Source organism: Thamnophis sirtalis, unplaced genomic scaffold (assembly GCF_051295495.1).
Source record: "Thamnophis sirtalis isolate CommonGarterSnake01/CBP01778 unplaced genomic scaffold, rThaSir2_p1.2 scaffold_3, whole genome shotgun sequence".
In the NCBI taxonomy this organism is placed as follows: Eukaryota; Metazoa; Chordata; class Lepidosauria; order Squamata; family Natricidae; genus Thamnophis; species Thamnophis sirtalis.
This window is the reverse complement of record NW_028261383.1, coordinates 126,475,131-126,547,219: the sequence shown is the minus strand read 5'-3', so window position 1 is coordinate 126,547,219 and position 72,089 is coordinate 126,475,131. Positions and strand designations below refer to the sequence as shown.

Genomic DNA, 72,089 nt, shown 5'->3' with positions numbered 1-72,089 from the left:
GAAAAAAAATACACATTGGATGTTTGTCTTTCGCCCTTGGTTTCTCTAGTGGCAATAAAAGTACCGGACTACCAATCCTCTACCATACCTTCTGCCTTCCAAGAAGCACCAGGGTTAATAACAGGAGATAACCAAGCAGGGTTTCTGCTGCGTATGGTTTGCACCCACAATAGATAGCAGCATGATAACCCCCAGAGAGGATTCAAACTGCCTTCTTTCTATCCTTGAGTCAGCAGGACAGACATGAAACATGCTACTGCCAATGTTGATCCTTTTTCTGTCTCAAGCTTCTGTAGCCACCTCCCACCAAGGTAACGAAAATTAAAGAATTTCATATACGTTAAGATTGTCCTTGAACAGTGGGGGGAAAACTACTTTTAACACACTGCAGCTCAGAATGACTCCAAGCTGTCTCAATTATGAGCTGGGAATGAGAAGAGGTCATTGGAGAAATGGTTACAAGTTCCTCCATTTATAGTTTCTCCATTCTTTTCTGCTTTCAAACTACCTGCTGAGACGGGACATTATTTCCCTTGAGATCTATATAACCCACCTGGGACTTTATAGGGGTGGTTAAAGCTTAAGAGTGCACAAATTGGGTAAAAGAAGACACAAGGCCTTTTAACTCCAGTTTTACATTATTGCATGTTTTTTTAAAGAGCTTTTCTTTCCCAGTGTTTAATACAGTACATGGTGAAAGGCAGGATACTGTACGCTTAATAATACTTAGAGTGTTCAATTCTTAGAGCAGTCAACCAAATTAAAGAAATACAAGCATGCATTGGTGCTGATGCTTTTAAGCAGTAAAAACTTTATCTCAGTTGGGAAATGTAGACTTTTTAAGAAGAGTATTCTAATGTCTTACAGATCCATCTTTCTTAATCTCTGTTCTCAAGGCTGTGTAATTCTTTATGTGTATCTCCAAAGTGCACCAAATAAGTACAAGGAGAAATTCATAGCAGTAAATTACACTTTTAGCTGTTGCTCTTGACCTTCATGTGTCTGAGAAAGTATCTAAAACAACATTTAAAAATGGCTTGTGCTGTTTGATCACTGTCAGATAAAAGTAGGGTTGTTTGTTCTTTTTAAGGGAAGCCCTCTTCATGAATGGAGATTAACACGCTCAGGTTCAGCAGAGCTCAATGCCTTTAACACAAGCAGAACCAATGGCACAAAAACAAGATCTTTCTGAGCTCTTTAATGAGGGGCCTCCATTTTGCAGGAGAACACATTTGCCATACTGAAGAATCTACACATGTCTACAGGCTGGCTTTCATGCTTCAAAAGCTACGTTTTGGCTGAGATCTGGGGATCACAGTTTACACATTGGGAAGTTGCCTGGCTTGGGAAAGACTGATACAGGGGTGGGATGCTGGGGGTTCACAGGGGTTCGGGAGAACCTCTAAGATTCTATTCATTCGGAGAACCCCCAAATTCCACTCCTGGCTGGCCCCGTCCAGCCCTCCCCTCCTAGGAGTCCCTACATGGCCCATTTTGGATGCAGGTAAGTGCAGGGCACATGTGGAGGCTCGGAGAGGATGAAAAACAGGCCTACTGGAAGTTCAGGAAGTTTCCAGAGGGCTTCCGGATCCTGGGGAGGCCTATTTTTACTCTCCCAGAGGCTTGATGAAAGCCTCCAGAGCCAGGGCATAGCAAAAACACACTGCCTTCCCCGTCGGGGTGCAGGAGGTTGACTAAGCCACGCCCACCATGGACACGCCCACCCAGCAACTGGGCAGAGAACCCCTTGCTAAAAAAATTTAAGCTCAGCCCTGAATACTGCACCCCAATACTGTCAGGACTAACTTGATCGCCACTCTCTTGGTTTCAAGCAGGAGTTTCTCCAGCTTGTCACGTAGGGTTGTTGAGGATTGAAGCTGGGCTAATGTATGCAAAACATATCCTCTGTCACGAGACTTCCCAACTTCTTTTCCAGTATAAGGATATTGGCAGGGACCTGATGGATCAGACCTCTGGCCCATTTGGTCCAGCAGTCTCTTCTCACAGTGGTCAACCAGCTACATGAGGAAGCCTGTCAGTCCCTATTTGCAAATGGAACAGTGGTGGGGTTCAAAAAAATTTATTACTGGTTCTGTGGCAGGGCTTGGTGGGCATGGCTGAGGAAGGATACTGTAAAATCTCCATTCCCTCTCACTCCAGGGGAAGGTTACTGCAAAATCCACATTCCCTCCCGATCAGCTGGGACTCAGGAGGCAGAGAATAGATGGGGGTGGGGCCAGTCAGGTGGTATTTACTGGTTCTCCAAACTACTCAAAATTTCTGCTACCAGTTCTCCAGAACTGTTCAGAACCTGCTGAATACCACCTCCGAAATGGAAGCAATTTCAAACAAATGTCTATGATTGGGAAGTTGAACAGGGTTGGTGACATGGTTGTTTTTATTGCTTTTTAATATGGGCTGCTTAGGATAGCTGTACAGGTAGTCCTCAACCTGCAACCTTTCCTTTAGTGACCAAAGTTACAACGGCACTGAAAAAAAGAGACTTATATCCATTTTTCCTACTTACAACTGTTGCAGCATTCCCCTGACTACATGATCAAAATTCAGAAGCTGTTACTTACCTGTTACTTAACAACTGCAGTGATTCGCTTAACAACTGTGGCAAGAAAAGTCGTAAAATGGGGCAAAACTCACTGAACAACTGTGGTCGTATGTCAAGGACCACCTGTATATAAGATAAGCAGCTGTATAGGTTGTATAACTAATTATCTCATGGTGACAAAACCTTCCCACTGGCTTTGATCAGATACAAAAAACAGCTGAATACCTTCGGGCAGGAACAACGAGGAGAATTCGTTGTGGGGAAAAATATCTACCCATTATCCATTCATTTTTCCCCCCTGGAAAAGACTGGAAGCTTGTGAGCACACATGGATTATTTTGAGAAGCCCCACTAGGAAATTTTTTTAAAAAAAGCTTTATGTTTAAATTGGGGAGAGAGGGACAGAGCATGCAAAGGATGTGCTCTGACACCAGCCTTGTACTGATAATCAAACCCACATATGCATGAATAGAATAGATACACAGAAGCCACAGAAGCCAAGTCCTTTGCTTGCAAACCAGTTGAGCATTCTACAAAAAGTCCATGGGTATGCAATAAACACTCCTTTGTTGGCGATCCAGATGGAAATGGAAGTTTGTTTATTGCCACGCTGAAGAGGTTCAGATAAGACATAGTGTGAGTTGTTTGATTCTGGCAGAACATGCTGATGAACCCACCCATTCTGGCTTCTTGACAAGTAGCAACTGCCTTCTTTATAGCCAAGTAAGAAAAATGACAAGAAAGGGAACGCCTATGAAATTACATATTCACATTCGCCTTTGAAATGAATCTGCTTTTTAATAAGGTGGTTTTTTTTAATAGTAACAAGGTTTACAAAAAGATACACAGAACTAGAAAAAAGGAAGGATTATCTAAACATGTGACATATCCATCAAATAGTAAACCATATTTTAAAAATTCTAGATTAAAGAAAACAAATAATACCCTATTGTTGTATGATATAAAATCAATGCCAAAGGGAAACATATTGCATTATTTTTTATCAGTAGTTAAAATTGCTTTTCCAAAGCAGATAAAAAATGTTTTAAATCCAATCTTTAATTTCAGGAATAAAAACTACTTTTCCAATTCCTCAAAATAATTCTCTTTCCAATACAGCCATTATAATTGAATAACCAAATTCCAGAGATGTGGGGCATAGTTCAACAGTATATTAACATATTTAATATTACAAATTTTCCCATAAATCTACTTATGATAATACATTATTCCAGAAAGATATCAGTTGCTTACAAGACCAAATTATGTGAGGCCCCTCAAATTTTTACATTGTCAACTAAGAAAATCTGACATACATTTTTTCAAATACATTCTTTGGGGCACCCAGAATAGATGAATGAATTTGATGAATCAGTTTTAATCTTAATGCCAAGGAAATTGATTTAACATTTTTAAGACATGAAATTATTGATATCCCATTATTGGATGTTCCATTTCTTTAGGTCATAATCTATGTCATTAATATCAACTTTGGAAATATTCTTTAGCTTTTGAAACAAATACAATGCGGGTTTATTTTTGAACTTACTCCATCAGAGATGGAAGCACCTCAAATTTCTCAGAAGCAGCCGCAGCAAGTGGCCCACATTGACCCATCAAGATGTGCTGGGTTGATTATATTACTTCTTTTTAATACGTAAATAAATCAACCAAGGTTTGAAATACCCAGATTTTAGCACAATGGAAGCCATTGCTTTCATGGCTATTATGTATCCAGAACAAGCTCAGAAGTTTCCCAGTTCCAGGGCAACTGTTCCACAAAACCAATTCTTTATTGCCCTTTTCTTCCTACTGGGTTAAAATATTATCCAGCCTTCCTTGAATTGGCAGTAAAACCTCCCATCATAAATTTGGCTGTGCAGAACCTCAATCCCATCTTGCCCGAGTTACATCATTTGTGATTCCCTATGAAATTATATAATTCCGATTTGGAGGATTTGCACATTGCTACAGGCAGGATGATCAGCTTTATCCTCTGGTTTTACCGTCATCCCCTTCAACGCATTATCTGCCAGCCGGTAAATATGCATCATTTGCAAACTGAATGGGGGGTTGAGTCTGATGTTATTGTGCCGTTCTGCAATTTGGAGACTTTGTCTGGGCCTCCTTAAGTGAGTTTGCTTGTCTTCATCTCACTCCCATCTCAATTTTTCATAATACAAAATAAAGACCCATATGGGAAGACAGTTCCAAATGATAAGCATGAGTATATCAAACATTCTAAAATTAACCATGCAACACATCAGATTTTGATTCAGACTCTTCAATTAAGATCCGAGGAGAAGCCAGGGCAGAAGGAAAGAGGAACAGACAAGAGGAAGGGAATGGTAAAGGGATGAAAGGAACTGAAGAAAAAAAAATGCTACAGGAAAGAGCAATTAGGAGAGAAATTACTGTGGTGCCCCCTGGTCAATGACCCAAAGGGCCATGAAGCATCTGCCCTGTCTACAGTACAGACCTGGTCACACTTACAAACTGTCACCTTGTCTTCAAAATCATGGTTGACAAAACATTGCATTATTATTATTTTTTTGACATCTTGAAGTGTGCAGGGAACAATGTAAAATTGAGGAGGGAGAGGCTATTATATTTCAGTACACAAAGTGGTGATTTAAGATTGTTTAAGAAGAAGAGAATGAAATGAGGGTCATGAAGCCAAGGAGGAAGATTGTGGCATTCAGGACAATATGCTTCTGCAGTACATTTCAAATGGACAAATGCCCAACATGAATCCCTCAAGACCTTTACTCATCTTCCTTACCTCTGTTTTTTCCCCCAATTTGGTACACTATCATTTCTTCAGGAAGCTAGAAGCACTGTCAATATGGCAATAGATAAGGAAAGTTTTAAGAACGAGGCGCTGAGGTAAACAGAACAGTCTTTATTGTTCAAAGGTTTTATTTCTTTTAAAACACAAATATTTCATCATTCGTCAATCATTAAAACATCAAAGTACAATTTTTTTTGTGTGTGTGTGCCCCTCCCTCCCTCTACCCCCCCAGCCCCCCTCCTTCCCCCCCCCCCGACTTCCCAGAACCCGTACACGGTATGGATTTTTAACAAACAGAGTCTAAAATCTATTGAAGAAAAAAAAAAGAAATAAAGAAATTAATGACATTCTGCATTGATCTTAGCTTCTTCTTGCTAAACTAACTTTAAACAATTTAAATCATTTCTGATCTTAAGCACAGGCTAACTGGAATTTCTTGGTCCCGTATTTATTTTGTATATAGTCAATCCATTTTTTCCAGTCTCGTTTATATCTCTCATTTGAGTGATCTTTAAGATATGCCGATATTTTAGCCATCTCGGCTAAGTTTGTGACTTTCAATGTCCATTCTTGGATTGTAGGCAAGTCTTCCTTCTTCCAGTATTACGCCACCAACAGTCTTGCTGCTGTTATTAGGTGCAGAATCAAGTTAGTCTCTACCACTGTAAAGTCAGTACATATACCTAGTAAAAATAACTGAGGAGTAAACTTTATCCTTCTTTTAAAAATATTTTGCATAACCCACCATATTTTTATCCAGAATGCCTTAACCTTTTGGCAGGTCCACCATATATGATAATATGTAGCATCAAGAGAACCACACCTCCAACATTTAGGCTGTAAAGAACAGTCTTTATTAACGTGGAACAGGCAACAGCGAAATCAGAACACGAACGAACGAAGCCCTCCTGACAGCTATTTATATTTGACAGCTGTCAGGCAGGTGGCCAATCGGTGGCTGGCATTTTTTCCGCCGGCCGGCAAGCCGCCAGAGGCAATCAGGAGCTTGAGGCTCTGGCCACGCCTGCCGGCTGCGTCGGAAGGACACAACACCCCTTCCCCCCAGACAGCGCATGCGTAGTCCTTTAAGTAGGTCGGTCTTCTGCGCACTTGCTGCAAATGCCTAGGAGTGGGAGTGTCCGTCATCGATGGAGGAGGAGGTCTGCTGCTGTGACGCATCAGACTTGAAGGCCCGGCCTCCGGACCCGCAGGAAAGTTTGAAGGTAAGTGTCCTTCACTTGCTGCGGCGGGTGGAGATGGTTGAGCCGCGGTTGGTCGTGGCTGGGCAGGCCCCGGCTGTGGTGTTTGTGCGAACGATGTGGCTGGTTGGGGCGGCCCCTCGGTTGTCCGGCGGCGCAGCTGGTTCAGATGGCGCCGCCATAGTCGTCCATCATCAAGCTGGATCCTATAAGAGCAGGGTCCAGTTAGCTCTAGAATGACCCCTGGTAGCCACTTTGGGTCTCTGGCATAGTTATGCGCGAAGACACCCTCACCCACCAGAAAAGACCTAGGGGGTGGGGGAATGGGGCCTGCGGTGGGGGCGAAGGATGTGTGCAACCGGTCAAGGATGGTCCTCAGGCGCCGACCCATTAGGATCTTCACAGGACTTTTGCCAGTGGACTGGCAGGGGGTGGAGTGCTGTGCCAGGAGGTAGGTCCAGAGATGGGCTGGCCATGCCAGGTGGGAGAGCCAGGCCAGGCCCTCCTTGGCCGAACGCATGGCTCGCTCGGCCATGCCATTGCCAGATGGGTGATAGGGGGCAATTGGGGCATGCCTGATGCCCAGGGAAGCGAGGTAGGAGAGAAAGGTGGCAGAGGAAAATTGAGGGCCATTATCAGAGACGATGACGTCAGGGATGTCGTGGGCGGTAAAAAGGGACTGGAGAATTTGGATGGTGGTGCCGGATGTGGTGGACGTCATGGGAAAGATGTCCATCCATTTGGACAGGGCATCCACCATGAGGAGGAAAGTGCGGCCGTCCAGGGGGCCAAAAAAGTCGAGGTGGAGGCAACTCCACGGGGAGGTAGGGGTCTCCCAAGGACGGACAGGGGCGGAGAGCGGAGCAGGGCGAACAGCTTGGCAGGGAGAACACTGCTGGACCCAGGCAGTGATGTCGACATCCATGGGCCACCAGGCATAGCTGCGACCGTGGGCCTTCATGCGCACTATGCCCGGGTGACCCTCATGGAGGCGGCGGAGGACCTGCTGGTGGAGGCAGCAGGTACCACGACCCTGGAACCCCAGAGCAAGCAGTTCTGTAGGGACAGTTCATCCCGGCGGCGGAAGAACGGGAGGAACTCGGCCGAGTGAGTCTCCTCCGTCCATCCCCGCCAAACTGCATCCAGGAATCTCTGGAGGGGGGGGGGGTCGGAAGCCTGGGAGACGTCCGCGGCTGAGATCATCGGTCAAGGCCGCGACCGAGATCGAGGGCGCCGGGTCCGAGACAGGGATGGGCAGCGGGCAGTGGCTAAGGGTGTCGGCATGGCCCATATGTTTTCCCGGGTGGTACAGGAAGGAGTAGGAGTAGAAAGAGAGGAACTCGGACCAGCAGCCCATGCGGGGAGAGAGAATAGGGGGAGTGGGCCGGTCGCCAGAGATGATGCCCAAGAGGGGCTTGTGATCGGTCTGAAGGGTGAACTTGCGACCGTACAGGTAGGGGTGAAAACGTTTTACTCCCGCAACGGCCGCAAGGGCCTCCTTGTCCAACTGGCTGTAATTGGGTTCAGCTTTGGACAAGGTGCGAGAGTAAAAGCCAATCGGGGCTTCAGAGCCATCGGGGTAGGAGTGGCTGAGGACAGCCCCGACACCGAAGGGGGAGGCATCACAGGCAAGGATGAGCGGGAGGTGCTCGTCATACTGGACGAGCACGGCGGCAGAAGTTAAAAGGGTTTTGACAGCTGCGAGTGCATGCGCCTCGCGGTCTGTCCAAATCCAAGGGGCGGAGACATCAAGCAAGCGGTGTAGGGGCTTAGCAATGGATGCCTTGTGAGGGATGAAGGATGAATAGAAATTCAGGAGCCCCAGGAAGGCCTGAAGCTCCGCCTTGGAGGAGGGAGTGGGGGCAGAGGAAATGGCCTCAATTTTGGAAGGGGTGGGGTGGATTCCTCTGGAATCCACGAGAAACCCTAGGATGGCACACCCAGCTGGCACTTTGATCGTTTCAAGTGCAAGCCGGCATCTCGGAATCGAGATAGCACCGCCCTAAGAGTCTTGACGAGTCCTGATTGGTCCGGAGCGGCAATCATGACATTGTCAAAATAGGGCACTACACCCGGGATGCCATGGAGCACTCGCTCCATGAGCCCTTGAAAAATACTGGGAGCCTCGCTGACCCCAAACTGTAAACGGCGGCATTTGAAAGCCCCGCGGTGGGTCACTATAGTTTGGGCAGTGGCAGAGGCCTCGTCAACCAGCAATTGTTGGTACGCTTGGGCCAGGTCCAATTTCGCGAAAATCTTGCCCTGGCCCAAGGACTGCAGAACGTGCTGCACTATGGGCACGGGATAGGGATGCGCCTGAAGGGCCTTGTTGAGGGTTGCCTTATAGTCCGCGCAGACCCTCAGGGACCCGTCGGACTTCAAAGGCACTATGGGGGTCTCCCAAGGGGCATGATCAACGGGTTCCAGGATGCCCTGAGAGATCAGTTTATCGATCTCCGCATCCACACGAGCCCGCAGGGCAAAAGGAACCCGTCGTGCCTTTAGGCGGATGGGCGCCACCATAGGGTCCAGATTAAGGGAGATGGGGTTGCCTTTGTAGCAACCCAGGGCATCTGAGAAGATGTCATCGAACTCTGACAGGAGGGAATCTAGGGAAGAGGCGAGGCGGAGAGAGTTAATGCCGGCTATGCTAAGACCAAAAGCCCTGAACCAGTCTAGCCCCATGAGGGATGCCAGGGGGCTTTTGACAACAACAAGGGGCAACAACAATTTCCCAAACTGGACAGGGAAATACCCGCAAACCAGGATGGGGATAGGGTTGCCCTGGTAGTCCCTCAGAAGGCAGTCTGCAGGGGACAGCTGACTAGGTGTAAGGGTCGGAAGCAATGCCCGCAGGGTGTCCCAGGACATTATCGTGCGGGCTGAGCCCATGTCCAGTTCCATCCGGCAGGGGCGGCCGGTGAGTAAGACGTGAAGGTGCATCTTACCCTGGCCGCCATAGGAGGAGGCAGCGGAGTCAGGCAGCCAGTCGGGCACAGGAGGCCCGAGATTGGAGACAGCGTACCACCCCAGGCGGGTGGCAGAAGGCCCAGGAGGCTGACGTCTGAAGGCAGCAGGAGGAGCAGAGGAAGCAGAAGGCGGGGGCCTCGGGTTGCGAGCATCCCCTGGAGTGGAGCGGCAAACGGCTGCGATGTGGCCCTTCTTACCGCACTTGCGGCAGAGAGCCGTTCTGAAACGGTAGGAGGCCCTGGAATGGTGGCCGCCACAGCTGAGGCACACACCGCCATCCTGAGATGGCAGAGACCGGAGGCGGTCAACGGAGGAAGCAGCGTCGGCATAGGGGTCGTTGACCATCATTTGGCAATGGACAGCCGAGTGAGGCAGCGCTGGCATCGCAGACAGAGGGAATCGCCGGACATCAGGGGTGGACTGGCCGGCCATCTCATATGCGCAGGCTTCGTCCACCGCAATTTTCATGGAAAGTTCAGTGCGGGACAAAATGCGGCGATGTAAATTAATATCGAGCAGTCCATAAATGAACTGCTCCAAGAGGGCATCTTCGAGGTCGGCAAACTCGCAATTTATTGCGGCAGCCCTCAGCTCAGCCACGTACTGGCTGATCATTTGTCACTCTTGTTGGATGCAGTGCCTGAAGAACTGCCAGCGCAAATACTTAGATGGCGTCGGCTCATAGTGGATCTTGAGCCTAGCCATGAGGAGGTCGAGAGGCATCGTGTGCACTGGGGTCGGTGCAGAAAGAGCCCTGGCGGTGGCAAACATTTCTGGCCGCAGTAATGTAGGAAGGTGCCCCGTCTTCTCCCCTCAGGGAGATCGGAGAGGTCATGAGCCTGGAGGAAAACCTCGAACCTGTTGAGAAATGCGTCCCAGGATTCAGCCTCTGGCCGAAAAGTGATGAAAACCGAAGAAGGAGCCAAGGCTGGGATGATAACGGGGTCCATGTTGCCCACCTTCGTCGCCAGTTTTAAGAACGAGGCGCTGAGGTAAACAGAACAGTCTTTATGAACGTGGAACAAGCAACAGCGAAATCAGAACATGAACGAACGAAGCCCGCCTGACAGCTATTTATATTTGACAGCTGTCAGGCGGGTGGCCAATCGGCGGCTGGCATTTTTCCCAACGGCCGGCAGGCGCGCCAGAGCCAATCAGAAGCCTGAGGCTCTGGCCACGCCTGCCGGCTGCGTCGAAAGAATGCAACAGAAAGCAGAATCCTCATTCCAATATCAGGAATTGTAATCAGAAAGCAGCTTGAAGACCAAACCTTCCCTTAACAGCCAGGCTGGATTTTTTAAAACTTTAGAGTCTATAGCGGGTCAATCAACTTCCAAACCTGTGCCTTCCTGGTTCCAAAAATCATACTAACCAGAGATTATAGAAGTTAGAAGTCCGAGACATCTGGAGGACATCAGGTTTGCTGGAAGGCAGACTTTTAAGTAAACTTCAGAAATTCCCACAAACTTTTTAGAAGCCATCTAACTTTCTTGCTGGCTTTAAGTCATAGTGTGGCCTCATGGCGCCACCTAATGAACATTCAGGACAAGAAAGTTGATGGACCATAGGAATTTCATCTCGGAAGGAGAGGACACCCAGGTTTGTGATGTTCAACTATCTCAAATGTGAAAAGTTAGAGGCCCAAAATACTGCCTTTCTGCTCTTTGATACAGCTTCCAGTATGAGTATTAATCTCAAGCTTCAAATTGAATTTCCAATATGAATAAATAAAAAATATCCTGGTTTTTCCATCTTAATTGCTGCAACTAAGAAGTAGCTGAACTAGAATGGATGGAAATGGTTGCTTCTTGATGTGGAACCATTTTTTAGACAAATAAGAAGTGGGGAAAGATGTGAAACCCATTTCGTTTGATTTCCCAGGACTTATCAAAAATTAGTGTGCACAGGAATCTGTCAAGAATCAGTCAACTGTGTGAAGCCCAGCTCTGCATTTTCTATCTCCTTAAATTGCAAGAGCAGTAGAATAAACAGCATATGTTGTGACTAAAAGATTTATGATTGGCAACAAACTAGTAGTCTAGACTGCTGACCCAGGTTCACCATTTGAGAAAGAGTTTTATTTTTAAAAATGATTATACAATACACAATAGGAGAGCTAAGTCAGGATGTGAGCAGGAAAGAATTCCAGAGCTAATAAGAAGAGTGACTGATATTGCCTTTCCTCTCTGACTTATCCTCATGATTACGAAGTCCACATTTATCTCCCCCTTTCCTCTAGAGTAACACTGACTGTCACCTTTACATCCAGAATGTTCAAAGCAACCTACAAATTGTATTCATTTATTTAATTTTCTTCAAGCCTTTGTAAGGCTGCCGAACCCATGTGGAATGCTGTGCGAATTCAATTGTGACTCTTCTACGAAGGTTGTCATGGCATCAGATCTAATGGCAAAAGTCCAGTAGAAATGCAGTGACAAGAGGGATTGTGGTGGAAATCATATCCAGAAGTTTCTTCAACTGGTTTGTATATGTGGAGTTGAGATGGGAATAAAACAGAGCAGGACCACCACTCTCAATCCCAACTCTAGCCTATAAAAGGAACCTCAAATCATTGCAAAAGCAGATAAGGCACTTACACCAGTTGATAAATCCCTGAAAATGAAACTCTAAAAGACTTCATCTGCTCCCCCTTCCCTTTTCTACAGGGATCAAGCTAAAAAGAGAACTGCTCTTTTTGGGGAGCTGCTTAGAGCATCTTCAGAGTAACGGAAAGCTTTCCAGATCAAAAAACACAATGAATGCACCAGACTATAGATGAAATCCATCGCTTTGGACAGCAACAAGTTTTTGGTACCCTCAACCAATGTAGACATTCAAAACCATCAGATAATGTTGGTGGCATATCTGTAGAGTAACGAAAGGGGATTGCACAATCTGTTGCAACCTTTAAATTGTGCAGTATTGTGTTGATAATCCTGAGCAAGTCCAGTCTCATTGTCCAATCAATTCTATCATTTCCTCCTGATCGACTATTTTCTCCCGAGTCTTTCCAGACAATTTGCCTCTTGCCACTTCAACAGCATCAATCTTCTCCCAATCCGAAAAGGAAACAGGGTGAACCCCTATTAATTGGCAGAGAAAGGGGAAGTACAGATCAAAATCCAAATTAAACACACACACACACACACACACACACCTACCTCAGAAATCCTCAGATGTGCTGAGGCTTCCTCAGAATCAAATTCTGAATTAAAGACACACTCTCTGCACAAAGGACTAAGCAGACTCAAAAGTCCTAGTCAAATCAAATCACTTAACCGTTTCTGGAAAGTTTCTTCTAATAGCATCACTCTATCGTCAGGGGAAAATTGCCTTTGGTTCATTTAAACATTTTGAATCAATTTAGAGGGAAGACACTAATTGAAAGCATTTAAATAAAATGACAATTAAAAAAAACCCAGTTGGGCTTTAAAACGTGTTCCCAGATATACTAGGAAAAGGCCACAGCAAAGCTGATTCAAATGCAAACACATTGTAAAAAGAGATTCCTCTATTCCTCTGAGCCTTTACCAGGTTTCACATGTCACTGTGAAATCATCCATCCTGGAGTTCTCTGGAGGACAATCTGCTTACATTTCTAAGCCTATCAAAACCGCTGCTTTATATAGACCTAGTTCTCACAGTAATACACCACTTCTGTGCCCTCCTATGTAGGGTGGGGGGGGAAGCAAGGAAATAAAGACCTGGGTGGAAAATCTGTCATATGACAAGGAGTCCCTGGCACTGCCAATCGCTTTCTGTTGTCTTTTACCTAGTAGCAATATCAACTGTGTGCTCCGAGGGACACCCTCATCCCTCTGGTATTCGAATCTCTGGATATTATGCAAATCTGCAGAAATAAATAAACCCCACAGAGGCAAGGGACTTAATTCCTAGAATGTTTATTTAAGATTGAAGCCCACAATCTCAGGAGGTAACTTCGGCATAAGAGGTTCAAGCAAAGATTTTCGTAAGCATAAGTACATAAAAGCAGGGGAGGAAACTGTCAAAAAGCCAAAAATACCATGTCATTAGAAAAATCTCACATGAATAGCATTCCTGTCCAATGTTCTGTTGATATCCCCCTTCCCCAACCGCTTTATCTGAACAGGCAGCTGAAGAGACTAGCAAAGCCTGGGGACAACATTTGGGAAGATGTGTCCTCAAGCAGGCATGTTTCCTTGAGACAAAGAGGCAAAATCCAGAGAGATCAATTCTAAGACTCAAGAAGCACACAAGCTCCTCAAGACAACTTTGGGCGGGGGGGTGGGGGGTGGATTCCTTCTTTCAATATCAATTCAACAATACAAAGTAAACAACCTGAAAGTGTTACAGTGAGCACAGACTAAGTGCAAAGACATTTGTCACAACACTAGGAGATCCTGCCAAAACATTTAAGATAGAGATTTGGGTTCTAGATAAGGTGAACTGAAGATAGCTATGCAAATGTGGTGCCACTCAGGTTTACAGTTCCTTAATATGCAATCCTTAGCTCAGATATTCCCACTCATCATAGAATACAAATACAAAGTGGGGAACTTGTCACATTCCAGTTGTATAAACTCGGGAGCTTCCACCAGCAGAGACAATGATGAAGGCTACTTAATGGTAGCCTTCTTAAGTAGCTACTCAATGGTAGCTACTTAAAATGAGGCCTTTGAACTTTGGTGCTGGAGAAGACTCCTGCAAATCCTTTGGACTGCAAGGCAATCAAACCGGTCAGCCCTAGAGGTGGTCAACCCTGGCTCCTCTTTAGAAGACCAGATCCTGAAGATGAAATACTTTGGACACCTAATGAAAAGGAAGGACTCACTGGAGAAGAGCCTGATGCTGGGAAAGATTGAGGGCAAAAGAAGAAGGGGACGACAGAGAATGAGGTGGCTGGATGGAGTCACCGAAGCAGTCAGCATGAGCTTAAATGGTAGAGGACAGGAAGGCATGGAAGAACATTGTCCATGGGGTCACAATGGGTTGGACATGACTTCGCAACTAACACCACCATCACTTAATGGTTTATTTTAGTAGCATTCTGCTGGCCACAGATTCTTCAACTGTGCATTAGAACAAGGTTTCCCAACCTTGGCTGGGGGATTCTGGGAGTTGACATCCACACACCTTAAAGTTGACAAGATTGGAAAACGGGATTGTTTATGCTAAGCATTGGAAGGAAAAGGGGATGCCGGCTGTTGAAGTGTGGATTTTAAAATTAACTGAATTGGCAGAGAAGGCAAAATTAGATGCTTTGATTAGAAACAATGAGTTCGACACATTTATAAGAGAGTGAAAGATTTGTGGACTTTCTACATGTTATATACAATAACAAATGGTTAACAGAGGGATTTTGAAGATTAGTTTTACTTTTTACCTGTTGACTGGTGGTTTTTTTTACATGCATATAGTGAACAGACATTGGATTGATTCAATTACTAGACTATTAGTTTTCCATATAAGGGACATCTGTTTATGTAATATATTTTTTTTAAAAGTATAGATGGGAAAGTTTATAACTCTTTGCAGCCTGTTATGTGAGGGGAGGAGAATACATCAGTTTTTTGTTGTATTTTGTCAGCATTCAGGGGGGTGGATTTTTTATGTTTAATATTAGTTATCAATGATGTATTCAATATCCATATTTTTTTCTACACATTTTTTGTTGTTGGTGGTGTCAGATGTTTGTTAGTTTGTTTTCTCTTTCTCTTTGTTTTGTATTTTATCTTTGAAGATAAAAATTGAATAAATACGTAAGAAAAAGATTGGAAAGCAGGATATTAGTGAGACTAAGAGGTAATTGCAAAATATGTTGCATACACACCTCGGGATTGAAGGATGTGGCTCACTAAATCAAAGCCTTCCTTGCCACTGGAGAGCTGCAAGACACCGGACTGCAGATCTTCTAGCACAGACTGGGCTGTGTCAAAGCTGTCATTCATAGTTGTGATGATTACACCTGTGGGTCCCCTCTTTACCCAGCCACTGCAATAGAGCCCTGGAAAACATAACGACCAACCAGGCAATTGAGACCCAGTGCTTTATTTTGAACAGATCCAAACAATGGTCAGGTAACTTCTTGTGGTACATTCATTCAAAGTCTCCTGCTAATGCCAGGGAGAAGATCATTCAATTATACTTGCACTACCTGTATACAAGATGAGGTCTGGAAAGACTAAATTCTTCTTCTTCTTTAGTGGATAGCATAGGTGTGTATCTGAGTCCCAATAATACACGCTGGCCATTCATCGTTCAGCCTTGTAGCCGAACTCTCTGATTCCCCATTGTCTTTATCACACCAATTTCTACTACCTGGCACAGCACGAGTTCTACTCACCTGGTGCCCCAAGAACTCTGCCTGAATTGTTGGGAATAACACCTCGCTTGCTGTCAAAGGGCACTGCAGGATCTATTGGAAGGCTTTTGTATCCAATGCTGCTAAAAATCAGGCCAGACCTTAATTCCTCAATTTCTCCAGTGGGAACTGCTTTCATGGCATCTCCTGCTCCCTGAACAGCCCAGAAATGGGGGGAAAACGGAGAAGGACAATGTTAGGGTGACCATCCTATAAACCACGATCAGGTAATTCCCTTGTTTAAATAGCATTCAAGGAAGTGTGAATGTTCTGACCCAGGCTTCCCGGGCCCATGAAGCAAACTCCTTGTCCTGACAAAAACTCCTTTTATTAATTTACTATGAATTCTGCTCATTCACATACAGCAAAGTCTTTCAAGGAAGGATTTACAGTCACAGACCTTATCTGGCTTGGAGAGCTGACAGGCTGATATCTGCAAAACTTAGCAAGGAGTCTAAGGAGAGTCACTACCAATTTAGCAAACTAATTGTCTCCTGCAAACTCCCCTCCCCTTTTGTTCCTCTTTTGTTTCCTCTGGGAGCGGCCATTCATCGTCCACTTGTGGCCTTACTCCCAAGTCGACCCCTGTTCTTTAGCCTGTTCCTTCGTCTGGCAACTCTGGGCATGTGCACACTGGGAACAGGCTCCAGCTGTTCGTCTGCCTCACTGATGTCTGGACTCTGAAGGCAGCTGATGACTGGCATGCTGCTCTGCCCCCCCCCCCCCGCCCCCTCTGACACAGAGCCCTCATTAGAGCCCTCCCCAGACTCCAGGACCGGCCCATGTTCCTTCCCAACCTCCTCACTGTCTGAATCTGCTGCCAGCTCTGGCCGCTGGCAGGCCACAACAGTGAATGGAATGGGAGCCCACCTTAAGATGCTATGGAGTCTAACAAAAAATAGTTGCAAATCAGTTCTTAGCTAATTCTCCTCCTAGATGTTGGGAGCTTTATTATCAGGACACCCTCCTATAAATGCAAAACAAACAGAAAGAGTTATTCCCACAATGCTACACAGAACATGAATCCTTGGAGACACATATAGTGGCTTCCGGAGAGCCTCCCTTTTATGCAGAGTGCAGGCAGTTACCCTGATACTTCTAATTAGAGTGGGAAAATAAAACTATATTTAATTTATTGCTAAAAAGATGTCAGTGTGAAGGTTGTTGCCAACCTTAAAGGGATAAATTAAGGACAAGGCAAAAGTTAAGAGGGCTGAAGGCCCAGAAAATGTTTGAGATCGTACTTCCAACCTGTTGACAGCTAACTGGATCGCTCTTGCTCTTTTGCCATCCATGGTGGGTAACACTTCCACTGGACTGCGCAGAAACTTCAATCTCCACTCTCTGGATGCTGAAGCCCAGCGGCCACCCACTTCCTCAGGTGGTTCTTCCAAAGCTGTCTTGGTCATCAGCTCCATCAGGCGTTTCTTTGGTCTTGGGATGTCTGAAAATTTAAAAAGTATTGGGAAACAAGGGGTTTTCCAGGAGGCAGAGTTTACCACTGTGTGAGTGATGCTGAACAGAATAACCTGAAAAAAGACTGCCCCCTCACAACGTAACCATTCAGTATCAGCAGCCATGAACTCAAGAGGGTTTGTGTGTGTGTGCTTACGAAGGGGGATGCTTCTAGCGAAACAAAACTTCACTGTAATTCTCTAAGATGGGCTTCCAGGCCAAGCAGCTTGGAGCGGAAATGTATGGAGGCCAGTGATGGGAGGCAACTAAGAGAGGGGAAAATTAGATATGAGGAGTTCTGGCGATCCATTACTGGATCACTTGACTTCATGTAAACTATATCTTTCTCAACAAATGGAGTTAAGGTTCGTTCTTACTTAGAGGTTCAAGCTGAGGCAGGTCTGACACTGATTTTCATTTCCTTTCTCTCACTCCCTCACTCCCTTTCTTTTCCTATGTTATTTTTGGTGTGTGTTTGTATGTCACTTTTTAAACTTTTCTGGTTGTCCTCCTCCACCCACTTTGTGTTGCAATTTTGTATTTTAACTTTTTTATTTTTGAAATTTAATGAAATTGTGGGGTTTTTATTTTTTTAAAAAAGGAATACTTGTGGTGAAGTTAGAGCTGGGTTGACTGGCAATGTGACTGTGTGCATTTACAGGCAGAAGATTCCGTGTTCTCGACTGAGAACCTGTATGAATTGTGGTGAATGTTGGATAGGTTGGATGAGGCAATGAAGAGCATGGATCTAAAAATTGACGTATTAACATACAATCAAAGTAGTTGTGTTTGACAGGGAAAAATTGATGAGCAATTGCAAGGTGTATGGCAAAAATTATGAATTTGCATATCTTGACAAAATATGTACTAAAGGTAGAAAAATGAGTGGAAGCGTTTCAAGACAAACAAATGCTAGTAGAAAGGTAGGGCTAATGTGTGCTATGTTGTGAGGACATTTACAGAAAGGAGCAAAAATGGCCATGTTTATGGCTCATTCCTGCCTATTTTGTAATTGGGGATGTATGAAAAGGAGAAGAAAATTAATTCCATTAGGAAGTAAAAATTACTTCCATTAGGCAGCAATTATTTAAGACGACAAATGCATGCTAAATGATGTACCCAGAATACAAAAGTGAGTGGTCACCATGAATAAAGTCCACTGAGGTGGTGTGGTGAAAAAAAAATCCCAGATTACCCTCTCTCAGTCAAAGACATGTAAACTGACAATTCATCACCGGCAGAGAACGTAACCATTGAGTCCACATAAAGATTCTTCCTTAGGTTATTACATGTAAAGCAAAGAGAAGAGGCCTGGCTTTTGAAATTAGAAATTCGGAGAAATAAATTAGCACAAATTGTACTGATGTAAGAAGAAAGGCAATTTAGAACAGCTCAGTGCTGATACAGAAATTTAAGCTTAGAATTTACCTAACCCTGCTGAAAAAAGCATTACATCTACAGTTTGTTCTAATTTACATTGTATGGAGATATCTGATGTATGGAGATATCTCTGCCTTAAGCAATGAGTAGATTTTATTCCCCACTCCATTTAATTTTAAGCAAGGAAGCAAATCTATGGATTGAATTTCCAGTCACTTGGACAAAAGGAAACATGTCCTTCCTTCCATCTGTCTCCTTGACCATTTTCACATCTGTAAGTGCCTACCGGATTTTTCAGAGTATAAGACGCACCTTTTTTCCATCTTCCATCTACAGTTTGTTCTAATTTACATTGTACACCTGCACTTTTTGTCACTTTTCTGCTTTTTTCCCTCTGATCCTCACCTCCCCCACCCCCAATTCAATTTGCAGAAAACCTGCTCTTTGTGGAGAAACCCCAGACAGGGAATGGTCCCAGCTCTCTCCCAAGGTTACAAAGCACACTGCATGTTCAAAACACTGCAATTCAACCAGGCAACACAGGTGGCAGTTTATTATTATTACAAGAGATGTTCTGATGGAAAATGAGGGGAAACTAGGAGATACATCTGGCTCACTAAAAAACACAGGACGTTAAACCATTTCTAAAAATGGTTGCTGTACAAATCTGTCCCTTTGTAACAATTCACATGGAATCTTCAATATTCCCAGATATTGACAAAATGAGCTTTTTTCTGGCATCAATCATTACACCCAATGACTAAATTATAATTGCTTTCATTTGGCCTGGATCACATTGGCCAAATTATAAATTATAAAACAACCAACTTATTCAAAGCCCTGGCTGCTGAATTAACTCAAAACATTAGTAATTTCCCATCTGGATGACACATCTGAGTTTCCTGCTGATTTGTTCAAGCACAGTTGAGGAGAAAATCAAAACCACATTAGGGTGGAAAACCTTTACTCTCAAATGTTGTCCAATAATAACACCTAGTGACTCCATGATAAATGGTTGGTAGAGGAGGATTCTGGGATTTGTGGTTCAGCAACTTCAGGAAGCCTACAGAACCTTACCATAATTCACTTAATCCAAATTGCTTCATTCATGGAAACCTAGCTACTCTTTGTGTCTTCAGAGTTTGGGGGGATTTGTTTCTCCTCATGCTATAGCTCTGGGGTGACAAATGTAGGCCCAAATACACTGTATGACAGGAGACTACTTTGACGAGATTGCCAGACAATTTTACTCTTCCCCCGGATTGATGTATGGAGATATCTCTGCCTTAAGCAATGAGTAGATTTTATTCCCCACTCCATTTAATTTTAAGCAAGGAAGCAAATCTATGGATTGAATTTCCAGTCACTTGGACAAGAGGAAGCATGTCCTTCCTTCCATCTGTCTCCTTAACCATTTCCACATCTGTAAGCGCCTACCGGATTTTTCGGAGTATGGCACACCTTTTTGCCTCAAAAAAGAGGCCGAAAATCTGGGTATGTCTTATACACCAAATATAGCATTTTTTGCCTCCTGAAGCCCCGCCCCTTCACCAAAATGAATGTGAATACCCTTAAGGAGGCTTTCAGAGGGCTCCCGGGGGCTGGGGAGGGCAGAAATGAGCAAGAAACGGGCCATTTTTTGCCCCCCCCTAGCCCCCAGCAACACTCTATAAGCCTCCATAAGGCTATTCATGCAAATTTTTGACTAATATTTTGACTAATATTTTGCGAAAAATGGGCCTTTTTTGCTCATTTTTGGTTCCCCGCACCCCCAAGAGCACTCTGCAAGCCCCCCCTCCCCCAGGCTATTCATGCCTTTTTTATGAAAAAAAAACCGGGCCCGTTTTAGCAAAAAACGGGCCAATTTTGGGAGGTTTGCAGAGTGCACAACCTCCCCCCCCCCTTTTGGAAAGCTCTTTAACTGATTGATGAGAATTACACTGATCAAATGCTGTGCCAGCAGAAACAAAGTCTTAGGTGCTGCAAATTGTCAGCGATTTCCTTCTCCAGCACATGGATAAATATACCTGGAAACATCTACCTACCTACCTACTCTCTCTCTCTCTCCCTACCTATCTACTGTATTTCTCTCTCTCTTTCTCTCTCTCTATCCCTCTACCTACCTACCTACCAACCTAACTACCTACCTACACACACTCCCTCCCTACTTACCTACCGAATTTCTCTCTCTTTCTCTTTCTCTCTCTCTCTCTATCCCTTTATCTACCTAGCTACCTAACTACTCTCTCTCTCTCCTTCCCTCCCTACTATATTTCTCTCTCTTTCTCTCCCTCTCTATCCCCCTATCTACCTACCTACTTTTAAAAAAAATTTGCCTATTCAAAACCTTGGTGTGTCTTATACTCCGGTGCCTCTTATACTCTGAAAAATACAGTATAAGGCCCTGTTTGCATCTCTTCCTGGTGTCTCTCTCTGCTCCTCACTGGCTATTCTTTAAACTCCTGCTATGAGACAGGGTAGAAGTACAAAGTGTAAAGGCTAACATTTTGTAACTGATCAAAATCGTATGATGGCGTAACTCCATTGATCGAGTTAATTGGCAATTCCTGTTGAAGATATTGCAAAAAATGCAGATAGGAGATGGCTTTTTACGGTCAATTGGTGCAATATATCAGCAGCAAACAGCCCAAATCATAGTCAATGGAAGTTTAACAGATTCCTTTCAAATCGAAAAAGGTACAAGACAGGGCTGTCCTTTGTCCCCACTATTGTTCATTATAACTTTGGAAGTATTGTTGAATAAGATACGGGGCTTGGATGGTCTAAAAGGGATTAAGATCAGACAGCAAGAATATAGAGTCCGCCCCTTTGCGGATGATTTGGTTATAATATTGGAACAACCGCAGGAATCCAGTACGGTCTTAATGAATATGATTAATCAATATGGTCAAGTCTCTGGCTTTAAAATAAATTTAGGAAAAACTAAAATATTAGCTATAAATATGAATACTAAACAAAAGGAAGAATTAGGAGTGATGTTAGGATGTGAGGTAGTTAAAAAAGTCAAATATCTTGGAGTTAATATTTTAACTTCAAATGGGAAATTATATAAGCATAATTATGAACCACTTTGGCATAGTATACAGACGGAGATGAAAAGGTGGGAGAAACTGCATTTATCTTTGCTGGGTAGGATAGCAGCAGTGAAAATGAACATCTTACCAAAATGTTTATTTCTTTTTCAAATGTTACCAATACTCAAAAGAGATGCGAATCTTTTAGAATGGCAGAAGGGTATCAACAAATTTGTATGGGAGGAAAGAAGAGGGAGGAGTAAGGAAGGAGTAAGGGGAAGGTAAGGAGGGTGTCCGGGGAGTAAGGGGAGAAGGAAGGATTGAGGGGAAAGGGAAGTAGGAGGGGAGTGTTAGAGGGAGAAAGGAAAGTTGGAGGGGGTAGATGGGGTGTATGGAGGATGCAAGGGTGGGGTTGTGAATGATGAGTTGTGTTTTCTCTTTACTTGTTCGTTTTATTCCCTTTTTCTTTGTTTTTCTTTTTTTTCTTTTTTTTTATATAGTAAATACCCTGTATATAAATGATTGCAAATGGAATGTGAAAATTGAATAAAATATTTTATGAAACAAATTTGTATGGGCAGGAAAGAAGCCAAGGGTAAAGATGAAAATAATGCAAGATGTACGTGAAAGAGGAGGATTGAAACTACCCAACTTAAAATTATATTATGATACAGTGGCATTATCTGCAATTAGTGACTGGACCCATTTAACCAATGATAAAATATTGAATATCGAGGGACATGATTTGGTATATGGTTGGCATGCTTATTTGTTATTTAACAAAAAATTGGATAAGAATTTTAAAAATCATATTTTAAGAAATGCTTTATTGCGGGTCTGGAAAAAATATCAACACAAATTAAACGATAAGTTGCCCATGTGGGCAGTTCCTAGACATGCAATTCAAAATATGAATATAGAACAAAAACACGATAGAACCACTTATAGACAACTTCTTACTTCAGAAAGGGGGGTGTTACAATTAAAATCTTTAGAGGTACTTAAAGAGGAGAAGGTAGTTCAAACGTGGTTTCAGTATGGCCAATTACAGGCTAGGTGGAAAATAGATAAAAAAATTGGCTTTGTAAAAGTTGAGGATAATCTGTTTAAACAAATAGGAGATCAAAGCTTAATGCATATAAAGAGGATATATAATGTATTAATATAGATGGATTCTGAAACGGAACTGATTAAAGACTGTATGATAAAATGGGCTCAGAATATTGAGGAACCAATAATGCTGGACACATGGGAAAGAATATGGGTAAGAAATGTGAAATTTACACAAGCACAAAATCTGAGAGAAAATTTTTATAAGATGTTTTATAGATGGCATTTAGATCCCAAAAAGCTTGCTTCTATGTATCCGAATGTACAGCCTAAATGCTGGAGATGTGGTTCTCTTGACGCTACATATTTTCATATATGGTGGACATGTCGTAAGGTTAAGGCATTTTGGACAAAAATATGGTGGATCCTGCAAAATATCTTCAAAAGAAAGATAAAGTTCACCCCTCAGTTGTTTTTACTAGGTATATGTACTGATTTTATAGCGGTAGAGATTAACTTGGTTCTGTACTTAATAACGGCGGCAAGACTGTTGGTGGCGCAATACTGGAAGAAGAAAGACTTGCCTACAACTCAAGAATGGACTTTGAAAGTTATAAACTTAGCCGAAATGGCAAAAATTTCAGCATATCTTAAAGAACATTCAAACGAGAGATATAAACGAGACTGGAAAAAATGGATTGATTATACACAAAGCAAATATGGGACTAAGAAACTCCAGATAGCCTATGCTTAAGATTAGTAACAACTTAAATTGTTTAAAGTTTGGGTAACAGTAAGAAGCTGAGTTCAATGTAGAGATTTTATTGATCTTTTCTCTGCTTTGTTTTAAGACATTTTAGACTGTGTTTGCTAAAAAGTTATACCGTGTACGGGCTCTGGGAAGTCGGGGGGAGGGAAGGGAGGTGGGGTTCTAGGGGGAGGGGGGAAACATAATATGTGTTAGATTTTAAAGTACATGATTGCACTTGTATACTGTGGCTTTTCAAGGTTAGTGTAAAAATAGGACAAGCTGAACATAGTGGCAGACAATAGAGGTACACCGAAGGGAGGAGTAGAGTGAAAGAAGAAGGAGGGGTGGAGAGGGTGGGAGAGAGGATCAGAGGTAGGAGGAGAAGGAAGGGAGGGAATGTAAGAGAGAGGAGCGATAGAGGGGGAGGGGAAGTAGGAAGTAGAGGGGTAGGTAGGAAGGAAGAATGAAAGTTGGAGGGGGGTGAAAGAGGGTGTATGGTGGGTCAAGGTGGTATATTGGGTTTGTATTGTGGGGGGTATTGTCTATAAAAGCGAGGGCGGTGTTTATTATTCAATGTTATATGCCCCGGTTATGTACAGTATACATGTGATTGTATGGAATGAAATGGAAATAAAACACTTGTAAACAGGGGGAAAAATTGTATGATGGCTAGTTTTAAAAATTGTCCACAATAATTGTGTCAATATTGTGTCTTTTTAAGTATTACTTTAACAACCTGATTCTTTGGTTATGAAATAATGTCCTGTTCCATAACCTGGCCTACTTCAGATGTGTTGGGCTAAGCCATCTACCATACCAATCTCAGTTAGGAAAGCCTAAAACCCTTGTAGATAATTTATTGCAATTTATTTGTCTTTCAATCCTGTCTTTGAAACCTTCCTGGCATTTTACATGCAATATAACAATTGTGAATAAAAATATGATGTTAGCGAAAACAATCCAGATGATAACAACCCAATTGATGGAAAAAGAAAACTCCACCTAGCTTTTGAACAAAAACTTCCATTTAGAGAATATAATTAAAGGGAATGGTTTTGGGACCATGGGTCTTTATTAACAACCACTCATTTACTGACTGTCCAAAGTTATGATGGTACTGAATGAGTGGTACTTACAACTGGTCTTCCACCCATCACAATCTGGGTGCTTGGCAATTGGCTTGCATTTATGACAACTGTAGTATCCCAGTCATCTGATTGCCATTTACAACCTTACCTACTGGCTTTCCACAATCAAAGTCAACAGGGAAGCCAGCAGGGAAGGTTGCAAGTTGATCTTCTAAATCAAGGATTTCCAACCTTGGCAATTTTAAGCCTGGCGGACTTCAACTCCCAGAATTCCCCAGCCAGCTTTGCTGGGAGTTGACGTTCGCCAGGCTTACAGTTGCCAATGTTGGAGATCCCTGCTCTAAATCGCTCGCACCAACATGACTTTTTCTCTTGAGTAATATGGCTATGGTTTATGAGGTCCAGGATCTGTAGAACATGCATATACCCACAGCAGGTACCCCTGCATATGGCAATCCCTCCCTCCCGAGCCTGCACACCCTCCTTCACCCAGCACCCCCTAGGATTTGAAACTTCCTGCCAGCTCTCCCATTGACTTTACTTGTGGAAAGTTAGCAGGAAGTTGTGAGGAGGTGCTCACTTAATGATCCACATTCAGTGGTGAAATTCAATTTTTTTACTACTGGTTCTGTGGGCATGGCTGGGGAAGGATACTGCAAAATCTCCATTCCCACCCCACTCTGGGGCCAGCCAGAGGTGGGATTTTCCGGTTTTCCAACTACTCAAAATTTTCGCTACTGGTTCTCCAGAACCTGTCAGAAGCTTCTGAATTTCACCCCTGCGCACAATCCACGATTAACAAGAAGAACAGGGCCTGTTGGGATTGCTACCACTAAGTGATGCAGTTATGTAATGTTACAGTTTACAGTTGCATTGCTTAGTGATGAAAATTCCAGTTCCAATTACTGTTGTTAAGCAAGGACTGAAGATTTAGCTGACACCAGGTATTCGTCTGTTAGTTTATGCTACTTTTATCAACAGATATTTAGCTGATCCTCACCTTTAATGGCATCCCCAAGATCTCTGAAATCTGCAGGATCCAGGAAAGGTCTAACACTGGGTAGGTTGATCATTTCCCGCAGCTCCTGAAGGTTTCAGAGACAGAAACACAAGGCAAAAGGGTAGGTGATGCATGGAGAGTGACATTGACACAGAGAGGGTGATAGGTTTAGTTTTCCAAAACCAGCCAAACCTGGCTAGATAATGTCACCTGGGCAGGGATAATTGAGAATAAAAGAAAAATCTCCTTATTATAGCATGCCTGGATCTAAAGTTTTCCTAATTCTGGTGAACGAAGGTGAGTATACGTGCCCCAGATTGGATCCTGCAACATTATTGTTGGAATACACCCAATACACACAGATTGAATCCTGAAACAACAGCCAATGGTTTAAAGCTCAGAAGACCCACCCAGATTGTTTCCTAACTCTGCTTAACCCTTGCAGCTACAACCAGAACTTTAAAAGCAAAATAAGATATTTAAAAACAAAGTAAGATGATACACATAGTAGGCCTCCATCATACCATTTCAATCAGGTGAGCTGATGCACAGATGCAGAAGTGGGTTCCTACTGGTTTGGCCCGGTTCGGCCAAGTAGGTAGTAACTCGGCCACCCATGAACCCCAACTGGTTCTATTGGAGGCGCTGTAGGTGCCGCCATCTTGTTTTTTTACTACTGTTTTTTTACTAGGCCAGCATAAAGCATGCACGAGCCAGAAGCACATCCCTGAACGAACCAACAGTAGAAGAATCCAGAACCTGCCCCTGCATAGATGCCATGAGCAACCCTGAGAAGAACAGTGCACTCCTACCACATCAACAAGTATGAGGTGAATCTTGGGCATCCTTTCCTCCTTCAGAACCATGAACTAAATTCATTAGATTCTGAGCAGTACATTCACTTCCTGCTTGAGCATCCAATATGATGGGGCTACTTCAATTCCCAAAGCGTAGTCAATGACTGATCTTAACAGGGGCCACGATGTAGATGCTTCTTTTGTCCCTTGACTGGTACGCTGCTACACCTCCCCAAAGAGAGAGGAAACAGAACCAAAGAGAGTAGCTTTAGGCAGGGAGTTGGGTGGCATATAAATTTAATAAATATTTTTTTAAAAAACAATTAAGTGAAAATAATTAATAGTTATATATTGCAGAAGGTATAGGGAAGGACCTCGAACAAACAGGAGGAAGAGCTGCTATCAGTGCAACAGTTAGATAAGAGGATCTTGAGCTCAGTAAGAAAGTAATATGAAAAAACCTCTTCCTAGTGCACACAAAAATAAAGTGGTCGTGGGGGAACACATTCAGACTTGCAGAATCTATCACTATACAATAAATGTAGATCTGAACTGTATGTATTTTTTAGTTTGGTCTATCTTGTTGGGCTGATATACATGCATGTCAGTGGTGAAATCTAATTTTTTTACTACCGGTTTGGTGGGTGTGGCTTGGTAGGGTAATGTGACTATGTGGACGTGGTTATGTAGTCATGTAACTGGGGGAACAAAAGACAGAAACTTACTTTAACAATGTCCTACTGGAGCAGGTTTGGACTAGATGTCCTCCAGGTCCCTTCCAGCCCTGGATTATCCTCTGAAGCTGCATCTAGTGTCAGGTTTGTAGTCCTTCCTTCCTCTCCTTTTTCCCTCCCTTTCCTTTCCTTTCCTTTCCTCTCCTCTTTCTCAACACCCCTCACCCCCCATTTTTGGGAAGCGTGCTAGGAGCAAAAACAGACCACCACCACCCTGCGTTTCTGGAGAACCTGTAGTAAAAAAAATGCTTACAAAGTTAAAAAAAAAAAAGTTCCGAAGATCGGCGATGTGTGATGTGCGATCGTTGGAACTTTTTCAAAAACTTTTTTTTAGTATTTTTTTACTACCAGTTCAGGCGAACCGGTGCAAACCAGAAGCATTTCACCTCTGATGCATGTGCTTATTTCCCTAAGTATTTCACAATGTTTGTATTGTTAATTACGGTATCAGTCAGCAGCAGTTTTACGGGGGGCTTCAGGATAACACTTTGAAGTTGGGTGGGCTTTCAGTGGCCCCTTCTTACAAATTTCTGTCTTAGTGTGAACTGGTCTTTGTAGAATGAACAACCTTACTGGACGTCAAGACCTGTTAGTGAACTACCCTTCCTCCTTCTTTCTTTTACCTTTATGGTGAAAGCCACCTGGAGGGGACCCCTTCTGCCAATAAGATACACCCGTCTGACTTTACTGCTGGCCAAGGCAGAGAAGGACTCTTCAGTGATGTCAGTTTTCTAGAGGGAGGGAGGAACGTAGATTAGGGCAGGCAACATGGAACGAACAGCCATCTGCTCAAATGAATTGCACTCAACGCAAAGACCTTCTCTCAGGTTAATGCCACAGTAATGGAACGACAGCATGCATTTTTTCGAGCAATTTTTCACAATGCTGCATCTGTTGACAACACATCAACACTGTGATGGAAAGGGAAACTGGTGAAAAGGAGAGAGCAGGAAGGGGGAGATGCAATACTGATGGGTATTAGTTATTAATATGGGAAAAAAGGCATTAACACCTGCAAATAACTGTACATTGAACACCATGCATTTATTACCAATATTTTAATCTCATTTTCCTGTTTTAAAAAGAATTCAAGCAGCTAGCAATGTACATAAAGCAGGCTTAAAACCAACATTTTAAAGTCTCAGTAAAAAGATATATCTAAAACTTTGAGGGAATCACTTCATTGTATTTTCTGCCTGCAAAGTCTAAGAGAAAGCACCCTCAGGTCTGGGGAGAAACAGGCAAAGGTGGAGGATCAATCTGGCCTTAGGTTTGCAGTTTTGCCCCCTTTTACTTGAAGAAGGTATAAGAAACTTGGAAGTTCATGGTGGCGTTTCCTAGAGCCAGAAACTGTTCACTACTCTCAAGAATTCTAGCATCAGAGGGAAAAAGAGAAACAAAAATTGCTCCACCACCTTAAGGCAAAGAAAGCAGAGAGGCCGAGGAAAAGCAGGGAAAGAGGAGAGAGTCATGCCCCTAAAGAAGGGAAGGCAGTAGAGTAAGAAGCAAACCGCAAGTCTTATTCTAGAGTAGTAATGGCTAACCTTTTTGTCGTCACGAGCTGAAAGCCCACACCCACAATGCAATACGCGCCTGCCCCAACGCATGCACGTGGAATCCTCCCCTCGCCCATTTTTGGCTTCCAGGTTGGTGCAGAAGGCCTTCCAGGCACAGAGGGGCCTCATGCAGCACTCCCCACCCCGTTTTGGCTTCCAGGTTGGTGCAGAAGGCCTTCCAAGCCCAAAACAGGATGCAGGGGGGAGCCCTCATGTGGTGCCCCCATGCCTCATTTTGTCTTCCAGGTTGGCGCAAGAGGCCTTCCAGGCCCAAAATGAGGAATGGGGGGGGGGCATACACCCCACACATGCATGCACGTGTCCCCTGGATGCATGCGTGCATCCCGCGCATGCATGGCAGAGACCTAAAGACCAGATGGCCGGCAGGAGGTGCGCACACACACATGCCCAGTGAAGCTGGGCTGGGGCAATGGCTGGTGTGCTCGCAGAGAGGGCTATGCGTGCCGCCTGTGGCACGTGTGCCATAGATTCACCATCATGGTCCTAGAGGATTTTGGAAGAATGATTCACATGCAGCAACCCCACTCCTACAGCAGGAGATGCAAGGTGAACTCCCCTCCCCTTCAATAAAACAGACAAGTGGTCACCTGAAATGCAAGACTCCAGGATGGCTGCAGTCAGATGGGTCTTTGAACCACAACCCTTCATTCCCTGAAAGGTTATTTTCTGGCAGGTCGATAGTAAACCTCACTGTTTAGCTCCCCACCATCATGTAACACTCCGGGACTCGTTCACAACTTACCCGAAGAATCTCAAGAGGCGATAGGAGAATCCGTGCAATGTCCAATGCCACATTCCCATGACCTAGGATGACCGCTGTCTCACTGTTCAAGTCTGGCTTCAGCTAAAACAACAAAGAGATCTTTCACAGTAATCCTTCATCTCATACCTCCCCAGGAATGCTAAAGGGCCCGATTGTCCTCAGTGCCATAACACACTGCACGAAGAAGGGAAATTGCTTTACAGCCTGAAAATCAGTTGCTCATTCCCAGTTTTCATCCAAGGCAACAAGCCACCAGAATTTTTTCCTTATAATTTCACGACTGGCTTGAAATGCTGAAAGCTCTTCCATATCCTTTAAGATGCACCATGCTACAGATTCTGTGCAATCACACGGAACATACGGGAAAATATTTCTACTTTCAAAATTAATCTTGCAGGGAAAGAGCATTGCAAAACAAGGAAAAGTTACAAGAACAAGGCTATTTTCCCTTCATATTTATCACGTCTTCCTAGAGAAAAGTATGTGGGCTGCGCTGTTTAATAAGGAAATACCCCTTCCCAGACATTTCTGAGTTTATTATGCCAATACTACTTATTTGAAGAGCACTGAAGGGCCAAAACTGCTCAGCAGCTTCCATTATTGTTACATTGACAACTATTCACAAATGAAGTTGCTTGGCAAAAGCATAATCATGTCCACTGTAAAAGCTGCAGTGCCCATGTTCCACACCTGATGGCAAACATTCCTACAAGCATCTCTATTTTTTTCTCTAACCCCAGAGCTTCTCTTCTGGCCTTCTCATTTCACATGAAAGAGAGGGATAATACCTTCTTGAAGACATGCAAACAGGTTCACAGTCATCAACCATTCTGGATTTAATTTGGTATCTATGTGTTCTTTTCCAACTGCAGGTCCCTCCCATGGATGCTTGAGCAGGTGGCAACCTTTAAGAGATGGAAGAGGGACGACACTAACATTCTTACATTTCTGTTCTCCGGCAAGCCATTGTACCATCCTACAAATGCTCTCGCCGTGTAGACGCCTTCAAGGTCCTCCCCAGGAATTCCAAGTGTCCGATTGTCCTCTGCGCCATAACTCTGCAAGAAGGGAAATAAGCTTTACAGCACGCAAATCAGCAGCTCAAACACATATTATATGCCCTATTTTCTGAGACAGCTTTTCCCCTCCAAAGAATATATAACTGTGGCAGAATAAAGGTCAGGAATGGTTTCCTGTATAGCTGAAAATCCCCACGAGTGTTGCCAGAGCACTGAAAGGCCATTTATTATGTTTCCTCAATTCAAGGTCAGTCTGCTGATTGCAAAACTCTGAGATTTTTATATGCCACTATTATGTTGGTTGGGATGTGGTGGCTCAGTGGCTAAGATGCTGAGCTTGTCAATCAAAAAGGTTGGCAGTTCGGTGGTTCGAATACCTAGTGCCGCGTAACTGAGTGAGCTCACATTACTTGTCCCAGCTTCTGCCAACCTACCAGTTCAAAAGCATGTAAAAATGCAAGTAGAAAAATAGGAACCATCTTTGGTGGGAAAGTAACAGTGATATGTGTGCCTCCAGTCACATGACCACGGAGACATCTTCAGACAGTGCTGGCTCTTTGGCGTTGAAACAGAGATGAGCACCGTCCCCTAGAGTCGGGAACGACTAGCACGTATATGCAAGGGGAACCTTTACCGTTACCTATTATGTTGGTTGTATATTACAGATACTGCAAATGGGTAGAGGAGTTACAATAGTGTTCACCGTTCTTGGCTTTTTAACTGACAGGGCTGAGCCAAGATGGTATAAGACAATGAACGGGACAATTTTTGGAGGGGTTCAGGAGGATGGCCTCTGCACTGCAGGAAGCAGAGTGGGGAGCATCTTTGGCCACAGCAAAAGTGGGAAAGCATTAGGCTAGGTTTGAGGGTCTTTTGGCGTGTGTGTGAGTGCAATAAAGGCAAGAGCAACAAAGGTAGACATTGGGCTCATTCATGCTATTAACAGCTTGCTGCTCTTACGTCCTACATCTTGATATTTTTTTTTGCCAGGAGAGGAACAAGCCACACTGATCTGCAGCTACAGGATGCAGGAACTCCATCATCTTTTGCAGTGGGCTGTCCTTCTGGAAAGTTGTGCTTTAACTCTCCTGATGCAGATCGCAGCCTTGGCATCTATAAGCATTTCCCTTTTCCTTTCACTTGTTTAACCATTTAATTGTTCCTATCACAGGAGGTACCGTATTTTTCGGAGTTTAAGACGCGCCTTTTACCCTCAAAAAAGAGGCTGAAAATCTAGGTGTGTCCTATACACTGAATACAGCATTTTTTGCCTCCCGAAACCCCGCCCCCTTCACCAAAATGGCCGTGCATAGCCTCTAGGAAGCTTTTAGAGAGCTCCTCTGCGGACTGGGGAAGGCAGAAATGAGTAAAAAATGGCCTGGTTTTTGCTCAATTCTATCACCACCACCCCTAGCTCCCAGGAGCACCCTACAAGCTTCCTACAGGCTATCCATGCCCTCTTTTTAACGAAAAACTGGCTGTTTTTGCTTGTTTTTGCCACTCCCCGGGAGCACTCTGCAAGCTCCCTAAAGGCTATTCATGCCTTTTGGGAGGGGGGGTGCAAAAACTTTTTTTAAAATTTTCCTCTTCAAAACCTTGCTGCGCCTTATACTCCGGTCCGTCTTATACTCCGAAAAATACAGTATTTTCAATCACAAGGGACTCTGGGTGCATTATGTAAGATCTAGATGAAAAACAGAGATGGAAATTTTTTTTTCCAAAAACCGTATGCCTTTAAAACTGCAGAGGTTGTTAGAGCATGCTATGCGGATTGTGCCAGAGATTTCATTTCCATATTGCAAAATTGTGTCTATCTCTGCTAAGCCTCCAGAGGAGGTACTTTGCAACACATGGGAGCAAGAAGAATACACCTGTCTTTGAGTTATTAATGCAGCCACATCTTTTGTTTAACAAGCTGCTCAATATAGTCATCTCCACCTGCCTCTGCACAGGCTGTACATACACAGACACTTGGCTCACACGCAAGGGAAAACTGCTTGCATAAGCCTTGGTGCCAATTGTTAGGGCTGCCTCAGTATAATGTATAACTTCAGTAACTGCAGTTTGTTTATCGGGACTTGTGTCTTTATATCATGTCACCAGGATTTGTTCAACAAGCTTTGACTGAAACAAGCCATGGTCCATTGCTGCATTCATACCTCATGCTAAGCCCTGATGAGATTTGGTTGTTGCAGAGAGAAATGTATGAATCCCTCTATTAGGATTTAGCAACATATGTGAACATATATCCTTTATGACTTGGTGAAGAAAACATTAGTGAAAAAAATTACATTTACGCAAGATTTGTGAGCTCAGCCAATAACTCAACGGCATTTGAATCCTAAATCAAATTAAACACATCACAGCTTATCAGGATTTGGGAACCAGGCTTAGTGGGTCTGTTTGTCTATTTCAGCTAGATCCAAACTTCAGAATTCAAGGCAGAGCTGTGAAGAACTCCGTCCCATGTCTGATGGTCCAAGATTTTATAATGCTGGTCTATGTATTTATTTAAAAATATTGCTAACCTGGCCTAATCCTAATGGATGGCAGAAAAGAAAAATAATTCCCATAAGGAAAATAAAGCAAGCTAAACCTAATAAAACTGTTTTCTTATACTACCTATGCTAATGGCCCCAATATGTGGGCAAAAATATTTTCCAGCCCCTCCTAGAATATAGGTAGTCCTCAAGGTACAATCACAATTGAGCCCAACATTTCCACTGCTACACAAGACCGTTGTTAAGTGAGTTATAATTAATTTAATTTAATTTAATTTATTAGATTTATAGGCCGCCCAATCCCGGAGGACTCCGGGCGGCTTACACAGAACAAGAAAAGAAAAACAAACAAAATAAAAATAAAGATTAAAATTCCCCAACACGCATACATTCAAATTGGGGCTGGACCCTACATAATAAGGTCAACAGCCCCAGGCCTGCCGGAACAGCCAGGTTTTAACAGCTTTTCTGAAGGCCATGAGGGTGGGCGAGGTCCGGACCTCTGGGGGTAGCTGATTCCACAGGGTCGGAGCGGCCACAGAGAAGGCCCTCCTCCGAGGCCCCGCCAGCTGACACTGTCCGGCTGACGGCGTCCTAAGGAGGCCCACCCTGTGGGATCTTATCGGCCGTTGGGAGGTATGCGGCAGTAGGCGGTCTCGCAAATACGCTGGTCCTGAGCCATGTAGGGCTTTAAAGGTAATGACCAACACCTTGAATTGCATCCGGAGACGAATTGGCAGCCAGTGCAGCTTGCGGAGGATACATGTAATATGGGTGTATCTTGGTACATCCAATATCGCTCGCACGGCTGCATTCTGGACTAGCTGTAGTATCTGAACGCTTTTCAGGGGTAGCCCCATGTAAAGCGCATTGCAATAATCCAGACTTGAGGTGACAAGGGCGTGAGTGACTGTTTGAAGTGCACCCCGATCCAAATAGGGCCGCATTGATGCACCAGGCGAACCTGGGCAAAGGCCCCCCTGGTCACAGCCGACAAGTGGTGTTCCAGTGTCAGCTGTGGATCCAGGAGGACCCCCAAATTGCGAGCCCTCTGTGAGGGGTGTAAGTTTTCACCCCCAGGATCAAGGATGGACTGTCTGAACTGTCCTTTGGGGGCAGCATCCACAACCACTCTGTCTTGTCGGGTTTGTGTACAAGTTTGTTTACCCCCATCCAGATCCTGACAGCTTCCAGGCATCGGCACATCACGTCCGCCGCTACACTGAGTTGGCACGGGGCAGATAGATACAGTTGCGTATCATCTGCGTATTGATGGTACTTTATCCTGTGCAGTCATATGATCTCACCCAGCGGTTTCATGTAGATGTTGAATAGGAGGGGGGACATGACCGAACCCTGCGGCACCCCACAATTGAGGGTGCCTCTCACTCCCACCTCCTCCAGACGTCGCAGAAGGATACCATGGTCGATGGTATCGAAAGCCACTGAGAGGTCAAGAAGCACCAGGATAGAGGAGTGCCCTCTATCCCTAGCCTGCCAGAGATCATCGGTCAGAGCGACCAAAGCAGTTTCTGTGCTGTACCCAGGCCTGAAACCAGACTGAAAGGCGTCCAGATAATCCGCTTCATTCAAGGTCCGACGGAGCTGAAGCGCCACCACCTTCTCAACAACCTTCCCCAAAGGGCGGTAGTTTTTCAGGATGGTAGTTTTTCAGGACGGCTGGATCCAGGGAAGGCTTCTTGAGGAGGGGCCTCACCACCGCTTCCTTTAATGGTTGCGGAAAAGACCCCTCCTGCAAAGAAGCGTTGGTGATCACCTGGAGCCAGCCGCGTGTCACCTCCCTGCTGGTCGAAACCAGCCAGGAGGGGCACGGGTCCAGTAAACAGGTGGAGGCGCTCATCGCTCCCATGGCCTTGTCCACTTCCTCTGGGGTGACAAAATCGAACTCATCCCAGGAAAACCGACTTGGACTTGCCCTCGGCACCTCGGCTGGTATTGCCCAAGCGAAGTCTAGGTCTGTCCGAAACTGAGTGATTTTGTCCGAGAGAAACTGAAGAAATTCCTGAGCTCTTCCCTGCAGGGGTTCCCCCACCCCATCACATTTCAGGAGGGAGCGGGTCACCCTGAACAGGACAGCTGGGCGAGATTCCGCAGACGCAATAAGAGTGGAAAAATGAGTGCATTTTGCCGCCCGTATCGCCACTAAATAAGTCCTAATAAAGGCTCTTAGTAGTGTTCGATCAGATTCAGAGTTACTAGACCTCCAACGTTGCTCTAGGCGTCTCTTTTGGTGCTTCATCTCCCGGAGTTCCTCGGTAAACCAAGGTGCCCTCCTGGATCCACTCCTGTGGAGAGGCCTCAAAGGCGCAATCCGATCTAGTGCCTCAGTTGCCGCAGCATTCCAAGCAGCGACTAAGGATTTGGTCGGGTTGCGGGCAAGGGAGTCAGGTATCTCTCCAAGCTCCCTCTGAAATCCCTCCAGGTCCATCAGGCACCTGGGGCAGAACCACTTAATCGGCTCTACCTCCCTGCAGTGGGGGAGTAGTGTCCTGAAATCAAGCCTCAGTGAGGAGTGATCTGACCATGACAAGGGCGAGATCTCTATTCCCCTTAATTCCAGATCACGTCTCCACTGCCCTGAAAGAAATACGAGGTCGAGTGTGTGTCCCGCTCTATGAGTTGGGCCCTGAACTATTTGGGTCAAGTCCATGGTTGTCATGGAGACCATGAAGTCCTGCGCTCCTTCAAAGTGTTCGCCAAGAGACGGTAGATTAAAGTCCCCCAGCACCATTAGTCTGGGGAATTCCACCGCCAACCCGGCTACTGACTCCAGCAGCGCAGGCAGGGCTGTTGTGACGCAGCTGGGAGGTAGGTACGTCAAGAACAAGCCCACTTGAACCCCTAGGTCCAACTTCAAGAGAAGGGACTCACACCCCACAATCTCCGGGGCAGGGATCCTGTGAGGAACTAACGACTCCCGGACAACCATTGCTACTCCCCACCCCTTCTCTGGTTTCATGGTTGGTGAAGCATCCAAAACCCATCTGGGCACATTTCTGAGAGGGGAACTCCTCTCTCTTGGCCCAGCCAGGTTTCAGTTATACATGCCAGGTCTGCCCCCTCATCTAATATCAAGTCCCGGACGAGGGTAGCCTTATTCACAACAGACCTGGCATTTAGCAACAGCAACCTGAGACCAGGGCCCTGAACTCCTCTGCCACCAGGTTCTTGAGGTGAAGCTGAAGGGCCGGAACAAGGAATTGCTGTAATGTAGCGAGTCCTTCTTCCCTGGTAATGGCTAGCCCTACGGCTCCCGTCATATCTGTCTCTCCCGGTCATGACCGGAATGCTCTGACCCTCTTCCCCACCTGTAGACCCCCCCCTCTCCCATGGTCCCCATTCTTCCCGGCAGGCCACACACCGCATTCACTCTAGGGCGAGGGGCGGATCCGGGCCCCCATCCACTTCTGCTTCTGCACTCAGTGGAGGGGGCTCCAGATCGCACCCCCAGTCCCATCGCTTTCACTCAACAGGCATTTCCACACAAGCACACCCCACAATAATCGTTAAAATACAAAACAATAAAAATAATTAACTAATTAATTTAAAAGTGGGCGCATTTATACCCCATTTTACCACCTTTTTGCCACAGTTGTTAAAGTGAATCCCTGCAGTTAAGTTAGTAAGGTGGCTGCTAATTGAATCTGGCTTCCTCAATGACAGAAGGCCACAAAAAGTGATGATATGTCTCTGGAACATTGCAACCGACATAAGTACATGCCAGTTGCTAAGCCTCCGAATTTTGTGACTCAGGGGATGCTGCAAGGGTTCATAAGTGTGAAAAACGGTCGTAAGTCACTTTTTTAGTGTCATCGTAACTTTGAACAGTCATTAACCGAATGGTTGTAAGTCAAGGACAACTCTATAATGAAAAACAACGTAAGCTCTGATGTACCACTCCTGGCATACCTTCATGTCCTCACAAATGCTATTCCTTCTCTTGAGCCTATTAAAACCGCCGACAAGAATACTTACCAAGACTACCGCATGATAGGCCTTCTGCAGCTCCTCCACAGTTACATCCCTCCCCACAGTCACATTTCCAGCAAAGGAGCAGCGGTCGGAGTGGGCTGTCTGGGTAAATGTGTTGATCACGTTCTGGGGAGAGAGGTCAAGAGAGGTTCCATCTGAAAGCCATCTCCTTGCCCCCAGCGGCTAAGCGCCCAGGCAGGAGGCTACAGTGAAAGAACGAGGCCAAGCCTGATGGCTTTGCAGCATCTCAAGCAGCAGCTCACTTTGCGATGCAGGCTGGCACCAGGCCAGTCAGCTCCATTAAAATAGCACATTTTTCTTCCAGATACAGGCACAGGAAGAAGGTAATGTGGCCTATTCCCAGTGGTGGACATTCTAGTTGCAGACAAGGTCATAACTAGCTTACGGGAAAACACAGCATATTATCATCAGGTTTACCTGTCCAAACTCAAGTGATCTTTATTACTGGTCCATTCCCTCTGACAAAAGCACAGTCATGAGGCATAAAAAAAAAACCCACACCCACAGAATGCCACAAAATATTAGGGCTGAGCTAAGTGTTCAAAAGAGGTGCTTTGCGAAAAGTGTTAAGGCAAATAAAGTTCCGCTTTTCAGACTGTTAAAGCAGCCGTGTCTTTTGGAAGAGTCCTTTGGCATCTTTCAAAACTGTCTCCTGTGGTCTGTGTAAGCTTCTGGTTTTTTAATTGATATTTTTATTATTTTAAAGCACAAACTCCATTTCCATTTCTATATGGAACAGTGTGTTTTCTAGGTGTCCAAAGTGTTAAATAAACATCATAAACATACATGCAATAATATCAATCATTATTGAAAAGTATACTATCTTCCATTATGATATCAATTATACAACCATCAAAATATTTACTAAACATTTTTTCTTTCTCATGTAGTCCATATTTCATGTAAATCCACTCCTCTAACCTCTGTATCTGTCAGCTAACCATTTGTAGAAAAGTTCCCATATCTCAAAATATTTTTTGATTCTCAGAATTAACTTATCCATTTCTGCGCATTCCAGAATTTTTTTTGATTATATTATCATCCGTAGGGGTTTCTACATTTTTCCAGTATTGTGTGTATACAATCCTGGCTGCTGTTAGAATATGCAAAATTAAATATATGTTACCTTTCTTATTGGAGGCCACCAATGAAGCAAAGTGGCTGTAGGCACACAAGCATATACTATATTGTACTGAGAGAAAAGAGGACAGCTTTGGAAGCAGCTGCACAAAGTGTGCAAAACCCCGGCTACTTTCACAATTCAGAGAGGTGTATCTTTCATAGTATTGGGCATTATTCTGAATGCTTTATTTTATTTAGTTTGTCAAACATGTATGAAATAACAGCTATAACTATAAACATGGATATGAACACAGGAAATGGGTACAAATAAATGGGGACAGTAGGACAGGGATAGTAGGCACGCTGGTGCGCTTATGCACGTCCCTTAGAGACCTCTTAGGAATGGGGTGAGGTCAACAGTAGACAGTCTAAGATTAAAGTTGTGGGGATTTGAAGATGTAACAACAGAGTCAGGTAGTGCATTCCAGGCACTGACCACTCTGTTGCTGAAGTCGTATTTTCTGCAATCAAGTTTGCATAGCCCTAGTCCATATTTCCAAATCTTGCTTAAATAGTATGTGGTTATCGCTCACAAAATATCTCATATTTTCTAAGAGTTGTGTGCAGATCAAAAGGCAAAAGAAAAATGGAATGAAAATAAGGTGGCAAGAAGGAGAAAGGAATAATTTTAGGGTCTCCTCCCCTGCCTCCATCTTAGTAGATCCCTTTTGTGATTGCTAATACCGAAAAGAAAGTTAATACCAACCTTGACTTCTGGGTGATCAGGAGCCACTCCAAAACGAACCAAGCCAAACGGAACTGGTAACTTCTCATAAATATCCACCTGAGTCTGTTTGTGATGCTGGAGAAGACATCCCAAGTCATTAATGCATTTAAGGAACAATAAAAATAGTGCGTTGAATTGGATCATTTAACCGCAATAAAACCGTCCTTCAAATCTAACCCTCCAAGTTTCAAACAATTGAAAAGGGAATTGTAGGACTATCATTTTGTCACAACTGCAGATATTCACAAATAGACTGGAAGGTTTCTCTACAATCATTTCTATACACACAATTTTAGCTAAAGTGATTCCATGAAAAATATCCTGACAAGCCAAAGGGTTGCCCGGGGGGCAGGGGGAGGTGGTTAGGACTTTGATGTTAATCCGCTGTGTTATTCTCATTGCAGGACATGATCTTCTGATGGGGGGGAGGGGGGGGAGGCTGTGAGGCCTGGAAGCCAGCTTTTGCATTGGGCCTTCAGGCCTGCCACAGTTAATGTTGGGAGGGGTGATTATATGGAGTGTGGTAGATATAGTCAAAATAACATTCCTTTCTTAGAGAGTCAAGGACATCTTTCCCTGCACCTGGAGTGGCATGACGGGGAGGCATCTCCAGTTGGGACAGTGCCTGATTGGATCATGATGATGGATATATGGGTGCTGGGTAGGGGTTTGGACTTTCATTTGGGTGGGGAAAACCTGGAAGCTTTCAGATTCGGGTTTTCCCAGATGTGCCAATATGACATCTCTAATAAAGATGCTGAAGCCAAGAGATATTTCTTACATTAAAAGACAAAGAGAAATTATCCTGGGTCTACAGCTACTAGATTTCTGGATCCAGCTTTTAGAAAACTGCTACGTACTACTAACTGATGTAAGATTTGCCTCTATTTTCCCTTCCCCTAATTCTCTCCCTAGTTTTAAATAATACACAGTTTTATAAATATATTTCAAATAAATGAATAAAAAGCACTCATGCACATATCTTATATTCATTGATAAATCTGTGGCAGCCAATTGCAAAGTAACAGGCCCCCCAAGAAGAGGCAGAGCGTCAAAGGAGTAACTGCTGAACTTCCTGCTAGTGGGTAGCATTTATTTATTACCATATGGCATACAATGACAGGGAAATCTACACATGCTAGACCAGGGGTCGGCAACTTTAAACACTCAAAGAGCCATTTGGACCTGTTTCCTACAGAAAAGAAAACATCGGGAGCCACAAAGTTCCTAACCGGAAGCCGCCCATTTAATTCTGGAGCTGACCGGAAGTTCGGTTCCCCCACCATAGAATCTCCTCCTAGTGCGGCATCCTTTTTCCTCTACCTGTCGTAACTGAAAGCCCTATCAATTGTGCAGCAGACTGGAAAACCCACCCCTTGCCATAGAATCTTCTCCTGGCGCACTGTGCTTCTCCCCCCCCCTCCAACCAGAAGCGCCTCTCAAAATTGTGGCACCAACAGGCAACAGGGATCCGCAGCAGAGGGATGAAAGAGCCACATGTGGCTCCAGAGCTGCGGGTTGCTGACCCCTGTGCTAGACACAATGTAGTCCTGACAATCTAGATTGCTAATTTATTCTGTTTGGCGCTTTGCATGTCTATCTTGGTGCACTGTGAGGGTTGAAGTAACTTTACACCAATTAACTAGTGGTGCTTAGGTTGCTGGCTCTTTCAGGCTTCTCCACCACTCTCCCCTCCCCTTGCCTCGTGTCATGATGCTTTGTGTGTGGCCAGGACCAGCCCAGGTTTCCACTCTCCACACACACAAATGCAACTAGTTCCCCCCCCCCCCACCAAAGTGGTACCCATTTATCTATTAGCAATATTGCATGCTTTCGAATTGCTGGGTGGTAGGAGCTAGGGATCGAGTGATGGGAGTGCACTCTGTCTCATGGAGCTGAGCTCAAATTTCTGGAGTGCAGATTATTTCTGCACAACAGTTTCAGCGTCATTAAGCCATTGCACAGGAGATCACCCCAAGTTTCAACCAAAATATGGACCAAATCCATATTTATAAAGGATTCGACAAGACAAATGTGTTTAAAGAGAGAAACATACCCATCCTAATATACTTGGTGTACATGTTTGTTCAATGCATTTTAGAAAGGTAATTGAATTTACAATTACAAAATCATAGTATTAAATAGGACAAGTTTGCAATAGTCTTGTGAACTGTGAATTACCAAATGCTTTGGTCACTATTGATAATTCTCCCTATTACAGAAGCAAAATGATTGCAATCTAGTTTAGATGTTGTGGTAAATGGGCGTTGGTAGCTACCTGATACGCCCTTTCTCAGGGCGGTGGAGACATCATCCAGGCATGGGGTATGACTCCATCAGGATCCAATAAGACTGGGTTTACAAGTATTAAAGCCACACCCACGAAGCCCCTCCCCAGAAATAGATGAAGGAGTGACTTGTAGACCACTGTGTAAGCAATCTGAAATGATAGAAATTATCTCTCCCCAAGAAAACATAGTAGAAAGGAAAAGGCAATAAGTCAAAGAAACAGGGTGGGGCTGGATGATGTCTCCACCGCCCTGAGAAAGGGCGTATCAGGTAGGTACCAACGCCCATTCTCCAGTAGGTGGAGACATCATCCAGGCATGGGACATACCAAAGCCCACAGTCCCATTGGGAGGGAAAGAATAAGAAAGGAAACTTAAGTGGCAACGACATGATGCAGCACGCGCCGTCTGAAGGAAGCATCAGCTGAGGCGTGCCTATCGAGCTTGTAGTGTCGGATGAATGGAGAAATTGAGGTCCATGTAGCTGCTCGGCAAATTTCGTCCAACGAAGCTTGCGACAACCAGGCTGCAGAGGTGGCTGCGCTGCGTGTAGAGTGCGCCGTGATATGAGGTGGCACAGGCAGAGAGAGTATGGAATATGCCCTAGAAATAGCTGTCCGCACCCAAAGACCAATGTCCAGGGAGGAGGCCTTGGAACCTCTCTTACCTCCAGGCTGGAACTTGACGAAGAGCCTCAGAGCGCCTGAAAGAAGCAGTTTGTTTAATATAAATGCATAAAGCACGACGTACATCAAGGTAATGCCACTTGCATTCCAGTCTGTGTGATGGCTGAGGACAGAAGTTGGGAAGCACCAATTCCTGGGTTCTATGAAATACAGAATTTACCTTAGGTACAAAGGCCGGGTCAAGTCGAAGGACTACCTTATCTGGATGAAGGATGCATAAATCTTGTCTGATGGACAAGGCCGCCAACTCGGAAACTTGCCTTGCTGAAGTAATGGCTACAAGAAAAACCACTTTTAATGTCAAAACATGCAAGGACATAGAGTGCAAAGGCTCAAATGGAGACTCAGTTAAGGATTCCAGGACTTTGGAGACATCCCAGGTAGGGAATCTGTGTATTGTTGGTGGCTTGATGTTCGTGGCACCTCTCAAGAAACAACGAATCAGAGGTTCATGAGAGAGAGAGACTGAGCAGAAGCCAGAGAAAGGACTGAGGACAGGGCCGCAACCTGTCGGCGAAGTGTGTTCGGAGAAAGCCTAGGTCCAGCCCTCGCTGCACAAATTGGAGAATATGAGGAACAGAAACCTCAAGAGGAAAAACACCCTTTGAGTGACACAAGACAGAGAATTGGGTCCAAGTGGCATCATAAATGCGATTAGTAGAAGGACGTCTGGAGGCTTGAACTGTTCGAATGACCTCCGCAGACAGGTTTGCAGTTCTTAGAGCTTCCCGCTCAACCTCCAAGCGGTGAGACGCAACCACGGAAGGTCTGGATGTTGGAAGGCCCCTTGGAGGAGCAGCGAAGGGAACTGGGGCAGTTGCCACGGAGGAGCTACTGAGAGGTTCATGAGGTCGGCAAACCAGGGTCTGCGGGGCCACCGAGGAGCAATCAGGATTAGTTCTGCCCTTTCCACCAGTAGTTTTCGCACCACCCTCTGAATGAGTGGGGTAGGAGGAAAGGCATAGAGAAGGCCCGGAGGCCAGTCGCTGATCATATATCCCCATCAGTATCAGTGGAGAGGTTCTCCATAGGGTTGAAATTAGTTGGAGGAGAAACCCTAGGAGCGGGGACAGGAGTAGAGCAATGATTGTTCTTGGAAGTGGCCTTTTGTGGAGCAGGAGCAGGGGCCTTGTCAGTAGCTGCACTAAGAGTGGTAGTTTCCTGGGCCTCCTGAGGAGGAGCAGGCCTAGAGGCCTTGGCAGGCTTGGCAGCAGAAGGCTTGGAATGGCCTCTCTTTTTGCTCCTAGGCTCAGAGGGGACTGGAGTAGAAGGGGCAACTGGACTGGGTGAATTCCCCCCCCCCTCGGGAATGGTTCCATTGGTTGCCATTACTCACGATTACTCTTCTAACCAGCAGAGATCTTGCAAAGTGTCGTAGAAGGCTTCCCGCCCAAACAAAATGGCCACCACTGTTTTCGCGCCCAAATTAACTGCCTTCTGTTAGTAGACTGGGCCCTGAGGAAGGGCTGAGGTGGTGAGCCGACAAGGCAGCTTATTGCCTGGCACTTTTACTGCCCGTCAAGCGCTCCGGCGCGAGGAGAGGAATCAGGAGCCGAAGGAGGAGGCTGTGGAGGCTTGGAAGGCAATTCCTGTGGCCTCCGCGATTAAACGAGGCTCCTCCGGCATGCGCAGCCGCAGCAATCATCCCTGAGGCATCTGGCTGCAGCAAAACTCTTTTCAGAGGCTTGGGCTCTTTCAGGCAGCACAGCAGCGGCGAGCGGCAATAAGGGAGCCTGAGGCGAACCTTGTAGGCTGGCTATGAAGGCTGTTAGCTGCTGAGGCAGCCAAACCGAGGGAGGCAAAAGCCTCGTAAAGGCTGAAATGCTTTGAAGAGTAGAGAAAGGCCTGTGTCAGTGTTCCAAATACCATGTAGAATCAAATCAGAATCGAAGGCAAAACTATGCTTAAAGTTCCAATTTAATAAAGCATGCATGTTGGCACATAGCTCTGGAAGTTACATCAGAATCCCACCCAGTTAAAAGTTCATGATCTTGTCCCCACACCCACAATCCATCACATGGTCCAATCTCTTTCTTCCACCCTGGCATCCATGCCCAGCTTCTTCCAGTCAGGTGTGAAAGTGCGGAGACAAAGGATGACCTTGACTTCTAGCAAAGAATGAAAAACAATACATTCCAAAATGCTACTCCTTCTAATCCCCCCTCCCATTGACTATACTTAAAGAAACAGCATAATGAAATAAGAGAAAGTGTGGCAGGCCAAAATTCTAAAAGGAATATAAATGCAGGCCTGATAGCCTGATTGATAGCAATTTGAAAAGGAAGCCAATTGAGAAGGTTTGAAGATATTTTGAAGGATTTTTAGATAAAGGTAAAGGAAATTAGCAAGGAGAGATAGGGAGACACAGCTAATCAAAGGATCGACTGAGTCTATTTCTGGGGAGGAGCTTCATGGGTGTGGCTTTAATACTTATAGACCCAGTCGTATTGGATCCTGACAGAGTCATACCCCATGCCTGGATGATGTCTCCACCTACTGGAGAATGTTCAGTATTACCTGAACATTGGGCAGGCCTTTACCCTCCGGGCCTGATTTCCTGCGAGTGCTGGGATAAGATTGGATGTTGTTTTTAATGTTCCAATGCATTCAGATTTATAGTTTTAATATAGTTTCATTTGTTGTTTTAACTTTTGATTGGGAGCCGCGCAGAGTTGGTTAGAAGATGGTCTCTATATAAATAGTTTGGATGGATGGGTGGATGGATGGAGACAGACAGACATACACACAAAGGTATTCTCCCTACCTTCTCCCTTGTTGCAATTATGAGAAAGAAATCAGAAGTTTTATGTCCATTTTAACTAGCAATTATTTATTGCTATGAATTTTCTTGTGTGATTTGTGTGACAAAACTAAGGTGATAAACCATGGTTAGAATTTTAATTTCTGCCTTAGAAAATAGCCATAGACAGTTTGTCCATGTTTTGGAACACGCAGTGGATAGAAATGAAATTTTCTGATTGGGTCCTTCTGAAAGAGGAGAGGGAAATGTATATGATAGGTAATCCTAAATGTATGATTACATTTGAGACTGGAACTTCAATTGCCAAGCGAGATTAAGTGACTTGCACCTGATTTTATGACCTTTTTTGCCATGGTTATTAAGTGACTTACACATAGTTGTTAAAATAATCTGGATTATCACATTGGCTTTGCTTGTTGGAAGTTAGATGGGAAGGTCACAAATGATCACGTGCCCATGAACAACTGAAACTCTCACAAATACATGTTGGTCGCTAAGTATCCAAATTTTGATCATGTGACCAGGGGAATGCTGCAACAATTGTAAGTGTGAGGATCAGTTGTAAGTCATATAGAGCCGAGGTGGCACAGTGGTTAGAGTACAGTACTGCAGGCTACTTCAGCTGACTTTTGCTGCAGTTCAGCAGTTCAAATCTCACTGATTCAAGGTTGGCTCAGCCTTCCATCCTTCTGAGGATTTTGGGTCTAGCAGGCCTCCCTGAAGCCTCCTAGGACCAAAAACAGGGAGCACCCCCAACGCACTGCAGCCCCCCATGCTCCCCCCCACCCCCTGCACATGGGCCACACCCCTGCACATGTGTGGTAGAGACCCGAAAATCGGCTGGCCGTCGGGAGGCACATGTGTCTGCACGGTGCAGCTGAGCTGGGCCGATGGCTCATTTGCCCAGAGAGGGTTCCGCCTGCCACCTATGGCACATGTGCCATTGGTTCGCCATCACAGACCTAGAATCTCAAGGCTGTAAGCTAGGTAGGGAAGTAGAAATAAATAAATGAACCCTTTGGGGGCCTCTTTACTTTTAATTATGACTACATGCTCTCAAGACAGATAGTTGTGTGTACTAATAAGGCAGGGATGTCAAACTGGCGGCCCATGGGCCGGATGTGTCACATGTAGGCCGTGCCCACCCCACCTACGCAAATGAGAAAAACATCATGAAATGTCACGTGACAGCAAGGTGACACCATGAATCTGACACCCGTCAGGGAAGGGATCAGGCAAGAAACCCAAAAAACCGTGGCATCTAGCCCGTCTTTGGCATAAACTAACTGGGTGGTTTTGGGCCAGTCCCTTTCTCTCAGCCCTAAGTGGGAGGCAATGGCAACCACTTCCAGAAAGCCTTGCCAGGAAAACTGCAGGGATCTATCCAGACAATCTTTAAGAATAAGACATTTAAGCATGATGTAACAGAGACAGTTGACCCTCGTAAGCTATCATAGCCTTTAGGTGACCTCAATGTTACACATCAGCGAAGTCTCTTTCATATGATCAAGATGGGATTACTGTATGAAAGAATATGACAGTACAAATGTATCATCATTTTGTTATAATTTCATATTATACCGAATTATTTTAAGTGGATTATTTATTTTATTCAATCTGTTTGTCCCCCATATCTCACCTAAATGACTCTTTTGAAAGAATTATATAATTTGCATTCTAAATCAAAAATATTAGCATTCACTTTAATCAATATTTTTTATTACACTTTTCCTATTGTCTTTGCATCTTCAAATATATCAAATATTTAAGATTATTTATTTAATTCTGTTTGGACATTGCCTGACTCTAACTGAGACTGGGCAGTTCACAAATAGTATTGTAAAAACCAATACCAACCAAAAGAATGATGGCATCTGAGCACAATATAAAAACAGAAAATTAAAAATTAAAAACACACCCTGTCTCCATCTGTGAGATCAATCAGATCTTAATTATTTACAAAACACCAACACAGTGGGAGCCACCAGTCTAAAAGCCAGAAATCTTTGGATTCTAATCCTGATGAGAAACGAAGGTAGCTGGGTAATCTTGGTTCAATCACTCTCCCAGCCAGTGGTGGGTTGCAGGCGGTATGCCCTGGTACAGGCATACTGGTGCCTGCTGGGAGCACCAGGTACTGTTCCGGTACAATCTCTGGAGGGCCCACCTGCCCGCCCTCATTCCTTACCTGTATTTGAAGTAAACGGGCCATCTGTGCACGCACGCGCAGCATACGGCGTCAGCATGACGCTCCACCAAGCGGCTGGAGCATCAACGGAGGCGCTGCGGAGTGCAGCAGGAGGTAAGAATGCAGGCATGCGCAGCACATGTGTGTGCGCGCAATGCACGTGTTCATGTGGTGGCCGTCGGGCTCCGTTGCACCATATCGGTTTCAACAGGACCAGAAATCCACCACTATTAGGGCTCCCAGTCCTAATAAGGAAGCAATGGCAAGCCACTTCCAAAACACTTGTCAAAGAAACTGAATGAACTAGTCCAGGCAGTCGTATGAAGTCAATGAAGGAATGAAGGAATGAATGATTTAACTGAATAGACCTGGAGTGCCAGCCCAACACAAACCATGGTAATCCTCCAAGGAACATGGTCTATGCCTTTAGTCACATAGCTATAGTATAGCACCAGCATCTTGAATTGAATCTGCAAGCAGATTGGCAACCAGAGCAGCTCGTGAAGGAGAGGTAGTACATGAACATAATATTTTTAAAGAATGCACTATTTGTCAGTTTAACAAAATTAGGAGTAATAAAACTTCTTGATGTGCTAATATTGATAAAATGGCAACTACAAAACAGAATTCCTTTCTATCAGTTGGATGAATGACATTAGAACTTCCTGAAACAAAATAAGTCACTTCAAAGTTACTGGAAACAAAGCCTTTATTTCCTTCTCTTTTAAACTCCCTGCAATTTATTTTGGGTAGCAATAAGGGAAATACCAAAATTGGGGATAGGCAAAATGTTGTCTCTATGGAACAGCTTTCAGGAAATCCCTGCCCAAATCTATTTGAGAAGTTGTACTTCAAATGAAACAAGATTGTTTCATTCTGGGTATGGACCCAAACAAGTAGCAATGAACCAAAATAGCAAAGGTATTCAAGAATTCAGAAAATTAAAAAGAGGGCACTTTTTTTCACAGAATTGTAGGAACTTCAAAAGTTTACTGTCAAGTTCTTGAAATGTGTAACAAAGAAACATTTGCTTTAATGAACTTGTGAACACAGACAGGGTCACAGGGTCATTCTCAGATTCCCCCCCCCCCCCGACTATTCAGAACACAGGCACGCCGTCTGCAGCAAAAAGCTGTCCAAAGAAACTGTTTGAATCATCAGTATCCGGCTATGCTTAAACTATATTGATTATCCATATACCATTTTTTCCATGCCTTTGAGTCAGTCTTGAATCCGGGAAACTGCTTGGATTGGTCTTTGCCATGTTCATGGCAAGATTTCAGAAGTGGTTTGCCATTGTCTTCTTCCTAGGTCTGAGAGAGATTAACTGGCTCAAAATTACTCAGATGGCTTAGTGCCTAAGACAAGACTAGAACTCACCGTCTCCTGATTTCTAGCCTGGTGACTTAACACCTACACTAAAATAGCTGTCACATAAGATGTGTGTGTGAGAGAGAGAGGGGGGGGAGGGAGGGAGGGAGGGGGAGAGAGAGAGAGAGAGAACTATGTTAATTTGTCTGAATCCAGGAAATCTAGCAATAGCATCTGAAGTGTCTACTTTTTTATAGGGTGGACAATATATAACTGCTTTAAAAATATATATTGTGAAAATACAGCTTTCATCATTATTCCCCCTACAGTTAAAACACTTACCTGGCAGACAACCAGGAAAGGCAAGGTAATATTCAGTTAGCTGGAAGTTGGTGTTGTGGTAATGGGGGATTCATTAGCATTATTTATTTTATTATGATTGTTTTTAGTTTTATGGATCTAAGGTTTGGCTTCTCTTTCTCTTTTCTATGTTGGTTCTGTGTTGCTTAAGTGGAGGCTAATATTTAGCATTTAAAATGGTTAGATTTTTTCAATCCTGACTAGATTTCATGGATTTATTGACCTTTTGAATGCAGCTATATACCCAGGTCTATTTTGAATCATTACATCTTTGAAGGATGCACCATAAAACACAAGGTCTCTAGGTCCTTCCCACAAGACCCAAGCAAATATTGGATTGAACAAACATGTGAGGAAAGATGATTTCAAACACCAGGGCAGGCCTTCATTATTTACATTTGTAATGTATTTTGTCTTCTTTCCTCATTAAAGGCATATCCCCAGGGAAGCAGGGAAGCATTAAAAAGGCATTTATGATCAATTGAAACAGATTGATTGAATAGATGGTTCAGCAACCTCAGTCTGAACAGGGATCTGGGTGAAGGGATATCTGTTGGCATTGAAAGCTGATAAAAACCAGGGCCAGCTGAAGTGAACGAGAGGGAAATTCCACAGCCAGGGAGATGGAAATGGGCATGTACTCTCTCTCTCTGGCTAAGCAGAGAAACACACTGGCAGATGTATTCGTCTCAAAAGAGCCTCTCCACTGGATCTTTAATTGACGGGCAGATGCATAAGAGTTCAGCACCCCATCAGATACTCATATTCTAAGTCATGTATGGTTGTGCATGTAGAGGACTTTATAAATGATCTGCAAAGGGGTGACAAGTTAACCATAAGAAATAAAAAATGTTGGGACCCCGCCCCCAGCAAAGAACATAATGTCCTTGAAAGCTGGAGAAGAGCCACAACATCCATTTCCTTCCTGGTATCAGCCTGTTTCTTTCAGGATTATCTGTCATGACTCTCTATAGTCAGCAACAACATCTTCCCTGCTAGAACCAAGGTCGAGCGTTGAAATTCAAAAAGATAAGGGGGGGGGGGGGAGAATCGATCCTAATTCAACAACACCACCTTCCTTTGGTAAATATAAGAGGAATGTTTTCCTGCCAATAATATTAACTTTCATTAATATTAACTTTTCACAGAATCATTCTTGAGGGGAATTCCATTGAAGCAGCTTTTCTCAACCTGTTACTCTCTCTCTGATACCAATTATAATTCCCAAGATATTTTACTCCCTGAAAGGAGACCAAATTGTTCTTCACCTCTGTCGAAACAAATGTTTAAACCAGGGGTGGTATTCTACTGTTTTGGACCAGTTTGGGTGAACCGGTAGCTCCGACGATCAGCTGGGAGCAAACCGGTTCGGTCCAACGATCAGGTGGGCCCACCCGTCCCTGACTGTATCTTCTCACCTGATTCGCATGACGGAGTGAATTGCCGCGCCTCAGCTGTGTTACTCCCCAGCAGTAATGTGGAAAGTAAGTTTTCTTAAAACTCTGCGCACGATCACCGAACTGGTTGTTAAACCAGCAGGATCCCACCACTGGTTTAAACCCTGCATCCTTCAGACACCGGTTTCTTCTTTCCTTTACTCTTTCAGTCCTTTTTCTTCACAATCTGGCTCTCTCCAAATGCACCAGAGCTGTAAATTCTAGCTTGCATGGCCACTGGCCCGAGAATACACACGGAGGAAACCTTGCAACCCCTTCAGACTTTGCGGATCCAGCCTCTGATCTGTAGCTTCTGAACCCCAAGCAGCACATTGGTAGTTGAGTAGTTTGAATAGCAGAAGGAGGACTGTTCTGCTGTAGGACCAGGCTTTCCTAAGCATCAGAATTATGAAGAGTACTGACTGAGGTAGGAAGTAGGCATGATAAGTAAATTTTTGGAAACTTTGTAAAACAGAATCAGGCTAAAGACAACATAGCATTTCAACCTGTGTTCCAATCTCCCCTGTGTCAGAACCTATGACTGAACTGCTTTCTCGTATACATCAAGCTTAACTTAAACCTCCCACTATTCTTCCGATCTATCTCTATTAAGCTGTGCTTCTTGGCTTCAGATGCATCATGCAGCTTATCTAAGTCTTTGGCTCTACTCTATTTGGTCACCATCCTTCCTTTTCAATCCCCTCAGTCTCATTAAAGTACAAGTATAAGTATAATCTTTATTGTCATTGTACTTAAATACAATGAAATTGGTTCATGGGAAGGAACATAAACTTCCAAGCCAGAATTAAGTCTGAAGTGTTATTTTTCAACACATTTGAAACTTGGACCTCTGCCATCACACAAACCCGAAGGGCATGATCTGCACAATTGTTTATACAGGTAGTCCTCAGATTATGACCATATGCAGTACTGCAGGCTACTCCTGCCGGCTGCCGGTTGATGCCAACCCAATTCAACTCAGCTTTTAAATCTATTGTGTGTTGGAAGTGGTGGACAAGTGCCTGTCCCCACTTGGCATGAGTAGCAGGCAAGCACGTGTGTGCTCCACTTGCACAAGTAACAAGGTGTCTATGCCAGCCACTTGTGCAAATGGAGCTGAGCATGAGTGCTTGCCCATCATGCACAGGGAACCATCCCCTTTGCTGCCGCCCACCCATCCATCCACAAGGCTGAAAAGGTTGGGGAATTCTGGATTAAGGATCAGATGAATTTGAATTAAAAAAAAACTTTGCGGTTAATTAAAAGGATCTTCTCTGGTGTGGAAAAATGTTTGCTTACAAGCTGATAACAAGATTTTGAAGTATGGACATTAGAGACCACCAATGACTATTTTAAAGGAAAAGTTTAGCACCTGGTTACAAGAGGGTGTCAAGCTTTTTAACTTGATAATGGAATCAAAAGCTATTATTGAAGAGGAACAAGCCCTGCTGAATAAAATCAAGAGATTTTTAAAGTGGATTTTAAAATTTCAACTAACAAAAGTGAGCTGGTTTTACAAACAGAATTGAATCATGAACTCAAAAATTTAAAAAGATATACAAATAATAAACCAAAGAATGATATGAGTTTTTTAATGGATTATAAAGGATTTACTGGAACTATATATAGGACTTCATTAGAACTACAGAAGGACTTTGATAAAGATGACAAGAATTTTGAGACCAGAAAGGAGATATTAAAGTATTATTTGTGGGATGTAAAGATTGCTTGCAGAAAGAAGAAAAAATACAAAATTGGTTTATTTGAATATAGTTAAAATATTGGCTAACTACATGTGGTATATGATCAAGAGAGTGGGGTTTTTTAAAACTGGAATTACCATATTTTTCGGAGTATAAGACACACCGGAATATAAGACGCACTTTAGTTTTTGTGGAGAAAAATGGGGTGGGTGGGGTGGAATTCTGCCTACCAGATATTCATCTGGCTAATCCTTAGCCTGGTCAGCTTCAGCACATTAGTTCGCTCGCTGGTTTTGAGGTTGGGGATGATGGGGGCTGTGTTCTAAAGCACAGCTGATTGTCGGAGGGGGCAGCAATTAGAAAAGCAGGCAAAGCATGGAAGATCGCTTACCTCGTGTTTGGGCTGGAAAACAGCTTCAAAACAACCGTTGACTTACCTGAACGATCCTTCTATGTGTGCTGCGAGGGGAATCCAAGCATGGGTTAACTTTGTCCATTAGCCTAGAGACTGAGTTATGTAAATTGATGACCACGCCTCCTCTGACTGTATGGGTCAGTTTTATACGAAGTCAGCCGGTTAATGATGTATAGCAATGTCAATGATGGCCGTAGCCCAACAAGTTGAAAAAGTCACGTCCAGAGTAAAGTCAAGTCGGTAAATCAAGTCAGTAAACAGATAGGCACTAGACATAAGTCAGAGTCATGTATAGCCCTGGCCAGCCGGAGCTGCGGGCGGGTTTGGATTCCCCTCGCAGCACACATAGAAGGACAGTTCAGGTAAGTCAACGGTCATTCTCCTGTGTACTGCTTGGGGAATCCAAGCATGGGACATGCCAAAGCAATTAAGAGTCAGAGCGGGAGCTAGGCTGGCCAGGGTCCCCATCAGAGAGGAGTACCCGTTGCGGTACTCGCCGCCCAAATGAAGCCTCAGCCGAGGCATACCCGTCAACCCTATAGTGCCGGATGAACGGCGGCGGTGACGACCAGGTAGCCGCTCTGCAGATCTCCTCCACCGAGGTTTGTGTGGTCCAGGCCGTCGTGGTGGCCGCACTCCTGGTAGAATGAGGGGTGATGCGCCTGGGAACTGGTCAGGATTGGCTGTCATAAGCAAGGGTGATGCACACCTTCAACCATCGGCCGATGGTATGGGAGGACACCTTTTGCCCATGGATGATGGCTGAAAGGACACAAAAAGTGCCTCCGACCTCCTAAAGGATGCAGTGCGCTTCACATAGCAGCGAAGAGTCCGGCGCACATCCAGGTGGTGCCACTGGCGTTCCTGTGGATGAGAAGGGCTGGGGCAAAAGTCCGGAAGGATGAGTTCTTGAGCCCTGTGGAACAACGTGTTGACTTTTGGTAGGAAGGCCGGGTCCAAACGAAGGACGACTCTGTTGGGATGGAATATGCAGAGATCTGCTCGAACTGACAGCGCTGCCAATTCGGACACCCTTCTGGCCGAAGTAATCGCTACCAAAAACACAGTCTTAAGAGTCAGCAACCGAAGTCTGATGGATGTGATAGGCTCGAACGGAGGGGCCATAAGAGCCCTGAGCACCAACGGCAAGTCCCAAGTAGGGTAACGATGCACGGTCTGAGATCTGATGTTAGAAGCCCCTTTCAAAAAGGATTTGACCCGTGAATGTTGAGCCAATGAATGACCCTGGCCGCCCCCAATCACAGTGGCCAAGGCCGCGACCTGTCTGCGAAGCGTGTTAGGCGCTAGACCTTTGTCAAGTCCTGTTTGCAAAAAGTCCAAAACTCGGGGCACCGAAGCCTGGATGGGATCAGCCCCGGTGCGGCGGCACCACCTGCAGAAGGCTTGCCAGGTGGCCTCGTAAATACGAGTGGTGGATGGGCAACACGCCGCTTGGATAGTGTCAATGACCTTACTAAAGTAGTGAAGTCCGGTTAGAATAGCCCGCTCACGTGCCACATGGCTAACTGTAGCAGCTGGGGGTTCGGGTGGATGAGAGCCCCTGGTTGAGCTGGATCTGGTCATCCGGAGTCCTCCATGGACGTGAGATCGACAAGTGCACAAGGTCGGCGTACCAGGGGCGCCGGGATCACATTGGGGCCACCAAGAGAACCTCCGCTTGCTCCGTCAGTATCTTCTGGATGACCGTTGGGAGGATCGGTAGTGGTGGAAAGGCATATAGGAGGCCGGCCGGCCACGGGCTATGCAGGGCATCCACTCTCTCCGCCCCGGGGGTCATGTACCTGGAGTAGAAACATGGGAGTTGCGCATTGTGGGGCTGCGTGAACAAGTCCACCACGGGATGGCCGAACTGGCAAGAGGGCTGTTGGAATAGGTCAGGGTGGAATTGCCACTCCGCTTGGTCCACTGTGACTCTGCTCAGCCAATCCGCCTGGACGTTGGACTCGCCCGATATGTGCTCCGCCCGAAGGGACAGCAGTCTGGTCTCCACCCAATGGTGCAGCTTCTCCACCTCCAGCATCAGGGCCCTGGAGTGTGTGCCCCCTTGGCGATTGACATGCACCTTGGAGGCCACGTTGTCGGTTAGAACCAACACGTGGTTGTGAGTTACAATGTCCTGGAATTCTCGCAGGGCCAGCCGGATGGCCCGGAGCACCAACCAATTGATGCTGTTGGCCAGCTCCTGACTCGACCAGTGACCCTGCGCAACTCAGTTCAGGGCATTGGCCCCCCCTCCGAAAAGGCTGGCATCCGTTGTAATTTGGATGCGCTCTGGCTCCTTAAACGGGCACCCCTTGAGGAGCTTGGAGGACATCCACCACCAAAGGGACCTGAGAGGTTTGGGCGGGAGCCGAACCTTTAGCTGGGAATGGCTGGTGTGGGCCCTCTGATAGGGAAGCAGGAACCATTGTAGCGGACATGTGTGGAACCTGGCCCAGGGAACGATATTGATGCAGGAAATCATTTTCCCAAAGAGTTGGAAAGCAGTGCCAAGGGCAATAGTCTGAGAGATAACACCTGGGCCGCCAGCTGCTGGATGCTCTGTCACCGCTCCAGGGACAAGGAGTCCTCGCAAGTGACGGAGTTGATGATGGTTCCCAGATGAAGCAATGTCGTGGTCGGCTGCAGATGACTCTTGGGGAGGTTCAGGACGAAGCCGTGCCTCTGCAGCGAGTCCATTGTTACCTGTAGATCCCATAGGGCCTATTCCCGAGATGGTGACAGGACCAAGATGTCGTCTAGGTAACAATTCACTCTCACCGGGACCGATCGAAACAACACCGCCACAACTGCCAATAGCTTGGTAAAAGTTCGAGGGGCCGATGACAGGCCGAAGGGCAGGGCCCAGTATTGAAAATGGCGGCCTGCAAAGTGAAAGCGCAGAAACCTCCGATGTGCCGGATGGATGGGCACATGGAGATACGCCTCCTTGATGTCCACTGATGTCATCATCTCGCCCTGGCGGATGGATGCTAAGATGTTTTTTAAGGATTGCATCTTGAACCTCTGATACTTGATGTACAAGTTGAGTCTTTTCAAATCTAGAATGGCCCGCCATCCCCCCGAATTCCCTGGGCACTAGGAACAAAATTAAGTAAAATCCTAGCCCTTCCTGACCCTTTGGAACTTGTTCTATGGCGTTGATGGCTATGAGATGTTGTATTTCGGCATCCATGAGACGCCTCTTCACCGAACACCTGGGTACAGGACACTTGATGAACCATCTCAGAGGGATGGAGAGAAACTCTAGAGTGAGGCCCAGCCTCACTACTTGAAGGGCCCAGGCGTCGGACGTGGTCTCCGCCCACTGATGAGCGAAGGCCAGGAGACGCCCGCCCACTGGTTCCTCCCCTTGGGAGTCACCGGTACCTCCGAAAGGACCGGTTGCCAGCCCCACAAAAAGGCCTCCTACTGTGGGATTGCGCCTGGTTCTGCTGGCAACCCCTATCCCTGGCCCCCACGCGGTCCTGACCGCGGTCCTGTGGCTGGTTAAAGGCCCTGTTGTAGTGGGGAACATAGGGGGCAGTGGTGAACCCCGAATCACTGCCCCGAAAGGACTGGCGTCTGTTGTAAGGTTGCTGTCTCCTATTGGTACGTCCCCCAGTGAAAGGGAGAACCTTGCGTTTGTCCCTGGTCTCTATGAGAATTGGGTCAAGTACAGAACCAAATAATGCTCCGCCCTTGAAGGGCGTGGAAGCCAGGCGCCACTTAGATTTAACGTCGGCCTGCCAATGGCGAAGCCACAGCAGACGTCGGGATGCCACATTGGAGACCACTGCCCGGGATGCAAACTTTGCAGCATTGAGGGTGGCATCTGCCGAGAATTCCAGGGCTGCCATTATTTTGGTAACATCTTGGTGAAGCCGCATCTCATCAGGGGCCAGTCCTGCAACTGCTTGAGCCAAAGCACGGAGGTCCTATTAAAGAAGGACGCTGCAGTGGCAGCGCGTAGGGCCCAGGCTGCAGCTTGATGTTTCTTACGAATGACTGTTTCAGCCTTACTGTCCTCAGCCTTCAGGCCTTCAGAAATTTCTGATGGAATTAGGGCTGGGGAGGCCAGAGCAGCCACAGGTGGATCCACAGTTGGGAATTGCAGAATGCCCTCCAGATCAGGAGTGGAAGTGTACAACTTCCTGTCTCCATTGCTGGGTGGAGCAACCGCAGTCGGTTGGTCCCATTGCTTTTGAATAAGGTCTAGAAAAAGTTTTGGAGAGGGAATAACCTCCTGCACTGAGACTGGCTCAGCAAAGAGCCGTTCAGTTGCATCCAGGCCCACAGCCGTACTGGAGCCACCTCCCCCATGTGGGTAGTGGCCTTAGCTTTATATAATAAAAATTTGAACAGAGTGGGGCGAAATAACCCAGAGGAGTTAGGTTGATCGAAAATAAACCTTCATCATCAGAGAAATCTCTATCTATCACCTCCCCTTCCTCTACCAAGGCCGAGTCCTCACTATAGGTTGAAGGAAGAAGTGAGGAAGGGCCTGCCTGGAGATCCTGGAGATCCACCTGTGGGATCTGGGGAATAGGCCCACCCTGGGCACTGGAGACCCCAGGAGCCTGATTCCTACGATGCAGTTCAGCATCCACCCCCCTGGATATTGCTGCCGAAATCATCTGGTAAAGATCCGGGGGAAGGCCCAGGTCCTGACCTTCCATAGGCCTCAGGCCTGCAGCAGTAAGAGTAAAGGTGGCAGAAGGCCCAGCACGTGGCAGTACATAGGCCGAGGCCGCATGGGCCTCTGCAGATACTGGAGGGAGTTGGGCCCCCAAACCCCCCTCTCCAGCATCAGGAATAAGGGGCAGGGGACGATCAGGAGACCAGGCCTGGTTCCCTGCTGGCTGCGGTGCTGGAACAGGCGAATTACGCTGAGGCAATAATGGGGGGGGGGGAATTCCTACCCTCCCCAGCAGCCTTAGTCGCTGCCTTGGCCTTTTCTTTTTTCTTATGGGCCCTATCCGGAGCTCCGGATGTGTCCTTGGGCCTTTGACTGGGAGCTCTAGAAGCGGCCCTGCTAGGCCTTGAGCTAACCCCCGCTTGGGCAGAATGCTGGGCATCGGTAGAGGGCTCTACAATACCTCCCGAGGTGGATTGGTCAGCCATAGACAAGGAAAAGACTCAACCGCATTGATCAGAGTTTACTAGAAACGAAAGTCAGGCCTCGTGGCGAGCAGGAGCTAGGCAAAAAACGATCCTCTCACTGAATCAGCCAAGCTGAAGTGAGGGAAGTGGGAGGGCTGATGACATAGTTGCCTCCTTTGGCGTGAAGCCTCGCAACGCCCTCTGGTGGCTGCCTGCAAGCGCGAGCAAACAAACGGCCCCAAAATGGTGACCGCAACTGAGGCGCGAAGTTCAAATCCGGCAGCAGCCCACAATACCATTCCCAGGCCCACCGCTCATCGGGAGCCCTCAGCGGGAGCCCTCAGCAGAGCCCGCGTTTTACCCAAGGGAATAGCGGGCGGCGAAGACACTCGAAAAAGCACGCCTCACAAGACAACTCCAATTCAAAGCGATCAGCGCGGGCGGAGAAACGGCCCCAGGCGCAAACGGCAAGGATGGAAATGCGGCGGCAGAGCGAACTCACGCTGGCAGCAGCGGCCGCTGGCTCCAATTGCAAAAGCCCCACAAGCCTGTGAGCCCGGGTGATACAAGAGCTTCAGGAAGGTCTGGACAGGCAGCGAACTGCCATCTCTCCCTTTATACCTGCAACAAGTTGCCTCAGAAGCCTCCAACTGCTGGTTGAATCCAATACAAGGTAATCCTTTGTCAATTAGTCTGGAGAAAATTGATGTACGTCTCTTCTGGCTGGACTGAGTTAAAAAACTGACCCATACAGTCAGAGGAGGTGTGGTCACCAATTTACATAACTCAGTCTCTAGGCTAATGGACAAAGTTAACCCATGCTTGGATTCCCCAAGCAGCACACAGGAGAAGCACAGATGATCCTCAGAGGGAGCTCCAGTGACTAAAGCAGGCAAAGCGGGGAAGGGGTAAGTGAAGGCAGCAGCTGTTCTGGGTAGCCATTTTGGGCACTGCACCTCAAGCATTTGGAGGCTGAAAACGCAATGCGCCGAGCCCAAAAACACAAGCCATTGTTGGTGGCAATCTCTGCAGCCAGGAAGAGAATGCGTGGAGGCCGAAAGGTAGGGCCCAGCGGGTGAGCGGGGCTACATTCGGAGTATAAGACGCACCCAAATTTTCAGCCTCTTTTAGGAGGGAAAAAGTGTGTCTTATACTCTGAAAAATACAGTAGATCGTGATAGATATTTTTGGCAATGTTTAATTGGATGCAATGGATTAAATTGTAAAGCTATTCTGTGTAACAACAGGCTAGAAAAGCTGGGTAATGTGGGGCCAGTCACTCTCTTAGACCAATCCACCATAGTGATGTTGTTGTGAAAAGAGAGGAAGTAGGTGTGTTGGAAATGTTTGCTACCTTGAGATACTTATAAAAATAACAAAGGCGGGACACAAATATATTAATTTTAAAAATTTAATTGGAATTGGATTTTGATTATTTGAAGAGAGGGATCAGAAGGAATTTGTGTAAATGTAAATAGAGATATGATTTTAAAGTTGTTATTTCTGTTAGCCTTTACTGGACTTTTGCTGATTAATAAGGAGATTGAAGATTTAGAGATGAGTTTATAGAAAGTAGGGTGAGGTATGGAATGAAGAAGCATTTAGTTCTATTTTAAGAGACAGTGGTAAGATAAAGGGGGAAGTTTCTTCTTAATTTTTTCTTCTCTTTATTATAAGAGGGGAGGAGACTGTGGGTAATTGGGTATTTATTTTGTGCTTGTTAATAATCACAACGAAATTAAGTAAATTGTTAAAAAAGAAAGAAAAGACAAAAATTAATACAGTATCTCTGCACAATAGGCAGTGAATGGACTGTTTGGGAAAGGACTTTTTCAATAGCATAGTCCAACCCATTGGCAACTTGCCTTGGCCTGCTGAGTGTTTTTTTCTGGTGTCAGAGGATGCCTCTTAAAATGGTAGAGCCTTTTCTTTAGAATGTCAGGGTCCTGAATGTCAGGGTTAAAACTTGTTTAAAATATTTCTTTGTGCTGCTTGAAATATTCTGCTGCACTAACTTTATTCTCTGCCACAATATTTGTTTATGCTATGTTATATTTGCCATTGTTAATAATTCCCCATTATTGTTCTTATAAGCCTGTCCAGCATTGTTAGCAGGCAACAGCATAAGAGTATCGTTAATCAGTCCAAGTGGAGATGGGATCTATTTGTTCTTCATTTTAAAAGGATGTGCACACAAATTATGCTTTTCTGGGATAAAAACAGGCAGATCCAAGGACAGATGGGATCAGGGTGCAAAGGCATTCTATTCTCACCAAGGTCCCAATACAGGCACCCAAATTAAAAATGGCCATAGTGCAAAAGTGCTTTGCCATACCAGTCTTGTTTTCAATTTCCCACTTTAGTCTACACCTCTTATAGTCTTTGGAAATCTGTCATACTAATGTTGATCATCAAGAGAAAAAAATTATTTTTATTTCCTTTATCAAACCCTATCTCTCTGGGGCACACTGGTTCCCGGAAATAGAGATTCATTAATTTCATTCATTTATTCATAATGTTTCTGTGGCCACCCAACTCAACAGTTGCCATACTGAGCAACTTGCAAAGGGTTTACATTAAGACTGGGGTGTCAAACTCAAGGCGCGTGGGTCAGATCCAGCCTGTGAGATGGTTAGATCTGGCCCACAGAACTGCCTGAGAAACAGCAAAGGACCAGCCCATGGGACACTGAACTGCGACCTGGTGGCAGCAATCCAAGCCAGATTGCGTCCAGCCTTAGATCCTTGGAGCACCTTGGGCCTGCTCCATGAAATCATCGACCTGTGAGCACAAACGGCGGTGGCTGACGGTTTCTGGCTGCAGACCCCTGCCCCCCTGCTTTGCCTCATCTCATTCCACAGGACAAGTCTCTCACCCACTGCCCCACCTGCTGGAGACCTCTAGATTCCCTCTCTAATTTCGCTTGGCCCCCACAGGAACCTCGCACACGAGCAACGTCAAGCTGGCCATGCTCCGTGGGCCATGCCCAGTCGGCCGCGACCACCCTGGCCACATCCCTCCCCGGCAGACAACTATAATGCTGATCTGTCCCTCAATGAAACTGTGTTTGACATCCCTGCTTTAAGAGAACAAAACAGAATCAGCAAGAGTAAAAACAATAAATACAGTTGAACCAATAATATTTCATGCTTCCATCTCATTGCAAGATGGGCTCATCCAATATCTCGGACCAAAGCCCAGGGAAGAACCAGGTCTTCAAGGCTTTAGGGAGGGGCCATCCAAATTTAAATAAGAGGTTACTCTTATTATTCAGCCTTGGAACCAGTTTGTTTAATGTCAATGATTGATTGTTGCACAATTCACGAATCACCAGTCATGTTTAAATTCATTAAAGCACACAAAAAGACATAAATAGGCAAAGTGGGCTGTATCTCTGAGAATTCTTTGCCACTTCTGTAATGACGAGAGTGATGGAAGCCAAAAATTGCCTACTCCTACGTTAAAGGAACTCTGTCTTCCAAAACTAATTGCAGGCTCTCAGTGGCCATAAACTAGCAGGGAGATAAGAACCCATGCGTTTGTCCTTATAAATGTGCCTATTACCTTCAAGAGATGTTGTGCTGTGTAGAATCCAGCTGGTCCACTGCCTACAATACATATTCGAGGTCTGAACTCAGCTGTGGAAAGAAGCCGCTTGATGCCTGAGAGCAGAGAAAAAGAAGAAATTACGTATAGGTCGTCCTTGACTTACAAACATTTTGTTTACTGACCCTCTAAAGTTACAACAGCATTGAAAAAAATAACTTGTGACAATTTTTCACACTTACATGACTGTTGCAGCATCCCCACAATCAAAATTTGGATGCTTGGCAATTAGTTCATATTTATGATGGTTGAGCTGTCCTCATTGCACAATTTTTGTGACTTTTTGACAAGCAAAGTTAATGGAGGAGCTAGATTCACTTAACAACACTGTTACTAACTTAACAACTGCACTGGTTCTCTTAACAACTGCGGCAAGAAAGGTCGTAAAATGGGGCAAAGCTCACTTAAAAACTATCTTGCTTAGCAGCAGAAATTTTGGGCTCTATTGTGGTTGTTAAGTCAAGGACTGCCAGTGGTCCTCCAAGTTCAGTCTGGAAGCTGCTGGAATAATCTACCAGAAAAAATATGATAAACTCTGAGAGAATGAGAGAAAAGAGTGAGCCACGAAGAAGATACATTTACAACTATGGCCCACTGCCTTCAAATTCAGTTCTAACCCAGACAGCTGATGATCCCAATTCTCTCTGTTTCTTGAACTGAAAAAAATAACACAGTACAAACTCGCAGGCGGCGAGCGGCCGGAAGGGGCAACCAAGTGGATGGAAGGGGTGAGTGGCGACTGGGTGGGGGTGGCCGGGGCCAACTAGGGGTGATTTTTACCAGTTTGACAAACTGATTCAAATAATCCCTACCGGTTTGTCCAATCTGGTCGAATTTAACCCCTGCTTTGGTCTGCTTAATAACACGATGCACCAGACATGATTTTGTATGATTTGTTCCTGTAGAAAGCTTAAGCTTGCAATAAATTGTTATGTTCACTTGAACTGGCTGAATCTCCTGATTTCCCTGGCACTTGAGAAACGGCCTTAAAGATTATAACACCACCTTGAATTGAATCTGGAAGCAAACTGGTGGAACAGCAATGTAACCTAGGCCACCATAGGGCGCCCATGCAGCTGTTTTCTGGCAATTGCTGCTCAATTGTTGTTCAGTGGTTTCCAACTCTGTGACCTAGCAGACATCAATTCACCAGATTTGTCTGTCAAGAACGACTTTTGATTTTTCTAAAGATCACGTCTTATCCAATAATTTTTGCTTTTGCTTTACCTTTAGCTCTTGCCAATGCAGCCTTGGAACACCTTCTGCAATAAGTAACTGAGAAACAATTCCACTCTGCTATTCTTCTCCCATCATGTAATATTTAGAAATTGGTTTGACTTTTGAGATGCATTTATATTTTTTATGATAAGCAAGAAATGAAGAAGATAAGAAACAAGATAGAAAGATAAGATAAAGATTCAGCTGGTGTTAGTTATAAATCCTTATGAAAGCTGTGAATTATAAAATATAAATTAAAATATACAAACTAAGATCTCTAAAAATGCTATCTACACATTCAAATAAAGGGTTAGTACAAGCATGGAACAACAATTGCCACTTAATTGTTATGAAATCCATCTGAATGATCTTACCATTTTGTATCATTGCATGACTTTATAGTCTCTGGTGTTTACATTATCCATTGCACTGCAGATTCCTTGACAATGTACTTATCTATGACAATAAATTAATTCATAACCTCATTCCTTATGCTGTATTTTAACACTAACACTATTGCTGGTGTAAAATCTTTCATTCATTACAGCAAAAATAAATTAATAAAGCCACAGACCAGAGATCATCAGGGATGTGAAGGCCTAGACACGGGCAGCCTAACCCTAACCCTAACCCTAACCTTGACATTTATTGATTTTTATTTTTGCACTATAACATGCAAAGAAATGTCCAAGTATGTTGCTAAAAAAGAATCTTACAAATACTGCTTCTATCATTCATTCTCTGTCTCTGGATATCAGGAAATTGATGAGAGAAAAAAGCATTTCACACATAACCTTTACTTTTCACTTGAGCTTAAGTCCTTTCAGATCTTTCATTTACCTTTATGCTGGAGGGAGAAAAATATTGAGAAAAACCTGGGCTGCCAGAAGAACATATTATTTGACACATGGATGGACTTTAAAAATTGTAGCAACGGGTTCTCTGCCCAGCTGCTGGGTGAGCAGATAACCACCTAGTCGGCCTCCTGCACCATGGCAGGGGGGTGTTTTTGTCCCCCTCAGGCTCCAGAGCAGTGGTAGTCAACCTGGTCCCTATCGCCCACTAGTGGGCATTCCAGCTTTCATGTGGGCGGTAGGGGTTTGCTGCAACTTTGCTTTATAAATTTTATAAAGTAAAGTTACTTCCCTACTTTATAAATCACCATTACTGTGGAACTGGTGGGCTGTTAGAAAATTTTACTACTAACAGATACAAAACTGGGTGGTAGGTATAAAAAGGTTGACTACTCCTGCTCCAGAGGCTTTCTTTGAGCCTTTGGAAGGGCAAAAATACCCCCCCCCCGGGCTCCAGAGGCTCCCTGGAGGCCGGAAATGGACTCATTTCTGGCCTTCCAAAGTCTCCAGGAGGCCCGCTTTTCGCGCTACCTGAGCCTCCATGCGGGCCCTGCACTTACCTGGCATCCAAAACAGGCCACATGGAGACTCCTGGGAGGAGAGGGGAGGAGTGGACATATCCAGCCAGGAGTGGGATTTGGGGGTTTGCCAAACCGCACAGAATCTTTGCTAGAGGATTACCCGAACCTAGGCGAACCCAGAACAGCTCACCCCTGATTCCACAGTAGACAAATAAACCCCAAACCGCTTGCCTGAAGCACTAAAATGAAGATCAAGTTTAACTACTTTAGACACACAATGTAAAGGCATTACTAAAGTCAATGGAGAAGATTCCCAATACTTCTGAAAATAGAAGGTTGGGGGAAGATAAGATGACTAGATACAGTCAGTGAACTCACAAGCAGCAATTTAAAAGAACCCAAAGAAGGCATTACTGACAGACTATCCTGGATAAATTACCCGTATTTTTCAGAGTATAAAACGCATCCTTTTTCCTCAAAAAAGAGGCTGAAAATCTGGGTGCATCTTATACACCGAATACAGCATTTTTTTTTGCCTCCCGAAGCCCCACCCCTTCACCAAAATGGCTGGGCATACGTTAAGGAGGCCTTCAGAGAGTTCCTGGGGGCTTGGGAAGCACAAATGAGCAAACAATTGGCCGTTTTTGCCCCAGCCCCCAGCAGCACTCTATAAGCCTTCATAAGGCTATGCATGCAATTTATTTGATAAAAAACAGGGTCTGTTTTTGCAAAAAACAGGCCGTTTTGGGGAGATTTGCAGAGTGCAAATAGTCCCCCCCCCTTTGGAAAGCTCTTTAACTGATTGATGAGAATTACACTGATCAAATGCTGTGCCAGCAGAAACAAAGTCTTAGGCCCTCCAGATTGTCAGTGATTTCTTTCTCCAGCACATGGATAAATACACCTGGAAACATCTACCTACCTACCTACCTACCTACTCTCTCTCTCGCTCCCTACCTATTTCTCTCTCTCTCTCTCTTTCTCTTTCTCTCTATCCCTTTACCTACCTACCTACCTACCTAACTTCTCTCTCTCTCTCTCTCTCTCTCTCTCTCTCTCTCTCTCTCTCTCTCTCTCCCTCCCTACCTCCCTACCTCCCTACCTACCTACCTAGTGTATTTCTCTCTCTTTCTCTCCCTCTCTACCCCTCTATCTACCAACCTACTTTTTTTAAATTTGCCTCTTCAAAACCTTGGTGCATCTTATACTCCGGTGTGTCTTATACTCCAAAAAATACGGTATGCCCATTGGGTCACAACATGTTAGGATAAGTATTAGTTTTCTTCAGAGAGTTTGCATAACAACTGCTATAATTCCCAGGAGAATAATTATTTCAGAAGAGAAAGGATTAAATACAGGTAGTCCTTGACTTACAACCAGAATTGAACCCAGAATTTATGTTGCTAAGAGAGAAATTTGTTGAGTTTTGCCCAATTTTATGACTTATCTTGCCACATTTACTAAGTGAATCATGGCAGTTATTAAATTAGTAACACAGTTGCTAAGTGAATCTGGCTTCCCCATTGACTTTGCTTGTCAGAAGGTTGCAAAAGGGGATCGCGTGACCCTGGGACACTGCAACTGTCATAAATATGAACCAGATGACAAGCATCCAAATAGCTAAATACTGGCAGGAGTGAATCAAGTGGGGGATATCAACCTTTATATATCTGGCATTCTTACTGCTACATTAATCAGCCTTTGCTTGCTAACAGGAGGTCAGGAGAGATCAGGCTAATACAGATAGTCCTTGATTTACAACAGTTTGTTTAGGAACTGTTCGAAATTACAACTGCACTGAAAGGGACCTATGACCTATGATAATTTTTCACACTTACAAACGTTGCAGCATCCCCCATGGTCACAAGATCAAAATTCAGATGCTTGACAATTATATTTAAGACGGTTGCAGTGTTGTGGGGTCATATGATCTCCTTTTGTGACCTTCTGGCCAGCAAAGTCAATGGGGAAGCCAGAGTGATTTAACAGTCATGATACCAACTTAATAATTGAAGTGATTCACTTAACAATTGTGGCAACAAAAAAGTTGGGCTCAATTGATTATAGTCATAATTCGAGAGTTAAGGTAAAGGTAAAGGTTCCCCCCTCACATATGTGGCAGTTGTTCCCGACACTAGGGGGTGGTGCTCATCTCCGTTTCAAAGCCAAAGAGCCAGCACTGTGCAAAGATGTCTCTGTAGTCATGTGGCATGACTAAACACCAAAGGCGCATGGAACACTGTTACTTTCCCAACAAAGGTGGCTCCTATTTTTTCTACTTGCATTTTCGAACTGCTAGTTGGCAGAAGCTAGCTAGAAGGGACAAGTAATAGGAGCTCACTTTGTTACGCGGTGCTAGGGATTCGAATCATCGAACCGCCGAACTGCCAACCTTTCTGATCGACAAGCTCAGCGTCCTAGCCACTGGCCACCGCGTCCCTCTAATTCGAGGGTTACCTGTATGTTATTCCGTGGCAAGGATATACACAGACTGAGTGCAGCCACCAAAGTCCTTCTTACACATTCCCCAAATGTACTTCCTATAGAAGGTAATACAGAGAGAAGGGCCCCCAGAACTTTTGACAGAGTCTAACACAAGTATGTGACCTTTGAACATTCTTATACAAACTTATCCATGGCTTTGGACATCATAACCACCACTTTACATTGTGCCTGGAAACAAACCAATTCTCAGTGGTCACATTCTCATGCTCTTTCTTAACCTGATCTGATGTCAACCAAGATCATGTGCAAATGACTCCCACGAGAACTTTGACAACCAAATTGATCTAAATCCAACATTAGATTTTTCCTTCTCTTATTTTAAGGGAATATGTACCTATATCTATATTTTATTAAATTAACTAGCAGTTCATAAACTAACGTATATATGTGCAACAGTTGTTTCCATTATACTTTTGCAGAAAACATCATGGATACCCATCAGCAGCATTACACAACTGTGGCAATATTAATCCTGGCCCAGGACTACAATGCCAGCATAATGAAAAAGGCATTATAATACAGAGCCCCCGAAGAGCTGGCTGCATATTTCAATGTACAAATAAGCACTCTGCTTAAAAAAATGACATTGCAAAAATGCATAAGTGCAAAGACACAGCAGCAACACCATGCCCTGTTCTCAGTCTCTTGGTTTACAAACTTTAATGCTCAAATGAAAATGTACATATAAAGGCCTACAGGTAGAGATGGCACTCTCCTTTTCTTTTTATGGGAGCACCATATTATAAGACAGGGGTCACCAATCTTTCGGACCTCAGAGACCATTAAATTCATAATTTTAAATCCCAGGGACCACTAATATGATTCTTTTAAAAAGATAAATAGTATTTAGTGCAATATAAAAAATGCAAATAATTTTAATGCCGACCACCAAAAGTTTCTCATGGATCACCAGTGGTCCACGACCATTGTTGGTGACCACTGTGATAAAACCTCCTAGTGCTGATGCTGCAACCTGTCACATCAAGGGCTCATCACCGTTATCTTAGGCACTGTAAGACAAACGACTTGCATTGGGCCGTCTCTCCCTTTACCACATGAAACGCAAGTCTGGGCTTCCCACTTATCTTTTTTTCCCCGATTTGCATCAACTTCCTCGAGTTGATCTTCAAATAAACTGGACTATAAATGCAACCAGTCCCAGAAGACCCGGCGCAATTCATCCTGGCAGTCTTCCCAAAAACCAGACTCTTCCACCATCACCACCCCTTTCCTTCCACCGTAATTATCTTTTCTTAAGATTTTTTTTTGCAAAGACAAGGAGAGGGGCTGATGGGTCCCTCGATCTCTTTCTATCGTTCCATAGCCCGAGCTCTTCCGCCCCCTTTGAATCTCACTGTTCTTAAGTCTCCCCGCCTCTCGCTTGTTCCTGGACTGCCAAATCTCTCTGCAATCCCCCCAGCTCCATTCACAACCTGCAGAAAAACGAGAGATCGCTCACCAGCTAGAGAACCCTTGGGCGGCAAGACCCCGAGCGCAGAAAGACGCCGGCCGCAGCCGAGGATGCCCCCGCTACGGCTCATCGTGAGAGCGGCGCGACAGCGTCAAACCACAGCGCTTACCCCGCCACTTTACCCGGCTTTCATCAGAAGGCAAGGGAGCCAATCACGGAAGGCGAAATATATGTCATTAACATAGATCCGCCCACCCGTCGCCGGAAAACTTCTTTTGCCACGCCCCCGCGATCGAGTCAAATGCCTATCACGTCGATTGCTGTGAGACCTTATTGACTAATCCGGAAATCGAGAGTCTACGAAACAAAACGCAAGAAGTGCTCTGTTCTTAGTAGTGGTGTTAAACTCTATCGCGTATCGTTCACTCAACGAAAGTAATATAAAGCGTACGTTTAGTAACGTTTAGATATTTCAATGTGCATAAGCTGGATTTACAAATGGGGCTAAACCATAGCGATTTAATAAATGTTTATTAGATTCCCGCAATGCATTGAACTATAAACTAGCCTAGCGTTTATTATGTGTATATACATGGTCAGTTATGATATACAGTATTAAACTATGGCTTAACCTAGGGTTCCCAGATGTCTCAACAGGGAAATGTGGACAAGGAAAGGAAAACACATGGGGGAGAGGAGGACACCCTGAGTGTTCAACATTTTGGGGATCTTGTGTTCAAAGTTATAGCAAAACGCTGCCAGAAATGTACATTAGTTAGCTCTACATCAGTGGTGAAAATCAGTTTTTTTACTATCGCTTCTGTGGGCATGGCTTGGTAGCCATGGTGTGGCATGGTGGGCGTGGCAGGGGAAGGATATTGCAAAATCTCCATTCCCACCCCACTCTGGGGCCAGCTAGAGGTGGATTTCACCCCGGCTACATAAATATGAAATTACTTTTTACTGCTCAGAAAGTCTAGTTGGTCAATTGCAATATTTTCCAACACTTTTTTTATTCTCAATAAAATGCTAGCAATAATATAGAATCAATGGTGATGTGCTTTCTTACATTTCAGATATACTATAGAAATGTATGAGGAGTGATAGGACTTACAAACTACTATGATTGTAGATTTGACAGGAGGGAGTAAATCTAGGCTGTCAAATCTGTCAATGAACAAGGAAAGAAAGAACAGATAATTTATAAGGTCCCAGTACATGAATGTTTGAATGGCCACTGCTATGAAACAGCTCAATTTAAAGCAAAACCAAGACATTCAAAAAGCAAGTGAGTATTTGATTTTAAGACTCCCAAACTGAAGACATATGGACAAAAAAGAAGACATGTCCTTTTGCCAGACATCTAATAAGCTATGGTGAACCCAGTGATAGGGAGTAGGAGTCACAATTGGGAATAAAGAAAAAAAAGTGAGTTGGAAGTATGCAATTTTCCAGAGTATAGTTACATTTTGTCTGGTGCAACATAATACTCTCTCATGAGTTTACATACAATTTGTGCTTTTTTCCCAGTTTATTATTTTGCTGTTTCTACCTTAGCTAAATATGCCCAGATAAGAAACCTACATCTTCTCCTGTGTGCTGCTTGGGGAATCCAAGCATGGGTTAACTTTGTCCATTAGCCTAGAGACTGAGTTATGCAAATTGGTGACCACGCCTCCTCTGACTGGTAGGGTCAGTTTTTTAACTCAGTCCAGCCAGACGAGACGTATACCAATTTTCTCTCCAGTCTTCTGAGATAAAGTTTGCCTTTGTTTGGATTTTCAAGTGTATATGTGTGAGTGTTTATTATTGCAGGTAAGGAGAGACGACAGTTCGCTGTCTGCCGGTTTTCCTACCCGTTTTGCTTCGTAGCAGGCATTGCTGGCTCTTACAGCCGCCGCTTTGGGGCTTGAAACTATCTTGGATCATTGGATGGGAGGCTTGGCGCTGGGCTTAGCGCCCGTTCTGCCTTCTGGGCTTGCCATTTGGGCTTTGCGAAGAGGCTTTTAGCCGATGGTTTGTTACTGCGCCTGAAGCCTTCCAGCCGCATCGGAGGACCGGGAATTCCCGCCGTTCACGTCGCGGTTAATCCGGGAGGACCAGCCACGTTCGCCCGTCATCCGCAGCGCGGTCTGTCTGGCTGCGTCGCTGCTGAGAGCGACAGGAGCGCTCCGGCGCTGCCGCTGGCATCTCTTCCTGCGGGGGAGTTTCGGACCGGCTTACTAACTAACGGCCGGTTTGAATATTGGCGCTTGAATTGCGGCTGCCATTTTGGGGCCGTTTCTGACGCATGCGCCCTAGGACTTTGAGATCGGGCGTTGGTCTCTTCACGCCGGGAAGGCTGCTGAGTCATCGCCCTTCCCATTTCCCTCACTTTGAGCTTGATCGCCTGGTGAGAGGATCACGCTGCCGCTGCCTTTGTTGACCACGAGGCTGCAGTTCTTGCACAGTAAACCGGGGGCTTTTTGTATTATTTGAGTCTTTTCACTTCTTAAAGTTGCAATGGCTGATCAATCTACCACAGGGGGTACTGTAGAGTCCTCTACTGAGGCCCAGCATTCTGCCCAAGTGGGGGTTAGCTCGAGGCCTGGCAGGGCCGCATCTAGAACCACTAGCCAGAGGCCCAGGGAGGCATCCGGGGCTCCAGATAAAAGCCATAAAAAGAAAGATAAATCAAAGAACGTTTCTAAGGCTTCTGAGGAAGGTAGAGTTTCTCCTTCCACGCTAGTTTCTCAGCGTATTTCACCAGCTCCTATTCCACAACCAACAGGACACCAGGCCCGGTCTCCTGATCGCCCATTACCCGTTATTTCGGAGGCTGGGGTGGGGGGTGGGGGGTGGGGGGTGGGGGGTGGGGTTGGGGATCCAACTTCCCCCAGTTGTCACTGAGGCCCTTACTTGATGCCATGCGCTGGGCCCTCTGCCACCTTTACACCTACTGCTGCAGGCCTCAGACCTATAGAAGGCTATGATCAGGGTTTTTCCCCAGATCTTTACCAGATGATTTCTGCAGCTATTTCCAGGGGGGTGGATGCTGAATTGATCCATAGAAACCAGCCCCCTGTGACTACCAGTGCTCCTAGTGGGCCTAGTCTTCAGGTTCCACAGGTGGATCTTCCCGATCTTACAGCTGGGCCTTCTTCGCCTCTTCCTTCTACTTACAGCGAGGATTCAGCATTAGTGGAGGAAGAAGAGTTGATTGATAGGGAGTTCTCTGATGATGAGGGGTTGATCTTTGATCAGCCTAATTCCTCGAGCTTATTTCAGCCCACGTTATTCAAGTCATTGTTATATAAAGCTAAGGCCGCTATCCATATGGGAGACATGGGTTCTAAAGATGGTTCTGCAGTAGGCCTTGATACCACTGAGCGCCTTTTCGCTGAGCCGGTCTCACGGTTCCACCACAAAACCGCGGTAGACTAAAGCGCGCTCGACGAAAGCGCGTACCTGACATCATCACAGCGCGACGAAAACATCACGCTGTGAGTGGTAAAGTTAAAATTAACGCGAAAACCCCCCCAAACCTAACCCTAAACCTAACCCTAAACCTAACCCTTAATCTAACCCTAAACCTAACCCTAAACCTAACCTTTAACGTAACCCTAAACCTAACCCTAACCCTTAACCTAACCCTAACCCTAACCCTTACCTTTACGTGAATCGGCTTGCTTTAAAAGCGCTTTTTAAAGCGCCCTTTTTTCTCCGCGGTCATATTTGTTGCGCTGCTGATGACGTCAGGTACGCGCTTTAATCGGGCTCGCTTTAGTGGACCGCGGTTTTGTTGTGCCACGGGTCTCACTGCAGGAAGTGATTCCTTCTCCAAAACTGTTTATGGATCTTATTTAAAAACAATGGGATCAACCGACTGCGGTAACCCTACCAAGCAATGGGGACAGGAAACTGTACACTTCCACTCCTGATTTGGAGAGTATTTTGCATTTTCCGACTGTGGATCCACCAGTAGCGGCTCTAGCCTCCCCGGCTCTCATTCCCTCTGAGATTTCTGAGGGTCTGAAGGTGGAGGATCACAAAACCGAGACTGTCATTCATAAGACTCACCAGGCTGCAGCATGGGCCTTGCGCGCTGCGACAGCAGTGTCGTTCTTTAATAGAACTTCAGTCCTTTGGCTCAAGCAATTGCAGGAGAGGCTAGCCCCTGATGAGGTGCATCTTCACCAAGATGTCACCAAGATTATGGCTGCCCTGGAATTCTCGGCGGATGCCACTCTTAATGCGGCCAAGTTCGCTTCCCGAGCTGTAGTTTCCAATGTAGCATCCAGAGGCCTGTTGTGGCTTCGCCATTGGCAGGCAGATGTTAAGTCTAAATGGCGCTTAGCTTCCACACCCTTCAAGGGCAGGGCATTGTTTGGGGCCGTTCTTGATCCCATACTCATTGAGACCAGGGACAAACGCAAGGTTCTCCCTTCCACTGGGGGGCGCAATAATAGGAGACAGCAGCCATATGGCAGACACCAGGCCTTTCGAGGTGGCTACTCGAGATATTCAGCGGCTCCCTTTGTTCCCCACTACAATAGACCGTTCCATCAGACTCAGGATCACGGCCAGGACCATGCGGGGTCCAGGGATAGGGGACGCCAACAGCATCAGGCGCAACCCCATAATAGGCGATCCTTTTGTGGATCTGGTAACCGGTCCTTTCGGAGATACCGGTGACTCCCAAGGCAAGGTGCCAGTGGGCGGCTGCCTGCTGGCCTTCGCTCATCAGTGGGCGGAGACCACGTCCGACGCCTGGGCCCTTCAGGTGGTGAGATTGGGCCTCACCCTGGAATTTCTCTCCATCCCCCCGAGGCGATTCATCAGGTGCTCAGTTCCCAGATGCTCTG

General features: G+C 45.2%; 1 protein-coding gene across 1 annotated transcript; it reads right to left on the bottom strand.

Annotated features, from left to right (window-relative positions):
• Positions 1-11,579: 11,579 nt before the first annotated feature.
• FDXR (ferredoxin reductase) lies at positions 11,580-67,420 on the bottom strand. The gene is made up of 12 exons (XM_087709988.1): positions 67,294-67,420; positions 60,695-60,792; positions 38,859-38,954; positions 37,013-37,135; positions 30,441-30,554; positions 29,476-29,577; positions 27,780-27,887; positions 25,626-25,710; positions 17,111-17,310; positions 15,849-16,020; positions 15,336-15,509; positions 11,580-12,606 (listed from the first exon to the last, which is right to left on the bottom strand). The coding sequence occupies exons 1-12, from the start codon at positions 67,373-67,375 to the stop codon at positions 12,476-12,478; spliced, it is 1,485 nt and encodes a 494-aa protein (XP_087566114.1). The 5' UTR covers positions 67,376-67,420; the 3' UTR covers positions 11,580-12,475.
• Positions 67,421-72,089: the final 4,669 nt, after the last annotated feature.

Excerpts from the sequence above, each read along its gene's own strand:
- FDXR (XM_087709988.1), bottom strand. The coding sequence starts at position 67,375 with ATGAGCCGTAGCGGGGGCATCCTCGGCTGCGGCCGGCGTCTTTCTGCG. Across the intron at positions 25,711-27,779 it reads AGGTGGCTTTCACCATAAAG|GAGCTGCGGGAAATGATCAA; the intron begins GTAAAAGAAAGA and ends TGAAACCTTCAG. Across the intron at positions 16,021-17,110 it reads TAGCTGTCAACAGGTTGGAA|GGAGCAGGAGATGCCATGAA; the intron begins GTACGATCTCAA and ends TGGGCTGTTCAG.